The following is a 71,596-nucleotide window of genomic DNA, read 5'->3' on the forward strand; positions in this document are numbered from 1 at the left end:
ATTGGTATCATATGGTACTAGAAGCCTTTTTTGCTGCTTATACTTTTATTGTATTTTTTAATATTTTATTATTATTTCTATTCTAACTAGTATATATGGAGATTTGGTGGCTCTATATTATGTTTTTTTGCTCCATAATTGGATGTGTTACTGCTAATAATAGAGTGTGTACTGATATTTGTAGGAAAGGAGATCAAGGTTTGCATGACAATCACGTGTTGATTCTTAAAATATGATTATGTAATTTATGGTGCTCAACAACAGTCAGTGTGATATTCAGTGAATTAGATTAAGTGACAACTGATATTATTTCTATTTAATAATTGGATTTAAAAAATGAGAAAAAAGACAAAAAGTATATTATACTAGTTATATTTAAAAAAAGGTGAACAAATATTTACTATTTCAATTATTTTTTCTTATTGTATAAAAAAAGAATAATAAAAAATAGTGAAAACAGTAAATAAAATTAGATTATAAATAGAAAAAGAATATAAAAAAAGAAGTTAAATGAAATTAGAAAAGGAAAAAAGGAAAAAATAAGAAGAAAATGAGAAAAAAGAAAAGGAGAAAAGAAAGAAAAAAAGGAAAAAAAGAAAAGTATCATAGAAATAAAAAAGAATTGGAGAAAAAAAGAGAAAATTTCCCCACAAAAACTAGTATGAGTAGGAAATGTAATTAGTTTGATGGGTAGAAAAACAAATGGATAGGCAAGGGTAAATAATTTTGTTTTTATGGGTAACTGTGTCATTCAAACTACCCTATATACCTACCTAATCAAAAGTAATTACCCATTTTAAAAGTAATTACATCAATACCTATTTTATTACAACTAATTACCCACCCAACCCAATTCTCGCGTGCGATGGACATATTTAATTTAAGCAGCAAAAGTGTGAATCCAAAAAAGAAGCCAAAGAATATTTAGCTTTTTTCAATAGTGGGCAGTGTTGTTAGTATTGTACTTTTTTTTTGCTATCATCACCCTTTTTTTTTTTGTGCTCCATAGTTTATTTTATCTTTTAAAAGTTTAAAAAAAAAAGGTACTATCTAACTAAAATTTGAATTTTCATGTGTGTTGAAGTATTTGGTGTTGGAATTTATTGGGTATTGTTCTTTGATTATGATGTTAATGCTAATTTTCAAAGATTTTATTGTGAGAAAATTAAATCCATCCTGGATGAGTTTGTTTGGAAAGTTGATTGAAGGTTGTAGCTAAAGTTTTAGTCAATTTGATGGAGATTTTATAGTAGATTTTACAAATTTGGGTTGAAAATATAGTTGAACTAGAGAAGATGACGAATTTGTATTGTATATCCAAATAGTATACAAATATTTTTTGTTTGTATTAGCTACATTTAATTGATACAATATTTGATTTTCTTTTAATAATAGTAATATAGTATAATTTCTTGAAATACTTTATTATATTAATATGTGGTACACTATTTTTTTATTTTTCTCTTTATGCATGTGTGTTATGTAATAGTAGTATAGTCATATAGTTGTCGGGAATTAACCAGTAAAGATGTATACCATGTTGATATAGTTATATGTCATATTGGTATCATATGGTAGTTTGTTTTGATTGTTTTAACTGCATTTTAAGTGAATTCTATTATGAAATTATTTATATGAACATGATTTGCAGTGCTGGAATTTTTGTATGACGATGGACATAAATTATGTATATTATGTAATAGTTTTATAATTATAGGCAATTGTTGGAACGACCCCATACAACTATATACCATGTTAGTATATGGAGTAAGCAAGTTGTTTTGCGAATATTTAGCTTGCAACATGAGTATGTAAGTTTCTTATACTTTTATTGCGTCCTTTAATGTTTTGGTACAGTAGTATAGTTGCAGGTAGTTGTAGCAATATTCTAGAGCAATCATATGCTCTGTTGGTATACATATATACTATACTGGTATCATATGTTAGTTAATATTTTTTTGATTGTATTAGCTACATTTAATTGATACACAATTTAATTTTTTTTAGTAATAATATATAAAAATAGTGAAAACAGTAAATAAAATTAGATTAGGAAGAGAAAAAGAATATAAAAAAAGAAATTAAATGAAATTAGAAAAGGAAAAAAAGGAAAAAAGAAAAAAATAAGAAGAAAACGAGAAAAAAGAAAAGGAGAAAAGAAAAAAAAGAAAAAAGAAAAGAAAAGAAGCATAGAAATAAAAAAGAGTTGGAGAATAAAGAAAAAACTCCCCACAAAATCTACAATGGGTAGCAAATATAATTAGTTTATGAGTAGGAAAACAAATTGATAGACAATGATAAATAATTTTATTTTTGTAGGTAACTGTGTCAAAACTCCTATTTTATCCCTGTCGTGTGTACATTTATTACCCAACCCGATAATTCGATTTCAATCTCCGTCTAAATTCACTTCTTTCTTCTTCTTCTTCACCTTAGCTCCATCTATTTCCGGCGACGATCCGATTTCGCCATCAGTTATCTGTCCATTGGGTGGACCGTGTTCCCGTCGCCTTTGGATCAGTCGGCTTAAAATCATGAATCCCGAATAGTAATGCCTCCCGTTTCTTTTTTTCTCCTTTAATTAAATATTATAGCATTTTCTTTACCTGATAAAATTATGTATTATTGTTAATGCAATCATAATTTCTCCTTGGTTCGCGGCAATTTTATTAATCAGCTTGTTTATTCCTAAGATATTGTATATAGCCTCGCTAGATCCAGCAAATTTACTTTCTTTTGATTAAGGCAATTGGTTTCTTACTATGTGATGCTCTTTCATTAGACTGTCCCAAAAAAGAATCCTTTCACTATCTACTATTTAGAAACTATTTAGCTTTAAACCCATTCAAATATATATGGCTTGTTTTAGACCATAAGTTTAACTAGTTTTTTGCTCCTTTTATACTCCGTGCCTAATCAAACAACATTACATAAATTGGGAAGGAGGGGGTATCTTGTTGCGAGTTCTAAATTTTCGTTTTAATCTTTCTGTTGGTTTCTCTGGCAATTTTGATAGAATTACTTATTTATTAATTATCCTGTTCACTGAAACTGTCTCTTTGATAAAAAAAGATTGAACTTTTTCCCCCAACAAAAATGGATCAAGGAATGAAATGAAATGGCATTTGTCTTCTGTTCAATTAAAAAAAAGTTAAAGTGATCTGGAAGCAAAATGCATGTAGAAATGGATATGTTACTAATAATTGGTGGAGTTCTGATGTTATGAGATACTGTGAGCTTTTTCAGAAGGGCCCACTTGGCAAAGAAGCATATAAGTCAAAGTACATCATAAGACATTTTTTAATGTTTTTTTTTATTGTTGACCGAGAAATCCGTCCGGGGCCAACCCTAGCCTGACCGTAGCCCTCGAAACTCGGGGATAATTTGCCCGATCCTCTACCCTTCTCCACTTAAATACCAGGCTTAGTTCGTATGGCACTGGGCTTGGACCTGACAATTCTTAAGTTTTTCAAACAGGGATCTGTCAAGGTTTCACTTGATCCTATGTAGGAGTACTAGTTTGCACCTCAACGTCAAAATCGAATACCCGAAAAGTAGACTGGAAGGATATCTCTTTGTTTTTAATGTTGCTTACTGCCAATGTAATTAGCTTTTTTCTATTGATAAGTAGTAGTGCCGGTTTATTAGTATTTTCAGCTTGAATGGTAATGCTGATTTCACTTTATCTTGTCTTCTGCAGTGATTACTTGTTTAAACTTTTATTAATAGGAGATTCTGGTGTTGGAAAATCATGTCTTCTCCTGAGATTTGCTGTAAGTGTTTTCATCTCCCTCAGTAATTATCTTGCTTTGAGTGATTAAGGTACGCTATAGAATATGAACTAAAACTAGGAAATTGCATTTTCCAATTTATACTAGTGCTATTTCCATGAGACTTTCAATTAGGGGGGATGGTCGTTGCTGAGTTTAGTCGAGCCGATAATATTTCGTGACTATTCTTTTTGTGAAGTTGCGGTTCGATTGTTATTTACTTTTAAGTTGACATGAACGGAGCTGTTCTCTTCTACATGTGTCACGACCCGGATTTCTCACCCTCGGGAGTCGTGATGGCGCCCACTAGTGAAAGCTAGGCAAGCCAACCGTTTGAACAATTTACTTTTTTCCCCATTTTTTTAATCCTTAATTAATTAGGAACCAACAGTTTATAACAGCGGAATTTAAACAAGCGGAAGAAACAAATAAAACCATTTAAATATTTCCAATACAATTTCTTAAACAAATACTACCTAGAACTGGTGTCACAACTACACAGACGGTCTAAGAATACTACAAACAAGGTCCGAAAAATAAATACAATACTGTTTCTGAATTACATAAATGAAACAGGATGAAAGGATAGAGGGAGACGCCAGGGCCTGCGGATGCCTGCAGGACTACTTTGGATCTCCAAATGGACTGAAGGCAGCCACCGAAAGCTACGGTTCGAAAGCTGCTACACCGGGATCTTCACACAGTGCAGAGTGTAGTATCAGCACAACCGACCCCATGTGCTGGTAAGTGCCTAGCCTAACCTCGGCGAAGTAGTGACGAGGTTAGGACAAGACTACTAAATAAACTTGTGCAGTTAAATCATATACATCGTAAAATAAAAGCAGGAGTGTACAGTTAAGAATGGAAGGGGGAAATATGCTACGGGGAAACAACAAATGATAATAGAAGGACAGCAGGTAAATACAAAGTACACCATAACTCAATTATCAACAAGAATCAGAAATCAAACAAGTGCACGGCATCACCCTTCGTGCTTTTACTCTCGTCCTCACCATAAGAATCAATATAATCTGCACGGCATCACTCTTCGTGCTTTTACTCTCGTCCTCACCATAAAATCAATATAATCGGCACAAAATTGTACATCGTGCGGCACAACATCACCCTTCGTGCTTTTACACTCTTCCTCACAAAATCATACACGGCATTACCCTTCGTGCTTTAACACTCTCTCACCAAAACAATGCACGGCATCACTCTTCGTGTTTTAATACTCTTCCTCAGCCAATCAACAATCACAAGAAATAAGGGCAAGGAAATAAACGAAATCATAATAAAAATCCCGGCAAGGGAACAATAGTACAACGATCATATCCCGGCAAGGGAATAATATCAAGAACATCAATATCCCGGCAAGGGAGATAACATTAAAAGCAACAACATCCCGGCAGGGGAGACAATATAATAATCCTCTTCTCTTTTTTCACATTTACTACACAACTTACTACACAACTTGAGCCAATGCTCTACAATTTTAGTCAACACTCTTCAATATTCAATTACCAATACTACTTCCACAAGCTTTGCTCAACAATAGAAATCATCACAAAAGGCATGAACAATACAAACGGAGGCATAATAATCATAATATAAGACTCACGGGCATGCTTGACACCAACGTATAGATACTCGTCACCATGCCTATACGTCGTACTCAACAAATAACACATAGCAAATAGGACACAACTCCTAATCCCTCAAGCTAATGTTAGACCAAACACTTAATTCGATGTCACAAACACAATTCAAGTCTCAACTATCGCTTTACCTCTTGATTCCGCCACCAATTCGCTCGTATCTAGCCACAAGTTACTTAACTATATCAATAAATGCTAAATGAATCAATTCCAATGCATGAAAATAGGTTTTCTAAAGTTTTTTCCAAAGAGCCAAAAATCGCCCCCGGCCTACATGGTCAAAACCCGATTACCCATTCCCCCACGAACCCAAATATACAATTTGTTTTGAAATTGGACCTCAAATCGAGGTCCAAATTCCCAAAATTTGAAAAACCTAGGTTCTATCCAAAACACCCAATTTCCCCATGAAAACCTTTGATTTGAGTTGAAATCATGAGAAAATGTTAAAGATTAATAAAAACAAGTTAGAAATGACTTACAATCGATTTGGAAGAGTACTTGTCTTTGATAAATCGCCCAAGAGTGTTTTGGTTTTGAAAGGGTTTGAAAAATGAAAAAATTTCGGCTAAGTTATGAATTTGCAGGTTGCAGATGTCGCAATTGCGATCAGGATTTGCAATTGCGAACCCTTCAGAAGACTGCTATCATCGCATTTGTGATTAATGTTCACAATTGGGAACTCGCTTTTGCGATGGGATTGTCGCTTTGCGACACAGAAGGATTCCAGGCCACTTCGCAAATGCGATGGGCCCTTCGCATTTGCGATATCGCTTTTGCGGTGACTACGTCGCATTTGCGACCCCAAGGCAGACCAGGTCTTTTTCGCATTTGCGATAAACGTTCGCATTTGCGGGCTCGCATTTGTGAGCCAGGTTTCGCATTTGCCAAGCTTGTAGACCTGCAACATACCAGCTAAAAACCTGCAACTCCCTAAGTCCAAATTTCACTCCGAGACCTATTCAAAACGCACCCGAGTTCTCGGGGCTCCAAACCAAACATGTACACTAACCTAAAAACATCATACGGACTTGCTCGTACAATCAAATCATGAAAATACCATGTAAAACTATGAATTAAACCTCAAAACTCATCATTTTCATCAAGAATACTTAAAGTTCATAACTCTTCAACCGGAGGTCCAAATCACGTCAAATAAACTCCATTTTTCACCAAATTTCACAGTTATCATTTAAATACTTTAACAAAATTTGTACCGGGCTCCGGAACCAAAATACGGGTCCGATACCAATGATTTCCAACATTTATTCTTTTCTTTATTTCATAAATAATTCAGCAAAATAATTTCTTTCAAAAATTGATTTCTAAGGCTTGGGACCTCGGAATTCATTTCCGAGCGTACGCCCAAGTCTCATATTTTACTGCGGACCTTCCGGGATCGTCGGAACACAGATCCGGGTCCGTTTGCTCAAAATGTTGACCAAAGTCAACCATAATCAAATTTTAACTCTAGAAATTTCGATTTCTCATATTTTCACATAAAAGCTTTCGGGATATACGTCCGGACCACGCACACAAATCGAGGTGAGATAAAAAGGAGGTTTTAAGGCCTCGAAATACAAAATTTATTTCTAAAACAAGTGACGACCTTTCGGGTCATCACAACATGTTTACTTATAGCATGTTTGATTTGGGAGGTAAAGAGGAAGGATGGGAGGAGATGAAATTAAAGAGATGGGTAATGTTTTTGTTTGTTGGTGCGGAGTTAAAAGAGGTAGGTAAGCAAATGGTCATTCTCTGCATGCCAGCCTTTTGAACCCTTTGAAATTTGATGAGGATGAAGAATTATAATATTTTTACCTTCGTCCTAAATTTACCAAAAGCTGTAAGTAAACAATGAATATTCCACCGAGCCCCTATGGCTTTGGTCTAATGGTAAGAGAGTAGATGTGATGTGTGGGTTAGGTGCACGTATCGGTTCGAACCCTGTTGTTTACAGAAGTCCTGTATATAATTAGAGAAGGGTAGAGGGTTGGGCCATTATCTACCATGTTTCAAAACTTGCTACAGTAGCCTCGAGGATTTCTCTGTTATAAGAAAAAAAATGAATATTCCATCTAAAATTCTGTCCTTTATCCTTCCTTCCCATTTCCATTGTGGAACCGAACTTGATGTGCCGAAATAACCGTTGGATCAGAAACTGGCTATTTAATTACGGTTCTCTTTAACGTCTGTCTAATAATAAATAGTAAGAATAATATGTTTTGGCAGTTTGGGTTGACATATTGCCCATTTGTAATATTCAGCATTGGTTTGCGGCATTACAATTTAGTTGCTCTGTGATTCTTTTGCTTTGTGTACATTTCTAGATCTTGCTATCTCTCTGTTGACTAACTGATTTATTTTTGTATTTAGTTGCTTTTGAAGTTTGTTGTGCTTTCTGAAAGGACTGTTTTATATTTCTAGGTCCTGGTTTTTCTTGGCTAATTTATCTGAGTTTGAGTTATCATCTTTTGATGCAGGATGATTCTTATTTGGACAGTTACATCAGCACAATTGGTGTTGACTTCGTAAGGCCAATTTCATCTCATACACTCAGAAACATATGTGTCTCTATTTATTCTTTCTGACAGAGGGAAGTTTGTATAACATGGTCACTTTCTTTTTTGATATCTGTACTTCTTTTCTTGCAGAAAATACGCACTGTGGAGCAAGATGGGAAGACAATGAAACTTCAAATTGTATGGGTTCGCTTGTCATCTTTTCTGTTTCCTTGGGATTAGATAATGTTTTATTCCTTTCCTTACATTCTGTCAGATCATGGGACACAATATGGATTGATAGTTCAATTTTGGAAGTACTCTCTGCCTGATGAATTTTTTTAAAGAAAATGCCTGTTGTGCTCAGTCTCTTGGTTCCTTTTTCTTGTTATTTACTTATTAAAAATAGGTTTACTCATAAATAAATAAAAAGCAATGCAATCAAACATAGTCTGCATTATTTTTGAAATTCTATTATTCAGTAATTAGTAGTGCTAAGATTGAGCTATAGTTGACCATTAAGTGATGAACCTGACTTGCAGTTCTGTTAAGATTCCATTATTGTAGAGATAAGTCCTGAAATTTGAACTGTTGATGTATATGGTGCTGGTGATCCCAGTATGTGGGCATACTCTTTACTGTTTTGTTATTGTTTAAGTGGATGTAAAGTCCTCTTTTCTGCCTCGTATTTGCCAGTGGGACACTGCTGGACAAGAACGCTTCAGGACGATTACCAGTAGTTACTACCGTGGGGCACATGGCATCATTGTAGGTTTCTCTTCTCTCCTTTTTAGAACTATTAACAGGTGGATTTTGTCATTCTGGCTCGGTAAAATAGTTCCTCCAACCACTATTTTGGTGATTCTGGCAGATAGTTTATGATGTAACTGACCAAGAAAGCTTTAACAATGTTAAGCAATGGTTGAGTGAGATTGATCGTTATGCAAGTGACAATGTAAACAAGCTTCTGGTTGGAAATAAGTGTGACCTGGCTGACAACCGTGCTGTGTCTTATGATACAGCAAAGGTGATGATTTTTCTTTCCGTTCATTTACCTTTTGAGTTCTTTGTTAAGTGCGTCATTTTCTACGTGACTAAAATAGCTTTTGGTTCACATACAAAGGCATTTGCTGATGAAATTGGTATTCCATTCATGGAGACTAGTGCAAAGAATGCCACTAATGTTGAGCAGGCGTTCATGGCAATGACAGCTGACATAAAGAATAGGTATTTTCTGCATCTTATTTTGGTTTATTTTTTGCCTTTTAGCAGTTGGAGTTGCAGTGAAGTAAGTTTATCTGTTTCTGATTAGGCCGAACTGAGTTGATATCTCCCTAACATAATCTTGTTATTGCCATTCCGGCAGTCTAGCTTGTTTCCGGATATATTTTCTCAAATTCTGCTGCTTCATGTGTATTTAGGTCTGTCTTTGTTTCATTAATGACTATCATTGTCTAATACAGGATGGCAAGCCAGCCAGCATCGAATAATGCAAAGCCTCCAACAGTCCAGATACGAGGTCAACCTGTTTCCCAGAAGAGTGGTTGCTGTTCTAGTTAGAATCACTTTTCCGGCCTTCTTTCTGGTTGCATTGTGCCAGTTATATTCTTTTTAATCTGCCAGTATTCTGGTGGTCTGTACAAATCATAAGGGTTGCTCCTTAGGACTTTTCTTTCCTCTTTGATATTTTTTTTAACTGGGGTTCAAAGTTGCAATGTTGGTTTCTGTTGTTTCAAGCAGTTGTTTCATAAGTTGGTTTTTAAGATGGGGATGGTGAGAGTTGTAATGCAGTTGTACTGTGTTTCACCTTGACTCTTATTCTCTTTAAATAAGTTGCTGCTTTTTTCTTCTCTGTATTCATGTCACATGTTTCCGGGAGCTTTGCTGTTGTTTTTTTCTTCTCTGCATTCATGTGCCATGTATCCAGGAACCGTTTGAAAGTACTAGAGGGGGTGAATTGTTGCCTAGTTAAAATTTAGTCGACTAATATAGGTATTAGTTGACTAATCACGAGACAGAAAGAGTAAAAGCAGTAAAGAGTAATAGTAAGAGACACACGATTTAATACTGGTTCAGTACCGTTGTGGTACTTACGTCCAGTTCCCTTGGGTCACAAGGGTTCCCTTAAGATCTTTGAATAAAGTTACAAGATTGTTGGTTTTTGTGTTTACTACCAAAGTATAGAATCAACAATTGAGTTCTAATCAATTGACACAACTTTCTTTTGTACTCTAGATCTCTCTATCTTTTGAGACACTGATAATTCAGAATTATAGTGTTTGAACTAAGAAGTAGACATATTTGGAATACACTTTTTGTAGTTGCGTGATCTTCTTCTTGAGAGAGCAGCCTTTTTATACAAGAGAAAAGAGCCGTTGAATCCTTTTTGAAACTGGAGGCATAAGATCTTTAATTAAGGGATTTGACCCAAGAGGTGCCTCTCTGAATCTTGTTTTTTGACTGGCCCAGATTCGAATGTGACCTTCCTTGTCACAACTGAATTCAAGGAATGATTAATTCGCAAGTGTGTTCTTCAAAACTGGAGTGACCATGATTGATAATCTGAGTTCTTTTGATTGAGTCAATTTGCTTCTTGATTGCTTATTAATGCTGTAATTGAATCTTCCTTCTTTCCTTGATTGAGGACGAGTCAATCTGCTTCTTAATTTGGTCATTAATGCAGTAACTGATTCTTCCTTCTTCCTTTATTTTGAAACCAGTAGCAATTTTGCTAATCATCTTCATTCTTTCCTTTTTGTTTGTCCTGAAAATATAACATAAGATAATATTGTCATCCTAGAAACTTAAACTTAAAATCTATCAATCTCCCCATTTTTGATAATGACAATCAAGGAGTAAACAAGTTTAAAGAACTTAAGATACTTCCATTTTCAGCTTTTTCAGGAGTTGCTTTCCCTGAGCTAGTGCTTCCCTTGAATTGAATTGTTCCTATGTTTGGAAAGTTGTGCTCATGTCTCCCCCCGAGTGTTTACTCACTTTTTTCTCCCCCTTTGACTTCAATCAAAAAGGAAAGAGCAATATAATAAATATACTAAAGTGGTTAGAGCAGTAGAGACCTCAGCAGAGGCTTAAGTTAGTACAGACAAAAAAATAATTATCTAAAGGCCACCATAAAAAAGAAGAAGAAGAAGTTGTTTGTCACAAAACAACCAGAGATAATTAATGACGTCCCAGAAAGTATTTGAGGGTGTTGATCAGTTTGGTACAGAAAGAGTCATTGGAGTTGTCAACATCCTTGGTGAGCTTGTTCATTTTTTCAGTCATGGAATTGAAGGCCCTAGTTCCATGTCTCCTTGTAGCCCCTATGTCTATCCGTAGCTTTGCGACATCTGAACCTGTCTCCTTAGTGACTTCTCTAATTTTATCTACATGTTCTTTCATTCCCACCAACAGCAGCTTGTCTTCATCAAGGTGTTGTTGAATGTGTGGAAGACTTTGGGAGGTAGTCGACTAAGGAACTGGTTGATCCTTGAACATCTACGGGAGCTGGATCACTTTCAACCTTGGTCCTTTTAACCCATCTATTTTCACCCAATGGGTAACCCATCATAGAGAAAGCAGTTTTATCATAGGTACTGGAGATGTGCTTGGGTGTAAAGGGTGCTAAATCAACCTTCATAACTTCCAGAATATGAGAGATAAGAATGCCATAGGGCAAACATGCAGCAGAAGAGGAAATATCCCTGATACTCTCAAACATATATTGACGAATCCATACAAACCAATTAAGACGCTTGTTGTTGACCTGACAGTAGAGGACAAAGATATCTCTAGTAGATAACGAAATTTGGAACCCGGACCTGGGAAATAGAGTAGTGGCAATCATGTGGGCCAAAACCCGGTGTTCAAATTTCAGATTTTTGGGGCCAATGTCAGGAGGATTATCAGACACGAAAATTTTTGCTTCTTTAAGAGACACGTCAAAGTTTTTGGGCCAAGAATTTTGAACAAACACATCATACCCACTAAATTTGGCAGAAAAAATCTTTTCAAATTTGTAGGAGTCCAACACAATTCTAGTACCTAAGACCATAGATTCTAAGTCATCCTTATCATTCACAAACAGACTTGCATAAAACATTCTCACAGGTTCTTCATACACAGAATTTCCAAGAGTGTCAAACACAGGGGAAAGGTGTTTGAAATAAAAAATTGCAGTCACATCACAATGAAGACTTTGCATAAGAGAAAGACTTACACAACATCCATAAGCCATGGATTTTGACTTATAGGACTCAAACCTTGCCTTTTCGCTGAGGCCATAGAAGATCAACTTGTCTTCTGGACCAAAATTCAAGCGTTCTACCTTGCCCTTTTTGCATGCAGCCTTTTTGGAGGTTTGCTCCATGGGTCGTTTTCCAGCCCTTTTCTGGCTAATGGGTTGATTTTCAGATGAGGCACTACTATCATTGTTAGTCTTGAGAAGGTTTGAATCAATAGATGATTCTACATCTACCGTTTCTTTTGTATTGAGAGGTTTTTGAAACCTACGGCTTTGTCTAGTTGCAGAGGAAGGATTTCTTTAGGCCATGGAGAAATCGGAGATTTGGTAGAGAATGAGGAAGGTATTTGGAAGATGGAGGTTTTTTATCAAGGATTTGAGATAAGTGAAGGGGCGTCTTGGTTATCGGAAGGTTCAAATACAGATGGAGGTGATGGTTCTGAATGACTGCAAGTAATTATTACACTTCTATAGTAAAATTACGGATAATTAAGGAAATAAAATATATTGAAAACTTATAAAATAATTTAACTACTTAAACAAGCAACTGGTTGACAAATTTGGCAGAATGCCAATCTTTTTTCGAAGGATACAAAATCTTTCTTCTAAAAGCGATTTAGTAAAAATATCAACAAGTTGAGAATCAGTGCAAATGAATTCTAATGCAATGTCACCTTTTGCAACATGATCATGAATAAAATGATGTTGAATTTCTATATGCTTTGCTCTAGAATGATGCACAGAATATTTAGATAGACAGATAGCATTGGTGTTGTCGCAAAAAATAGGAGTAGCAGTAAGACATAAATCATAGTCAAGGAATTGATGCATGATCCATAAAACTTGTGTACAACAACTTCCAACAGCTAAGTATTCTGCTTCAGTTGTTGAAAGAGCAACACAATTTTGTTTCTTGATGTGCCAGATACTAAGACATTTCCCAGTAATTGACATGTCACACTGGTAGTTTTCCTATCAGTTTTGTCTCCCGCAAAATCAGCATCTGAAAAGCCTCTTAAAGAAAAATTGTTAGAATGATCGTACCATAGGCCGAATTCAGTAGTACCAATTAAATATCTAATAATGCATTTACCAGCAGTCAAATGTGATTCCTTAGGAGCTGACTGAAATCTAGCACATTTACATACACTAAACATAATATCTGGTCGACTAGTAGTTAAATAAAGTAGAGATCCAATCATTCCTCTATACATGGTTTCATAAACCATTTTTCCATTGTTGTCATCATCTAGCATAGTAGTTGGACTCATAGGAGTACCAATAGCCTTAGCATTTTCCATTCCAAACTTTTTGATAAGCTCCTTGGTGTACTTAGTTTAGCTGATAAAGATTCCTTTAGGAGACTGCTTGATTTAAGTCCAAGGAAGAAAGTTAGTTCTCCCATCATGCTCATCTCAAATTCACCTTTCATGAAAAGAGCAAATTCTTCACAAAGAGTAGTGTTAGTGCTACCAAAGATAATATCATCAACGTAAATTTGAGTAATGAGATTATCAGTTTGATTACTTAATAAAAAGAGTTGTATCTATGTTACCTCGTTTGAAACCTTGATTCAAAAGGAAAGAACTTAACCTTTCATACCATACTCGCGGAGCTTGTTTAAGACCGTGCAAGGCTTTAGTTAGCTTGTATACATGGTTTGGAAGAGTGGCATTTGCAAACCCAGGAGATTGCTTTACGTATACTTCTTTAGATATATAACCATTTAAGAACGCACTTTTGACATCCATCTGATACAGTTTGAATCCTTTATGAGCGGCAAAGGCAAGTAAAATTCTGATGGATTCAAGTCTTGCCACAGGTGCAAAGGTTTCATTATAGTCGATCCCTTCTTGTTGAGAGTAACATTGAGCCACCAGTCGTGCTTTATTTCGAACGACTTGGCCTGATTCATCCAATTTGTTTCTGAAAACCCATTTAGTCCCAACAACAGAGGAGTTTTGGGGTTTTGGAACTAATTCTCAGACTTTGTTTTTCTCAAACTGCTCTAATTCTTCTTTCATAGCATTGATCCAATAAGAATATTTTAGAGCTTCATCAATCTTTTTGGGCTCAATTTGAGAAATAAGAGCTACACGAGACTTGTTCTTTTGTGATCTCCTTTTAGTTATTCCTTCCTGTGGATCTCCAATAATGAATTTGTGAGGATATCCTGGTTCGTTCCTCCATTCATTTGGAATATTCACTGAAGGGATCTTTTCTATGTTAGTCGACTGATCTAGTTGAGATAAGTCATAATCTTCTGAGGGAGCTTCAGCTGGTTGAGTCTGTTGATTAGCTGACTCACTTTGATGAACTTTTCCTACAATAACAAATTTTGGAGCACACGAAATTTCCTCATCTTCAGGAACATGTTCATTCCTTGGGCGAGGGTTAGTATCAATAGAAACAACACAAATATATTCTTCAATGCATAAGGTTCTCTTATTGTAAACTCTATAAGTTCTACTTGAGGGAGAGTAACCAAGAAATATACCTTCATTATTCTTTGGATCAAACTTACCTAGTTTATCCTTAATATTGTTATGAACAAAACATTTGCATCCGACGGGGTGGAAGTAGCTGATGTTTGGTTTCTTAACATTCCATAGTTCATAGGGAGTCTTTTTGAGAATAGGACGAATGAGACATCTGTTAATAATATGACACGCTCTACTTACAGCTTCTGCCCAGAAATGGTGAGGTAAAGAGTTTTTCACAATCATCGTTCTTGCCATATCCTGCAAGGTTCTGTTTTTCCGCTCTACTACACCATTCTACTGAGAAGATCAAGGTGAAGAGAAATTATGGGAGATTCCTTGATCATTGCACAAATTTTCAAACGCTCTGCTTTCAAACTCTCCGCCATGATCACTCCTGATTGTAGAGATGTAATAACCCTTCTCACGTTGAACCTTCTTACAAAAGACTTCAAAATTCTTTAAGGCATCATCTTTATGACTAAGAAATATAACCCATGTAAATCTAGAAAAATCATCTACAATAACAAAAGAATATTTCTTACCTCCAATACTAGCAGTTCTAGTGGGGCCAAATAAATCCATATGCAGCAGTTGAAGGGGTTTAGAGGTAGAAACAATGTTATTTTAACTTTGAAAGAGGATCGAGTTTGCTTTACTAATTGACATGCATCACATATATGATCTTTTGAAAAACCTAGTTTTGGAAGACCAATGACAATGTCATGTTTTGAAAGTTTTTGAACGGTGTGCATGCTTACATGCCCAAGTTTGCTATGCCAAACCCAGGGATCTTCAATTATAGAATAAAGACAAATTTGATCCCCAAATTCTAGATTTTTGATAGTATAGATATTTCTATCCCTATTACCAGATAGAATGATATTACTTGATTCGTTTTCTATGATCCAGCCATGTTTCTTAAAACGAACCTCATAATCATTGCCACATAGTTGACTGATGCTGAGAAGATTGTACCCGAGTTCATCCACTAGGTAAACTTCATCCACATTACATGTAGAGCTTAAAGGAACCTTTCGAACACCAATAACATTTCCTTTGGATTTGTCACCAAAAGTAATTGTTCCTCCATCTAGCTTGGCAAAACAAGATTACTTATTTTTAGGTACCCAAGCCTGCTTGGGTCCTGAATGGTTAGATTTTTGAGAGTCAGTTTGATTTGAAGATTTTGGTCTCCAAATCCACCTCCTGTTGTTTTTGAACCTGCAATGATTTGAGGCATGACCTCTTTTGCCATAGTAGGTGCAAGGTGAGCTGTTGAAGTTTCTAGAATTATTCTCAGCTCTAATCCTATTCTTGTAATTGTTAGTGCTATGACCATTTTTACCATAAAAGGAGTACGCTATTTTAATTCTAATAGGAATGTTCTGAACTGAACTAGAACTAGATGATTTTTGTATACCATTCAATTGAAGCTTGAGTTCGTTTACTTCTTCTTGAAGTATATCACGTTCAATTTCGCATATTTCTAGTTTCAGGGCCCAATCCTTCTTTTCTCTTTCTCTTTCTCTCTTGACTTTTCTGAGTTCATTTACTACTCTTTCAATATCTGCAAGAGCAATATCAACAAATTCTTAAAGTTCATAATAAGATGGACATAAAGGAGTACGTACCTTACTAGTTCCTTCATCCAACGGTGAAAAGGGTCTTCTTGAATCATCTTCTTCATCATTGATGTCTGCCATTAGTCCAAGTTTATCTGATTCTTCATTGTCACCAAGAACCATAAAACATATGTTGGCAACTTCCTCATGATCAGATTCCTCCTCATCGCTCCATGCTTCAAAAGCTTTCTTCTTTTGCACGTTCCTGCTAAGCTTCCTTTTTAATTCAGGACAATCAGCTTGAACGTGTCCGAGCTTTCCACATTCGTAACATCTTCCATCATTTTTGTTTGCTTCTGGCACGCCCTTCCTTTTCTGAAATTAAACTTACCTTTTCTGTAATTTTTGTTTCTTCTCATCATGTTGGTCACAACTTGCGAGAGCATTGCAATGTTTTCATCTTGTTCTCCTCCTTCTACTTCATCTTCATTTTCAGGTTCAACTATAGTTGCCTTGAAAACAACAATTTTCTTTTTCTCTTGAATTTGTCTATCAAGATGAGTTTTCTCAAAAGCAATCAAGTCACCTATGATTTCATCATAGGAGATTTTGTCCAGGTCTTGACATTCTAGAGCGATAACTTTTGGTTTCCAGATTGTACAGTAGAGTTTTTGCTTTTGCATTACAGTGATGACAATAGCTTATTCATCAGTGTAATCGTCCAAATCCAGAGGATCAGTTGATGTGATGATTTCACCATTTGCATTCTTCGTTGGAGGAATTGGAAGATTTTTTTTTTCTATCACACGCCATACTTTGATGTCATATGACATGGTATATGTTTCCATGTGAATATTCCAATGAGAAAAATGTCGACCATTGAAGTAAGGAGGTCGAACCTGAGAGGTTCCTTCTTAAAAGAGAGCACCGACAATAGTGTTGGATCCCATTGATCTTTTTCTCACTAGCGGTAAAGCACAGATTATAAGCCTTGCTCTGATACCAATTGAAAGTACAAGAGGGGGGAGGGGTTGTGAATTGTTGCCTAGTTAAAATTTAGTCGACTAATATAGACATTAGTTGACTAACCATAAGACAGAAAGAGTAAAAGTAGTAAAGAGCAATAGTAAGACACACACAATTTATACTGGTTCAGTACCGTTGTGGTACATACATCCAGTTCTCTTGGGTCACAAGGGTTCCTTAAGATCTTTGAATAAAGTTACAAGATTGATGATTTTTGTATTTACCACCAAAGTATAGAATCAACAATTGAGTTCTAATCAATTGACACAACTTTCTTTTGTACTCTAGATCTCTCTATATTTTGAGACACTGATAACTCAAAATTACAGTGTTTGAGCTAAGAAGTAGACAGATTTGGAATATACTTTTTGTAGTTACGTGATCTTCTTCTTGAGAGAGCAGCCTTTTTATACAAGAGAAAAGAGCCATTGAATCCTTTTTGAAACTAGAGGCATAAGATCTTTAATTAAGGGATTTGACCCAAGAGGTGCCTCTCTAAATCTTGCTCTTTGACTGGCCCAGATTCGAATGTGACCTTCCTTGTCACAGCAGAATTCAAGGAATGATTAAATCACAAGTGTGTTCTTCGAAACTGAAGTGACCATGATTGGTAATCTGAGTTCCTTTGATTGAGTCAATTTGCTTCTTGATTGCTCATTAATGCTGTAACTGAATCTTCCTTCTTTCCTTGATTGAGGACGAGTCAATCTGCTTCTTAATTTGGTCATTAATGCAGTAACTGATTCTTCCTTTATTTTGAAACTAGTAGCAATTTTGCTAATCATCTTCATTCTTTCCTTTTTGGTTGTCCTGAAAATATAACATAAGATAATATTGTCATAATTGAAACTTAAACTTAAAATCTATCACCGTTTGGTTTATTCTTCTTATTCTTAGTTGCAAAACACCATTGTAGGTTGTGCGTAGGATTTTTTTTAGTTGCAAAATGGGTTTGTTAGATTTGTTGTGTTTTGACAATTTGATGATTGTGGTTTGTTCTTTTATGATATTTGAAAGTCATGTTTCAAAAGTTAAGACAGTGTTATAAAAAGTGTGCGCTTCTCTCTTAAAGCGCAGAAGCGACGCGAGGAGACGGCATAACGCTTTTCTGCCATAAAAAGCGACTCACATCAAAAAGCGCTCGCTTTACCCTAAAAAGCGAGAAGCGAGGCGATGGAAAAAATGCAAAAGAGCATGCTTAAGCAAGGGTAAGGCATCTGCTAGGGTTTTTTAAAAAAAACTTCGCAAATTCACTTACCAAATACACTTATGCAAACACTCTGCTGCAAGCGACGATGGGTAAGTTTCTTCTTCTCTTCTTCTTCTTTTCTTTTCCTCTTCTTCTTCTTCTTCTTCTTCTTCTTCTTCTTCTTCTTCTTCTTCTTCTTCTTCTTCTCTTCTTCTCCTCTTCCTCTTCTCATTTTCTATAGTTCACTGTTCGATTTCGACTCCTTTTTCTCTTCTTCTTTCTATATTTTTTTCCAATTTTTATTGCTCTATTCTTCTGCCCTAATTTTTGCTCTATTCTTCTACCCTTATTTTGTGCTCTGTTCTTCTGTTCGACTATACTGTTTTTCTCTTCTTCTTTCTATTTTTTTCAGTTTTTATTGCTCTGTTCTTCTCCCTAATTTATACTCTGTTCTTTTGCCCTTATTTTGTGCTCTGTTCGATTACACTGTTTTTCAGTTTTTATTGCTCTATTTTTCTGTTCTTTCACTATTTCTGGTTCGACTCCTAACTGTTCTGTTTTTTTTTGTTGTTGATTGTAGTAAATTCAATCTTATTATTCAATGGCATCAAGCTAAAAAAGAGATCCAGCTTAATATGTTATTTTTATTGAGTTCTTGGCCATTTATCTATGCCTATTTAATTTTTTTTATTTATGTGTTAAATTGCGCTTTACATGAAAAAAGCGCGCGCTTTGCTTCTCGCTTCTCGCTTTGGTGAAGCGAGATCTCCTCGCTTTTTTCCGCTTCTCGTTCTCCAAAACACTGATATAAGATCATTTGGAGTAGATTTGGACGTTGAATCATGTATTGAATTGTTGAAATTCAAGAACAAGTTTATGTTTCAGAACTTAAGATTAGATTTCTGAAGTTGTATCGAAGAGATAGAACTACTTCAGTTCCGAGTTTTCTAGAGTTGAATTTAAGAAATTTCCCGGTGGGTATATTTTTGTAGTTTTTTGTTCAATGTGGTTATAACTTCAAGGGCGGTCCCAACAGTGGTGTATCTATGAAAATGCTCCTTTGTTTAAACTATTAAAATCTATTTATTTTGAGATGCATATTTATTAAAATAAATTTTTAAAGAAGTACTTTGGTAGTGTATCCGTGTGTATTTGTATCATTAAAGAAATTCTCTCAGTAGGATTTTTCCTAAAAAAATTACTTTTTGCCTACAAGTTACGAAAGAAATACACATATAAAGTCATGATTTATAAATGTAAAAACCAAATTTGTTCTTATGTTGATTTTTTGGTTTATTCAGAGAGACAATATGGATAAAGCTAAATATAAAATATTAGATATTTTCTTATACATACACGAGGGATTGCACTCTTTTTTCATGTTGTCTAACTTAAGTTCTAGAATAGTTTTTGGAAAAGAGATACCGAAACAGTTTGAATTTTTTTAAATTTTTTTAAATTTATTTATTTTATTATTTTTTATGGTGGTACTCTTAGGGATGACGCTATCCATACTCCTTAAATTTACATCCATAATAATCCTGTTTCTCAATTTGTTAACAAATAATCTTTGACTTTATTTAATGAAAGTGACTCTCTCATACATGGCAAAAAAGTAAAATTTACTAGTTTGCCAGCAAGGATACTAGTGAATAAACATAGGTTGAGTTGTATTTTCCTTCCATGTTCCGATCCTTTGCACCCAAGTAACACTTAAATTATCCTAATTAAGAACTCTTTGTTCCTAGGGAGTCAATGATTATCCTTCCGTATAGATATTGCGTATGTTATTTTATATTTTCTTTCTTTACTTACAGGAAAAATCGAACTAAAATTACAAATTTTCCTTTTATATATTGTTTTCTTGATCGTGTTCACACATATTTGTAAATAAAATTTAAGCAGAGAATTTATTTTTCAAACTAGATCTCAAAAATTGGATTGCTAGACCAAAATAACTTTGATAAATAAGGAGTTACTTCACCGGTATCCAGTGGATTTGATTCCATATATATCCTATAGAAGATTAATTATGAATATAACTCCCAAAATAAAAGAGGGAAAAATTTATTATTTATGTAAAGTAAGAGTAGTATATGTAAGGAAAAATAACTAAAGGTAAGGTAAAACTTACACGGCAAAATGATTGGTAGAAGCTATAAATATGCAATCTCTTTAGTTCAATCCTATTTGTATTGCCAAGAATTCGAGAAAACCTCGTCTTATAGTAGCGTACGCTTTATAGTAGAATTGAATACAACCACCACTTTGTATTAATTTAATTATATTATATGTTGAAGAAAAACAACATATACATATAGAAAAACCCCCTGGGTGAGTATCTAGCATGACAAAAGATGCAAGGAAGTGCTCTCATTGTGGGCAGAATGGACACAATTCAAGAACATGTAATTATAATTCGAAAGGAATCAAATTATTTGGAGTTAGGATCGACGATACGACTAATAATAATCACCATGGTGATACAAAAATGAAGATGAAGATTGGAGATCATGAATCTGCCATAAGAAGGAGCAAAAGTCTTGGTAATCTTGAAATTCATGATCACAATGCCGTCCTTGACTCTGGCTATCTTTCCGATGGGCCAAGAAATAGAAAAAAAGGTTTGTCAAATCTTGATCACCATTTCTTTATCCTATATTTTTTTATATACCAATTGGTGTCTAAGTCGAATGTTATGTTTGGGAGAGTTCAAACATCTACTATATATGTTAATGTGATATTTTGGCTAGTGTCGCCTTGCCGAACCTTCATAAAATAGATTCTTTGTATTGTTTTTGTATTGTTTTCTTATGGTGTCAATCACGAATCATGCACGTCTTTTTTCTTGAGATCATAACAATACTATATAGGTTTGTAGCGTGTTTTATTTATTTCATAGCGAAATAATCACAATGTATTTAAAGCGATTTTTGAGGTTTTGAATCAATTCTACAATAGTCTTTTACGATTTAGGTTCGTTTCTAGTTTTCAAAAATTTTGTCTCAAAATCCTTGTTTCAAATCTATATATGAGACTCTTTTTCTTTTTGCCAGGATTATTCAATACAAGGTTTGAGTTACTTTACATATATAGTATAAGGAAATTCCTCCTTCCCTACCGAATGGAATTTCAAGGCGTCTTGCTTAGATCGCATTTGTATAAGCCAGAATTATTATAGTTGTAATTTTATTTTCTGATAGGAACATCATGGACAGAGGAAGAACACAGATCTTTCTTAATTGGTTTAGAAAAGCTTGGAAAAGGTGATTGGAGAGGAATTTCCAAAAGTTATGTGCCTACAAGGACTCCATCTCAGGTGGCTAGCCATGCCCAAAAGTATTTTATCAGAATCGCCTCAAATGATAAAAAAAAACGTCGTCCTAGTGTCTTTGATGTCAATCTAAAAGATTCGGTAATATTTTAATTATATTCTCCTTTTTTGCTTTCTTTTCTGTTCTATGTATTATACTGATAGGAATTTGTAAATTTGCAGATTTCACAGATTCCTTCTGAAACTTATTCTTCTTCACCTTCTATTTCAAAAAACATGGTTCCTGAAGTCCAAAAAGAGGCAAGTCTATAATTTCGATGCCACAAAAAATAATTAATGTTACATATGATTAGCGTATTAATTAAAATGGCTATGTTTATTGGACAGGCGAGTGCCCCATTGGAACAACTGTTCGACACTTGCCAAATTAAAGGACAGGTACGTACATTATTAAACTGCAGATCTAATTGATACAGATAAACTGTAGTTCATATGGATTAAATTATCTAGAATGACTAAAATAAAGGTTATTTTTTTAATTATATAATACTATAAGTTAAAGTCAAAGTCGTAACAATAATATATGTGCAGGCTGCTCCTTGTGCAAGGCCCCCACTTTCACCGATGACTAGACCCTTGGGAGTCCCTGACTTACGCCGCATGCCTTGTATGGTAAGAGGGGAGAATTACACACTCCATATACTTTGGACAAGAAAATTCATTTTTGTTGATAAAGGAAATGAATAGAAAAGTTGAGAGTAAGCTCTTAATGTTGATATCACTAGCCACAAATGAACTATTTCTAATCCTATGGCGAAAACACCATCGACGACACTTCACAAAAAACTTCTCTTATAGTATACAATAGAAAAAAAAAATGCAAATAGAATATCAGTTTGGAGCAGAAAGTGTAGACACTGAAGTTTTAACATATCAAGATAAATCCTAAATTTAAGACAACTCTTGAAATACTAGGAGTGGTTAGGGTTACTTGGTGGCTATTCCACCCAAACCCTAAATCCATGCCTATAAATAAGGCTACATCCTTCAAAGAGATGTCAGCAATTTCATAAACTTCCGGAATATGCATAAAGAGGACGTCAGCAATTCCATAGACTTCCGGAATATGCATAAAGAGATCAAATATGAGATTTTCGAAATTCCATGAAGCTCTTGGAATATTCATTAAGAAATCAAAGACATGTCAAATATGTCTTGCTTCAAGTCCTACCTTCGAGAAATACACTGCTAAGGTCCTTGAATCACGTAGAATAAATCGGAGGGAAAAATCAAGGGATAAAGAGTTGTAACCTATAATGTTTATTAATAAATTTCTTTTTCCTTTATAGTTTTTAGTGATTGCAGTTTTATTTTCTCTACGATAAATTTGTCGCAAACAGAAAGTAAACCCCTTCATAACCGAAATAGATTAGATATAATAGAGTACAACTTAAGAAATTATAGTTCTCCATACGACACTTGTCTAATATGTTATGACATTGTCTTGTGTATACAGATGGGAGTACCCAGGGGCCTTACAGCAGCCAAAGTAATAGCACCTACAGTCTCTTGGGTTCCTGTATTCAATTTCCCACCTAATCAAAGCCATCTAAATTACCGATTTGCACCTTTTGTGGCACGGCCACCTACTGCTGGTCTATTGTCACACCCACCTCCTCATTCCCAGGTTCAATCTCAGCCAGGACATTCAACTCCAGTGACAAATAACGATGGTTTAAACATCTGTATTGGAGCTCTTTGAATTTATTTTTCAAGTCATTCTTTACAAAAGTTGGGCAATTTTTGGGTCGTTCTTTTGCCTAGCTATTTTTTTGGTTTGCTTTATTTTTTGAGATAAAGAGAATAGAAGTTTGCGGCTATTGAATCATTGGAAGTCATGTCCTTCGATTCATAGTTGATTTATAGTGATTCTACTTATGTTTTCTTGTGGATTTTCAGTATTATATTGAATGATGCATTTTGACATAATTAAATTATCATACAGAAATTAAATAATTGCACAAGATGTCCTGTACTGGAATTATATTTTGTTTGACTAGATGTGACCGAATCTTTCATATGCTTGATTCCTCAAGTTATAGTTGATACTAGTGATTCAATTCACAGCTTAATTAAATTAACATTCCACTGTACCGAGCAGTGGTAGTGGTGACAAAGTGGTTAAAAGTAAACAGTTATCTATTCATATTATTTATTAAAAAATCGGTTGGATAATAAATTTTTGTAAAATGGATCAAATATGGATAAGAATCATATTTTACCAACTTAGAAAATAGATAACCAATAGATAACTAATGGATTTAACTTTTATATTTATAAAGTCTCAAATTGGGGGTTCCTAGAGTTTAGGAGACTAGGAATTCTCCCAAAAGTGATCATATTCAAGAAGCCATGGATAATATGGATATCCATATTATCCGCCGGTTAACTGATTTTTATCCATATTAAATATGGGTTGAGTCGTATAATTTATTCTTTTTTTCATTACTCATTTTCGACTCGCCCATATCCAACCCGATCCCGCCCGTTTGCCACCCCCTTCTAATTGGTATTTATCTCTAAAATATTTGGAGATACACATGCAAGGTTTGCTTGTTACTAATATAGTTGTTTACCCGTAAACCAGTACAATTGAATTTTTACATAATTTATACACAAGTGAATTAATTTGATTCTAAGATGATAAATAAATTAGATAAAAGTATAATACTTAGTTTTGAGATGGAGATAAAGCAGCAGAAAACGTAATTCCGGGCGCAGAGCTTCCGGAGGCAGTAAGAACAATATATATAAGCAAGAAAGTAAAATGTTTTTGAGCTTTGATAGAATAGGTATTCTTGTCAAGAAATTCGTCGCGTTTACAATGATGGTAGAGCTCACTATTTGTAGTTACACCTAGGGAACAAGGTCCTAGGATCAAGCCCCTCTTAAATGACAATTATGAGGGCCATTGAAGAATGTGTAACGGTAGGCAGTGGATGCCATTTTCTCTGTAACGGACCATGCACTTAATGTTATAGAATATTTTGAATGCTACCGAGTGGCAGACATTTATTTTGCCTTTATAGATATCATTCTTTCCGATGGCAACAAGATCATTGCCTCCGAGCCCGACTGTCTTCTATCTTCGGCTCCACGTGTCCCTTTCTCATGCGATCATAAAATATGAATATATTTTACCCTATACAGACAGCCCCCCACCTTTCGGTGGCATAACTTTGTGTCACCGGGAAGTTGGTAGAAATACCTCTTTTGGCAGAAAATTCTTTAAAAAATTTCTGATGGTTGATTAGACGCACGTCTCTCCGTATTTAATATCCGCACACGTGTCAGCCCATGATTTAGCATCATTTTTGCCAGTTAACAGGGTAATTATGTCCACGATTTTAGCTGCCTATTCCTTTACTTATCGCATCAAACTTCTTCATTTACACTTCATAATTCTTCAAACTTTCTCAAACTCTCTTTACTCTACTCGTACTTTGTCTTCAACCATTCTTTAACCTCTTCTTCATAGAAATCCTTACTTCCTTTCTGATAAAAATGGCTTCTTCTTCCAAAAAATTTAATTCCTCAAGAAACAAAGATAAAGTTGATGATGATGCTTCTCTTACGGTGAGCACCACCATCCCAAAAGGTCTTATCATAACTAAAGACTTCGAGGAGAAGTATCCTTCTGCTAACCCTCGTACATAGGCCATTGACTGTCTTCCATACGTCCTTCCAGTATTCTCGCTATGAAGGAAGACTGTCATTTCCATGATTTAGACATTATCGCTTCTGATCTGGCGGAGTGAGTAACTTTATCCAAGAAGGGTTTTACGTATTTTTATATGTATCCCTTCACTTTGGGGTCGTACTCTTTAAGTGGGGAGCTTGACTTAATTATTATGGAGTTTTACATCTGTTACCTGGTGTGCCTGGCACAAGTAAGTCCTTCTGTGTGGAGGACAACTACTTGTCTTCGGCGTCTATGCCAGGAGATGGGAGATGAGCTAACCCTAGCTCGACTAATGAACCTTTACTCCTCCAAGAGTTTTCGCGGGAGAATGATAAATTTCAGCAAACGTGGCCATCATGCTCTGCTAGCCAGTATGGATGATGATAACAACCGTGGGTGGATGGAATAGTTCATCGTAGTTACCACCAGGGACATCATTTCAGCCACGGCTTCATCCTTTCTAGAATTGTAGAATCGCACTTGTAAGGTCATCGTTTACCTCTTCTTTTAGTTAAAGATCATCCCATACTGTTACTGATTCCTCTTCTTTCACTTGTTCCAGCAACTCGGTGGGTTCCAGCAAGGGTCGAAGGTTTGGACCATTGGGTCCAGAAGATTTTGGATGTCACTATGCCCGAGACCCGTACGTGGAAGGAACTGGCCCTTAAATATGGGTGGAAGGCCAAAAATTATAGTAAGTTAGATTTATCTTGTTTTTACCTTTCGTATAGGGAAGTTGATTAACCTTTCTCTCATTTTAAATTCTGGTCTACCCCAGGGCTGAATTGTCGTTATCGAGGAGGACTTTTAGGCTAGTTTGCTGACGACGAGGCTATTGCAGGAAGCTATTACCCAAACAGGTGTCTCCTGGCCTACTTCTAGTGAAAGTGCTTCTTCTTAGAGTCCCCCGCCGGAGAACAAGAAACCAAAAAAGAGACGTTCCTCCGCGGCCGGGGGAAAAAATAAAAAGGCAAAGAATGTCGCGCCCGAATCGTCTTTGGATGTTATGGTAATGAGCCTTGCGCCCGATCCGGCCATAGACACTATGGTGATCGATGATGATGGAGAAGCTAATAAGGAGGGGGCTTCTCTACATAGAAGACGACGACCTTCCTCAGCTCAACAGAATGCTCAATCTGTTGAGTTAGTTACACCAATCGAGGACAATGCATCGGCACTCTAGGGGGAGTATGATATGGTGGAAAATGCTAACTCCCAATTTTGAGGCTGAGTACGGGTCCCTATCGTCTTTAGTTGATGAGAAACCAAGAACCAACACTGCATTTGCCGCAGCTACTTCACCATTAACTTCATCTTCTTCTTCACCAACTCTGCCTTTACCACCAGCAACTGCTGCATCATTTCCACCGGTCGCAGTTGCCCGAGCGGATGATGTCCCACTTCCCCAGTCCCCGGTTCATGGGAACCTGAGGAAAATTATGCTACCCCCTCAGAAGATCCCCAAAAGAGGAGGAGCGTTACCCTCTCAGTTTTTACTGGATGTCATCTGTTATCCCAACCGGTGGAGCTTGCTAACTATTTGAAGCCTTTGGCTTCAAACAAAGATAGGGATAACATACAAACTCTCTGGGGAGAGTGTTTGTTGAACAACGTCATGCACAACGCAACAACTGTATATTCTTTGTTCCCTCCGTTGTTTCTTCTATCTTTGTTATGGTAGGATTTCGAATTTGCATTTTTGTTTTGTAGGCCAACTTCCTTACTTCTGAGGGCCTTCAGAGGCTGATTTGTGATAATGAGGAACTTACATCTAAACGGGATTGACTTTTGGCCGAGCTAAATCAGACTGCTGCTCGCCTATCAGAACTGGATGCACAAGCTGTTGAGGCCGTTGAATTGAAGGCTCGGTTGCGGCAAAGCGAACAAGAAGTGGTAACCCTTAGTCAGAAGGTTACACTGTTAAGGGCATAATTTGAATAGAATAAGGCCAAATGGGTTGAGGTCCACAATGTCGTTCTTGCTGCATCCGATCGCGAGGTTGCCGCTGCAGAAAGATTGAATAGTTTGGAGGCAGCCTTAAACTCCAAAACTGAAAATGTTATTGCTGCCGAGGTGAAGTATGCCCGGTTGGAGGAGAAGCATATGAAGACCATCGAGCACAATAGAGTTTTCAGCTTTGCTGTCTGCGAGCTTGACGTTAGCCTTCGGTCTACCAGATCCACGCAGGATAACTTAAAGAAGAACTCCAGTGCTGAGCGGCTTCGCTCGTTGTTGAAAAAACATATGCTATGTATAGCATGAGGAGAAAAACTTTGGAAGAGTCCAAAGCGGGTGTCATTGACTTTGATTTCGAAATCGCTAAGGCCCATGAGCTGGAGTCAACTACCAAAAGGGGTCTTCCGACCTAACCTGATGCTACCTACTTTTCTAGTTCCTGTTCCAAGTTCTCAGGAACTGAAGAAGAACCTAAAGGAGATGATGTTGAAGGCTAAAATGATGAGGTCCAAGGTATTGAGCCGGTATCAAACTCTCATTTTCTTCTTCCGAATTTCGGAGATGCAGTAGCGTAGTTTTTGTTTTCTTTTCTTTCTCATACATTTGTACTTGTACTATTTGACACGTTTATTGTAAATAGAAATACTTTTTCGTTCAAGTATCGTGCAAGTTTTTCTCTTTGCATACTTTTCATTTAAGTATTTGCACAAGTTTAGCTTTTTGTGTACTTTTCATTTAAGTATTCTCGTCAGTTTTGCGTGTCGGGATATGCAAGGCTTCGAATGTATTTTTCCCCGGTAGTATTTGGATTCCAGTCATAGGTTCTTCTAAAATCAACCCTTTAACGTGTGGGTTTCATAAAAAAGGACCCTCTTATGTTCACGGTGCCCTTGAAGAGGACGTCTCATGTTCATTATGGCACTAGCCTTTGAAGTACTTGTTTAACTTTCAAATGATAAAATCAGTTCATCATTCAGACAAGAAACAAGATAGAAATAAAAAGACTTTACTTTATTCCTTCCATTTTCAAAAGTACATAGGCGTTAAAAGAAATTATCATTTCTTGTGGCTAACTTGTACAACTTGTTTCTACGGGGCTAGCAGTGCAGTCCCCGGTCTCGATGACAGAACTATGTTTTTGGTTTTCGTATTCCGGTCGATGTGGCAATAATTGTTGTTGTATCTTCATATCATTTCCCCTCAGTGTTCGAATGCGAAGAATGCGAATTTGAACACTAGAAATTTTACACCTTCGAGGATTCCACTAGTGAATTGTAGGTAATCTTAAGTTCGATCGCAAACTTCACTTCCCCTTAGGAATTTATGCCATCGAGCCAAAGATTATCTAACAATCCCCAAGTGACTTTCACTTGTGTACAGTCAGGTAATCTCTGTTCGATAGCAAACTTTACTTCCCGGTAGGAACTTTGCTATCGAGCAAAAGACTATCTAACCGTTTCATAGTGGTTCTTTGCTTGTGTGCCTTATAATTTAAAGGTCTTATTGTTTCTGCTAAAACTTCCTTCGTAGTATGCTTTCCTTTGCTCCCTCGTTAAAAAACTTTCCAGACAAACCCGATTAGGACAAAAACTAGACGAAGGGAAAAAAAGTGCAGCACATACTTTCAGTATAGGCGATGTTTATCAACAATAGTATCTCTTGAGGTGTGCCACGTTCCAGTTGCTTGGAAACTTTTTTCCATGTTGATTTTCTAACTCGTATGACCCCTTCACGGTGACAGCTGAAACCCAGTTGGGGCCTTACCATGTTGGACCTAGCTTCCCCGCTTTGAGCTCCCGGGTGTTCTGAGTTACTTTACTTAAAACCAAGTCTCCTACTTTGAAATAATGGAGGTTGGCTCTTCGATTGTAATATATCTCAATTCTCTCCTTTTAGGTTGTCATCCTTATATGAGCCAAGTCCCTACGTTCATCGAGTAGCTCAAAATTGACTAACATTGCTTCATTGTTTGCTTCATTGTTTGCTTCTTTATTTGCCTGAAAATACCTCAGGGTAGGTTCTCCTACTTCCATCGGGATCATGGCTTCTGCCTCATACACAAAAGAGAAACAAGTCTCCTCCGTGCTCGATTTGGCCATTGTTTGGTACGCCCATAGTACACCTGGCAGCTCTTCTAGCCATTTACCTTTAGTTGCTTCCAATCTCTTTTTTAGATTTTGTATAATCACCTTGTTTGTTGATTCTGCTTGGCTGTTTGCGCTCAGATGATAGGGTGATGATGTGATCATTTTAATTTTCAAGTCTTCAAGAAACCTCGTGATCTTTGCGCTGATAAATTTTGTCCCGTTATCGCATGCTATCTCTGTTGATATCCCAAATGTGCAAATTATATTCTCCCACAAGAAATCTACTACTTCACGCTCGCTGATCTTCTGATAAGGACTTGCTTCAACCCACTTAGAAACATAGTCAATTAAGACAAAAAAAAAATTACCTTACCGGGGGCCGGTGGCAGTGGTCCGACGATATCCATTCTCCACTTCATGAATGGCCATGGTGACAAAACTGAGTATAATGGCTCTGCCACTTGCTGTACCAGCGGTGCATAACATTGATATTTATCATATTTTTTAACATAAGCTTTGGCTTTTTGTTCCATCTAGGGCCAATAGTAACCTGTCATAATTAATTTTAATACTAAGGAATCTGTGCCTGAGTGATTTTCGCAGATCCCTTCGTGGACTTCTCGCATAACATAATTAGCTTCGGAGGCTCCCAAACATCGGACCAACGAGCCTTGGAAAGATCTTCTGTACAATTGACCCCCCTTGAAGCTGTATCGAGCTGCTTTAGTGCGCAGTGCCCGAGATGCCTTAGGATTTCAGGCAATTTCCGTGCTCGAGATAGTCAATAATATCGTTTCTCCAGTCCCAGACCAAATTAGTCGTGTTTATCTCGTAATAGCTATCTGCTCCAATACCGAATGCATAAGTTGTACTACCATACCGGAGTTCGATCCCTTCATCTTTGTGGACAATCCAAGGTTCACTAGTGCATCTACTTCTGCATTCTCTTCCCTCAGGATATGTGTATTTGACCACTCTCAGAACCGAGCAAGCAGGGCCAGGACCTTCATTATGTATTGTTGCATGCATTTCTCTTTAGCTTCTAAGACCCCATAAACATGATTTACCACCAACTAGGAGTCGCATTTGATTTTTATGACCTTGGAGTCCAGCCCCCGGGCCAATTCAAGCCCTGTAATCAAAGCTTTATATCCTGCTTCATTGTTAGTTAAATGAGCAGTTCTTATGGCTTGCCTTAGGGTTTCTCCCAAAGGCGTGGTTCACACTATGCCAAGCCCATACCCTTTCACATTTGAAGCTCCGTCCATGAACAAGGTCCAAAATCCTGATGTCGATTCTAACACCATTACTACTTCTTTGGTAGCCAGAATCAAAAGTTCCGGGCTGAAATCGGCCACAAAGTCGGCCAAAGATTGTAACGTAATTGCAGTCCTGGGTTTATATTCTATGTCAAATTCGCTCATTGTAGCGGCCTACTTAGCTAGGCTACATGAGAGTTTAGGTTTATGAAGAATATTTCGTAGGGGAAAAGTGGTCACCACGGCTATCGGACGACATTGGAAATAAGGCTTTAGCTTTCGAGCGGCGACTACGAGAGTTAAGGCCAATTTTTCTAAATATGGGTAGCGAGTTTCTGCTCTCGTCAAAATTTTACTTACATAATAAATAGGAGATAGCGTACCTTCACCCTCGCGGACTAAAATAGCACTTACCGCTACCTCCGGAAGTGCTAAGTAGATCAGTAGTTGTTCGCCTTCCTCTGGTTTTGACAGTAACAGAGGACTTGACAAATACCTTTTCAGATCCTTCAAAGCTTGTTGGTATTCCAGTGTCCACTCGAAGTTATTATTCTTTTTGAGAAATGAGAAGAAATGATGGCATTTTTTCAAAGATCGGGAAATGAATCTGCTCAAAGTAGCCAATCTCCCTGTTAGCCTTTAAACCTCTTTTACGCTTGATAGCTAGTCCGGGATGTCTTCGATGACTTTGATTTTATCGGAGTTAACCTCGATCCCCCTTCACGACATGAGGAATCCCAGGAACATACTGGAGCTGACCCCGAATGCTCACTTCTTGGGGTTAATTTTAGTGTTATGTTTCCTCAAGATGTCAAAGGTCTCTTGCAGGTGTTTCAGATGGTCACCTGCGTTCAAAGACATAACCGTCATATCATCTATGTAAACTTCCATAGTTTTTCCTATTTACTTCTCAAACATTTTGTTTACACGACATTGATAAGTGGCTCCAACGTTCTTTAGCCCGAAAGGCATCACATTGTAACAATATATGCCAAAGTTAGTTATGAAAAATATTTTTTCCTGATCCTCCGGGTTCATCTTGATTCAGTTGTACCCAGAATAAGCATCGAGAAAACTCATCACCTCATGTCCGGCCGTCGCATCAATCATTTGATCAATGCTTGGCAATGGGAACGAGTCTTTTGGGCATGCCTTATTTAAATCCTTATAGTCTACGCACATGCGAAACTTATTATTCTTCTTTAGAACTAACTACTATGTTAGCTAGCTAGTCGGGATACTTTAACTCTCGGATTGAACCGATATCAATCAGGCGAGTTACCGTTTTTTTGACAAATTTGTTTTGACCTCGGCAATAGGATGTTTTTTCTGTCTTATCGGAGGGATGCTGGGGTCCAGGCTTAGCTTGTGCATGGACACTTTTTGGTGTGATACCTGCCATATCCACGTGCAACCACGTAGAATAATCGACATTAAATTTAAAAAATTTAATAAATCCAGACCTGAGTTCGGGGTGCAGTCCTATCCCTAAGTGGAACTTCCTCTCCAAGAACTTTTTGAATAATGCGACTTGTTCAAGTTCTTCCGTTGTGGACTTTGTTGCGTCCATATCTTCTGGTACTTGGAAATACCTTGACACTTGATAGGATTCTGACGACTCTTCCCACTGGTTGACTTTGCTCAGCTCGGGAGCAGACGCCGGTTCCTGTCATTGCTATGCCGCATGCTCCTTCCCTTTGCTATTGGAGACTGAGATTGTATTCATCTCCCTTGCTGTTGTTTGGTCACCTCTTTATTTTTAATTCCCTTGGGAGTTGGGAATTTTAGCAACTGGTGATATATTGATGGCACAACCTTCATCTCGTGCAACCATGGTCTCCCCTGGATAATTTTGTAACCCATATCGCCCTCCACTACTTTAGTCGTCTTCATCACCCCCTCGGCATTCATGAGCAGTAGTATCTCTCCTCGGTTTATCACGCTTGCCAGATTGAACTCGATGAGAAGTTTTGTGACCAGAATAATACTTCATGTGAGCTTAGCTTTCTCCAACACGCTCCACTGGATAATATTTCTCGAACTTTCTGGGTCCACCAGAACACGTCTAATTTTAAAATTTAAGATATTTAGAGAGATTACCAGGGCGTCGTTATGTGGTACCGGTAGTCCATTCGTGTCTTCCTCTGTGAAAGTAATGTCATCCTCAGTGATTTACCGAAGTCTCTTGCTGTGTGCTACCGACACCTTTATCTTTTTTGCCGCTGAAAGTGTCACACCATTAATCTCGTTCCCCCCAAAAATCATATTGATCATCAAACGAGAAGGATCATCTCTTGCTTTTGAAGGCTTCGTGTTATCACTACTGCATCCGTAATTGTTTTTAGCTTGATCACTCAAAAATTCCATGAGATGGTCATTTTTCAGCAATGTCGCCACCTCTTCACGCGGATGCCGGCAGTCCCTAGTCCGGTGACCGTTTGTCCCGTGGTATTCGCACCATAAATTAGAATCTCTTTGGCTGGGATCAGATCTCATTGGCTTCAGGAACCGTCTTTCTTTAATGTTCCTCATAGCCGACACCAGCTCCACTATGCTGACATTGAAGTTGTATTAGGAAATCCTGGGGTAGGAAGAATCTTGAGAACCTGGTGTTTCCTTGTCCTACAATGACCTGTTATTTCGGCTGCGAACAGTTCTCTTGTCGGTAGTGAGTCTATCCGCCGACCAGAAACCTCTATCGCATCTTTTGTCCTATTCATAGGGAAAAAACCAACCTCTTGAAGGCCGTCGATCTATGTCAAAATCATCCTTCGATTTCTCTTTATTCTTCTCCTGGTACCAACCCTTGGCCAATGCTAGAAAATCGAGCAGATCATCCTTAATCCTTATCTTTAACTCGTACTAGTTGTGAACATCTGCCTAAGTTATTACCTAGAACTCGAACAAACTTTCTTTCAACTTCTGGGAAGCGTCGAAAGTTCTCTGATTTAGACCTTTGGTGAATGCTTTGGCTGCCCATTCATCCGGTACGATCGTTAGCAACATCATTTCCTTCCGGATAAACTCTCGCAGCAACTCGGATTCTCCTTGTGCATTCCTGAATATGTTGGTCTTTCTGGCTTGTACCTTTCGGGCCCCAGCATGGTCCTTTATGAAAGAGTCCGCGAGCATCTCAAAGGAGTCTATGGAGTGCTCGGGCAAAAGCGAATACCATGTAAGAGCTCCATTCATAAGAGTCTCCCCCGAACTTTTTCAGTAAGACTGACTCAATCCCGTAGGGAGCTAAATCGTTTCCCTTCACCGCTGTTTTATAGGTGGTGATGCACTCCTGAGGATCTGAGGTCCATCGTACTTCGGCACGTCTGGAATTTTAAATCGCTTCGGGATCAATTTTGGTGCCGCGCTTGGTTTGAATGGCAGTTGTGTATAATTCCTTGAGTCCGGCCCTTTCAGCACTGGTGGTGAGCTTGGAATTTGATCCATTCAGGCGTTTATTTCCCTTATAAACCGCATAAGTTTGATTTTAAATGGATTATTCTCATTGTTGTTACCATGTCCGCTATCGTTCCCCTCAGCCCTATCAAAGCCAACTTCGCCCCTCAGGGTGTTGTAATCGACCATCTGTGTTGTTTGATTTGTAGGAGCATAGGGAGGAATTGCACCTTGTCCATTCCATTATTGGAAGCACCCGACAATGCCTGTTCTGATTCTGTCATGACCTTATCCTGCCGCGAGAGATGTCCATAATGGCCCTTTGTTGTTACCTCAGAATCCTTATTGTTTCAACGACGTGCTCATCTTCAGCATCGTCAGGGGTTGCCTTTCGATCATGTCGTGGATATTGCTCGTCGTGAACCGACATGCCTCGTTTACCTTGTTGCGGGTATCACTGATGGAATCTTTGTGCCTAGGCTGATTTCCTTGCCATCAACGTTGTGTGTGATTTTGACGCCATTATCTGCCATTTTAATGACTTTTGCTAAGAACAAAGAATCAAACAAATTAGTAATAGACGAAGGGATGAATTCAATTACGCGACTGTCTATGCCCCAATGCGGGCGCCAAACTATTTACCTATAAATCGGTACAATTGAATTTATACGTTGTTTATAGACAAGTAAATTAATTTGATCCTAAAATGATAAATAAATTAGATAAAATATAATACTTAGCCTTGAGATGGAGATAAAATAGTAGAAAATATAATTCCGGGCTCAGAGCTTTCGGAGGCAGTAAGAACAATATAAATAAGCAAGAAAGTAAAATATTATTGAGCTTTTGATAGAATATGGTGTATGCTTTCGTCGCGTTTACAATGATGGTATAGCTCACTATTTATAGTTACACCTAGGGAACAAGGTCCTAGGATCAAGCTCCTCTTAAATGATAATTATGAAGGTCATTAAAGAAGATGTAACGGTAGGCTGGGAATGCCATTTTCTTTGTAATAAACCATTCACTTAATGCTATAGAATATTCTCCATTGAATGCTATCGAGTAACAAATACATTTATTTTGCCTTGAGAAGCAATTGCATTGGGAAGTTGATGGCCTCTAAATTGTTTATTTTAACATATTATAAGTTTACTAATAAAAGAGATTAAATTTTATATTTATTTTTTGGAAGATGGAAGTTATTTAGATAAATAATAAAATTCTATAACTAACATGCAATAGATGAAAATAAGTAATTTGATGACGCCTTTGATAATTAAAAAATGATGTCTCTTGTAATATCTTTGGAGTTAATTATTTCTTATAAAAGAGCGGATAAAGCTATTTTTTTAACATCAAAATAGACTTGATCAGTTATTCCAAATGTATGAAATTATTTTCATATCCACTTAATGCATGGTATAAAATTGAAATTATTAGATTATGAGAATTTATGAGAGCACATTCTTAACTGGCAATATATATTTGTTTTAAATTATTATATAAGCCTTAATGAATTAAATTAACAAATATCTCCAATGGTCAGAGCTAGCAGTAACCGAGAAGTTACGCTTTCAGCCACCGTTTTTGTTAGGCCGACTTTGGTATGAATTAACAGAGTTATTGAGTTCAAACTAGGCTTTAGTACGATAAAACTTGACCAAATAAATACAAATCTTCGATATTGAATTTGGTCCGTTTAGGTTTTAAGATTTACTCCCTCTGATCTATTTACCTTTTTATTTTAGTATAAGTATTCATTTATATAATTAAAAAAAATTAATTTATTTTTTTAAAATTATCCTTATATATACGTATTCCTAAAATTTTTTTACTTATCACATTAAATTATATTATAATATATAATTAAAAATAATTTAATCACACTAACTATAGATATGCCACTTAAGGTGGACGGAGGGAATACTAAATAATGTAAAAATAATTTCTAACCTAGTAAATTCAAAATGAATTGCGGTATAAGTCGACGATTAATATATACGTCCTATTTGCAGGATCTTACAGTTTATGTGAACTTATTTCCTTTTTGATCCGTTCCAAAAAAAAATTATTTCCTTTTTGGAACAGAAAGAAATGAACCCTTTCTAAATTTGATAACAATTATAACTTTAAGCTTAATGAGAAACTTTTATAACCACACAAATACTCTGAGACCCATTTGGACTTGTTTAGGATCACAAATTCCAAATTTTTTTTTATTTTTTTCTTAAACTCCGTACCCAATCAAACAGATTCACGTAAATTAGAACGGAGGGACTAACATTTTTAGCTAAAGACACGTGATTATATATCGTCTCCTATACGCCATCATGACCTAAAAATGAACACTATTTGCTAGACATAAGGGATTATGTTTTTGCGTAGTTAAATTTGTTAAGACACTTGGACCAGATAATTAAGCATTAAAGTTTCTTGAATAACGAGAGACTAATTACAACATCAGCTCCATTTATTTCGGCCGTTCAGAATAACAAGAGACTATTACAATAGTGCGGACTCGCTGAAGACAGAGCCCTTTAGCAACATAAACAAGTAATATAACAAACTTCTCAAACAGAAGAAAGATACAGCATGGAATAAACTAATGAAATTTATGTAAACTAATACAGCAGCACCATGATCCCCAACTTCAGTAGATTACACCATATAAACACTAAGACCCGGTACTACTCCATACATGCTAATTAAGCCCAGTCTCAACCCTGCTGGGTCCCAGTGACATGTTGCTGCCCAAACTCCTGAGCCCTGTCTTTCATCTCCCCAGCCTTAGTAGCCAACCTGTGCCTTGCATGCTCCAACTGGTCCGCACCGGGCGGGCGCTTTCCGGTCACGTACCTATAAATCCACGACAACACGCTTATTGCCGCCACCCCAAATCCGCCCGAAGCCAAGAACCCTGAGACCAACATGAAAATAGTAATAACAGCAGGAACAATCACTGGGCTAAAAATCACAAGCAAAGGGGTGGCAACAGTAAGCGCAATCACCGTTCCGGCTAAAGTTAGGCCGGAAAGAACAAGAAGTGAGCCACCAGCAGTGACAGCAGTAGCAGCCTTCACCATCTGGTGAGATCTAGGCTGTTGCACTGAATTGAGCTGCTGGTGCTGAGTATGTTGCTGCCCATAGTAATCTGCCATACTTGATGAATTTGTAGAAAATTTTGCAGAATCTTTTTCTTCCCAAATGGAGGTGAATTGAATGTGGGGATTGTGAGGTTTACCGATTTTGGATTATATAGAAGGGAAAGGTAAGGAGAGAAGGGGGCACGTGTTTTAGGAAGGGATGTAAAGTGTTATAAGGGCGAAACATGCGGCGATTGCATGCAATGAGAATGCGTGTTTATGAGACACGTACAATTGTCGTTCTATTTGTAGTCTTGTGTACTTGTAACCGTTTGGGGAACTTATGAAATGGACAAAAGCATCCAAAAGACAATGCACTTTGTAAGAATGGTAAATTCGTTATATTTTTCGCACTTCTTTTCTGCTTTTCGGGTTCTTTGTTCTACTAGTGTCCGTACCCGCGCGTTGCGCGAAAAATATAAAATATAATATTTTAAAAGAAAAATTATTTGGAAATACAGTACACGAAAAGAAAACACATTAATACATTCAAGTCATATGGAAATAGACTTCTCCCTTATAAATACAGCTAGTGAGAAAAGGACCTAGAAGCTTTCTTGTGCAGACCATAGGCAATGGCAGCAGCTATAAGCTAAGCAATAATACGCATAACATTCAGCTCATAAATTGTAGAAGCGAAAATTATAAATAGGGAGCTAAATAAGCACATTCAGATCTTTAGAACCTTATGAAAAGTGTGAATACAAATTCTAAAACCGAGTAAAAGCACTCAACCATTACAAAGTTGTACCTTTAGTCTTTCAACCTCATTATCAATAAGAAAATGGAGCAGATGTATGACTATGACATAACCAATAATACTACATGGTTTCACTCTAAGTTCTTTTTTTGTCCCTCTCTTTTTCAAATATTGTAAGCACCGCAGAAAAAAAATATATTTTAGTCATTGCTGAACTTTGTCCATAAACAATCAATCGGGAAAAAAGTCATAATTTAAGTTTTGAATTCAGTTGTATTTGACCAGTTTTGCAATCCACTATTAGTCAACATTCTCATAAACCGGCTTTTTATTGGCCACAAGTAATAACAGTGCCCAAATCCCAACTAAACCAAACGTAGTGCATTAAAAATAATTAGGAAACTTTTGAGGAAACATGTCATCTTTTCAAGAGAAAGAAATAATAATGTATAAGACTCTAATTCATGGTCATCGACAAAGATTTTTTTTATCAGTAACACATGCATTCTTCAGCTTCTTGGTTTCTTTTAAAAACTTAAGTTACCAAGCTATATGATATTAGAGTATTATGGAAGAAATGAAAGCCAACTTTTACTAATTTGCTCCACATATGCTGAGAGAAGGTGGTGTAACAGAACATGTTATGCCCTTTGCAGATAAGTATATTTCAAGAACTATGACATCCTCATTCTTCAAAACTAGTCTGACCAATGTTGTATGCAGGTCATGTGTCAATAAAGATGTATGCCATAATAATGTATGAAGTTTGAATACCTTGTAAATTAAAGTATGGGCTAGCAACACAATTCTTTCTCCTATACATCAAATAATCATAAATTTTTAATCAAACTATAATAGATTGTCATCTTTTACTAAATGTAAGAAAGACTATTGAAAGAAATTACCAATCAATAAAGTTAAAAATGCTGACGAATTACTTTTTGACTCTATTGTAAATTATCTTATTATAAAAGAGAACTTGACAAATAAAAGTTTCAACAGGTTGGGCAATAGCCCTTAAACATGTTTTCGCGAAGAACAATCGGTACTAAATTACCCGATCCTTCATTACTCACATTGCTTTGCATCTCCTCACTTTGTACTTTCTTCTACATCCCAAAAAATTACAATTAATGGTTAACTTTCTTTGTCCTCAAACTATAAGCTGAAATCGAGTAGAATAATAAAAATTGTGCATTCTTTTGTGAGGTTCAAATCGCAGCATTCTGCTTTATCTTTGCAAGTAAACAAAGTTTGACCCACTCTAAGTTTCGATGTATTTTAACATAGTCAGTTTAAGACATTGGAGTAAAATAAATTTAAGATATTCAGTTTTCATGAATATTGACTGCATTGGAACCAGTGGCGGAGACAGGATCTCCACGAAGGGGGTTCAAAAAAATATTTTTGTAGCTAGTAGGAATTGAACCCATGATCTTATGTAGATTTTGAACCCCCCTTGACAACTAAACTACACTTTTGGATTGTGTTAAGGGTGTTCAAAACTTAATATATAGAGATAAAAAACAGATTTTGCCTTATATATACAGTGTAATTTTTCGGCGAAGGGTGTTCGGGTGAACACCCTTGCGCCCCCTAAATCCGCCCCTGATTAGAACATGAAGATAAAGTGATAAGATATGAGAATCAACTGATTTTTGACATTCAAACTTAACTTGAAATGTGTAAAGGCTCTATTAAATAGAGAACGGAAAAAAATTTATTTGTAGTTGTATTTGAAACTACAGAGAAAATGCAGAAAAAGAATTTAGAAGGAACCTTATGAAAAGTGTGAATAGAATCTTTCGGATCGACATAACAAAATTTAAAAAATGCAGAAAATAAGAAAACCCGAACACATTGCAATTACTTACTCATTTCCAATAGAATGATGAAAAATCCAGCTTATACTCTGTTGCAATCCACATAACTGAACAGGAAAGAGAAAGAGAAAAAGAAAAAAGAATTATAACGAAAATAGTAACGACTTTAGAGCTCAGAATATTTATGCTTAACAAATGAAAAAATTGAAGGTATTACCCGATTCTCTGAAGATTTTCAAAACATGAGATCTTTGTCAATACTCTATGAGAATATGTCATCTTGTATGACAACTGACCGTATAGTACTGGAGAAAATTATATGAATAGCATCAAATATGGAGATTGAAGAAATGAAATTCAATTATGTGAAAATGTATATTTATACAGACAAAAAAAATTGAAAGTTAGTGATTCCTACTTGGAAAAATCTTCAAGAAGTGTAATATGTTCTACATCTGCTATGAGTACCAACAGTTTGGTTGCTTCATGTCTAACAGTTGGATGGTTATTCATATCTTTAACAGACCTGAATAGTGCATCTGTAGAATTTTTAGTATGTAATTTCCCAATACATAATCCATTTCATGCTTTAGTAAAGCAATATTTGAACTTACAGATTCTTTAATTGGGAAAATTCTTCGTGTTCACCATTGTTCTAATGTGAAAAAAGAGCAGCGTAACACTCATACATGCCCAGTCCTTCACTCAAAAGAACGTAACTCAAGTCTTGGATAGATGAAGAAGCAGAAGGAGCAGCTAGTCTATGGATAGAAAGGGTGACAATACCATTGTTGAGGAACCGTTATCAATTACTATATTCTTCAACTCTTTGATTTGTCTTAGAGTCAGTTCACTTGTCTGTCAGAATTATTGAGCTGGAATTGTAGCCAAACTGCTTTATATCACGGAAATATTAATTTATAAACCAATTACATGAAAAGTAAGAAGAAGAATAATAATGAAAAGGAAGACACTTACATTCCATATGTCATTAAGTTTTTCCTGCTGTGAGATCACATTAATAATTCGAGCACTAAATGGAGAAGGCATCATTAACAGAATGGTGACTTTGATCATAATTCTGCTGTTAAAGTAAGAAAGAGCATAATCAAATAATAAAGTAGCATAAACTATAACACGTAGCAGTAAGCTATTGAGAATCAAATCTATTGTATCACATTATCCAATTGATGAATTACCACATTCAAACCACTTGCGTAAGTGACATTGAGTACTTTTCACCAATGCGATGTAACAACTACTGTTAATCCATATAATGGAAGTTAGTGTACAATCTGTAAGTGCAACATTAATGAAACATTATTTTATATATCTAGAATTGTGTAACAGAAAAAGATTTGAAAAATATCGAAAACTAAAGCGTACCTATTCCATGTTTGAGGAATCATCTCAACAGCTACTTCTCAGTTGGTTCATAAATCTCAGCAAGAAAAGTAGTACTTAAACCTCAAAAAAGATATTAATGATCTTTCGAGTGGCAGACTAAATTTCGAAAAACTTCTTTAAATACTATATTTATAGCTTCAGTAGTTATTTTTCCATCGTCATCATAAACCAAATTTTTTTATCCCTTTCTAGTTTTCACCCGAGAAAGAGCAACATATAGTTGTCCGTGTGTAAACACATATTTCTTCAAAAATAATCCCACCTGAGACAATGACTGTCCTTGACTTTTGTTGATTGTCACAGCAAAAGATACAACGATTGGAAATTATCTTCACTGGAACTTAAATGGAATTCTAGCATCAGATGGAGTCAATATCATTCTTGAAATAAATGCTTTCTGTCCAGCCATCTGTCCTAATAAAACCTTCGTTTCAATGACTTGATTTCCAAGTTTGGTTATGATCAACCTTGTTCCATTACATAATCCGAGCGTGATTTGAAACTCCTGAACATTTAATAGTATTTAAGAATTCTGGTGTGTGTATATGTTCCAATGCTATATAAGTATGGTTAGAGCTGCAGATTGTATCGGAACTCAAATATAATTTCTCAGAACTTTCATTAAGCGAAATCATATATTCGTTGATTGATTCCACCATATCAAGAGTTGGAGCAAGAATAGCTCTTTGCTGGAGGTATCCTATATCACTGCAACGACTGTTAAAATCGGGATATGTACTTTCTACAATTGCAGATATTGGATCATCAGACTGTTTTATCAAAAGATCATATGGTATTTGGACTTTTTCATAGCCATCAACAAAAGTACCAACCATACCGTCGCCAATTCCCAAAATCTAATATGAAAAAACTATCATTCATCTAGATTCGTCCCTATTTCATTACCTTGCAATCTCATATTCTTTGTTAACTTTAAGAGCTGACAGTGAGGCCACAAATAAGAAGAATTGAGAGATGCATTAACAATATCTTGCCTAGTGCCTTTTGGAATGACAAGTAATATTTGTCTGAAGTCACCACCAAGAACAATTGTTTTACCTCTAAATGGGTGGTCTAAATTGGATGCATCTTTAAACTTAAGAATATCTCTTAAAGTTTTATCAAGAGCTTCAAAACAATATCTATGCATCATGGGTGCCTCATCCCAAATAATCAACTTTGCCTTGACAATTAAATTTGCTAAAGGAGTACCTTGCTTAATATTACATGTTGAATCTTCGGTTAGATTTAGAGGAATCACAAATCTTGAATGAGCTGTTCGACCACCTGGTAACAACAAAGATGCAATCCCTCTAGATGCAACAGTTAACACAATATCTCCTCTAGATATTATGGCAGAAGACAAAATTCTCCAAACAAAAGTCTTGTCTGTTCCTCCAAAACCATATAAAAAGAAAAATCCACCCTTGTCTTCATTCACAGCTCTTATTATTTTTTCATAAACTGACTTTTGCTCATCTGTCAAATTCTTTACTAATTGTTGATGTTCCTCCGCCAAAGCGCGTTTATTATAACGCAATTCATCCCGTATTAATCTATTAATGTTGTCAACTTCTTCCGTATTATAAACAGGCCTTGGCATTGTTGGAAAATCCTGAAAACTTCTTCCACAACCTTTCAAAAAAACTTCAAGCTTTTGCAAATAATGATTTTTCAATTCATGATATGTTAGCTCAACTTCTGTAATAACATAAAAATATAAAATAATTAAATACAATAAAATGTTAAAGTTTAGTTTAGCAATATGAAATTAATAATAAGATTAACGAAACCGTAAAATGTTTAATAGTATTTTACATGAATTAAAAGCACATGTAACGTACAAAGAATATGAAGGAATAAGATAGTCCAAACCTTGTGCTTTATTTTATTTTTAAAAAAAAATACTAAAGTGCAGAATGCATAAGAGCGATTATAGGCTTTCCCGAAACTTAAGGGCATTAAATACAATGTATTAATTGTGTATTAGTATTTATGTCTGGAAAATGTATCAATCAGTAACAATATTATTCCTATGATCTAAACACGACACTATAGTAAAAAGACATAAACATAACAAAATATTGTTTACGGAACCTTAAGTCTTGGAATGAATTTTGTATGAACTGGAAAACACACACACACACACACACACACATATATATATATATATATATATTTTGTATGAACTGGAAAACATATATATAAAGCAATGAACAATCAGATTAATATGAATGAAGTAATTAAAAAGAAAATTAATCAATAAAGTTAAGAAAATCAGCCATCCTTTAGAAGTATCATATCATATTGAAATTGCAAACATTTTATACGTACCTGGGTGATCCAATATTGTTCTTTCTTCATGAAGGATATTTTCTGATAGTAAATGCCATGTTGCTTGCCAAATTCTTTCTAGCCGTGACATTGAATTTGATAAAAGTAGCATAGCAAATAATTGCCTAAGATATGATGCCATTACCCAATTACTTGCTTCCATTATAGCATCCACGTATTCCTTATCATCATCTAATAAACCCAAAGCATAACATGCATCTCTAAAAGTCTCATGATCACAACTGTTGATTCTTTTGAGTTCGTCATAGCTCTTTGGACCTTTAATGACATTCAACAATAATCTAAGGTAATATTGCTCGCCGGATCCAGGTGGAACAAAGAAGATTCTCCCAATAGAAAATGCAGATATTCTTCTTTTTTCCCATCTTTTCGGGTTTTGTTTCCACACAAACTTTAGAGGAAATTCTGCATAAGTCAATTTTCTTGCTTCAGGAAATGTCTCATTAGCTTCAAACCAGCTTAAAAACATAGATTCCTCAACGGTTGGTCTGTTGACAACTGCATCAATTGGATCATCATCCGAAAATATGACTATTTGATTATTTGACAGGTGAAAAGATAGCCTTTCTACCAATGGTTCTCTGTGGTGTATTGGGAATTTAAATATTCTCCAAGCAGCTTTACAAGGTGATATGTATCGACAATCACAATACATATTTATTTCATCAACGACCCCTGAGTCTTCCTTATTTACACTTTGAGAAAAAGCTGCGGTAATACGATCATTTCCTTTATTAACATACTTAAATAAGTACTTAATAGATCGTGATTGATTACACCACTCCACGTTAATATATGCACCATACTTCAATAATAAAAATCTATTGCGTGGTACAACATACCTATTATCCAACTCAATACCTACTCTCTTTGCAGTTCTACCATCATCTCTTCTTCTATAAATTGGATACCCATCTTCATCAATTGTGGTTGATGACACAAATTTTTTTGGAAAGTGCTTTGTACACCTACCATTCTGCATGTAAGGAGAAGATTTTCTAGCAGCACCACAGGGGCCATGCATCATGAAATTTGTAACAACATTATAATAATGAGTGTGAGCACGTGATTTTTTGCCTCATACGAATTACTCCAAAATAATTCCCAAAATTAGGTTTTTTCTTTAATTATGTGTTATTTTTAGGAAATGTTGTGCGATTTTCCTGTTTGTTTGCATAGATCTGTGTGCATGTTTAATTTTATTAATACATTAAAAATTAAAAAATATATAGCATTTGCATTTAGGATTGAATTTTTATATTTTTGGAATTAATTAATAATTAGGTGTTTTACAAAAATGAAAATTCAAAAAAAAATAATAATAATGACATATTTTTGTAATTTTAGTTAAATTGTGTGATTTTCTTTTAATTTGGCATTTAATTATTTGTGATAATTATTAGTCAGAGTTATTAGTATTATTAAGTTAATTTGGTGTTTTAATATTTTGAGTTTTAATTTTTGAGAGGAAAAGAAGAAAAAAAAAGAGTTAATAAAGAGAGGAAATAAAATTTGGGCCAAATCTAAATTAAATACCAAAGCCCAACCCAGCCCAAAAACATGCCCCATACCCGGTCCAAACTTCCAGCCTCTGAAACCATCGAAACGACGTAGTATAGGGATAGAACTACGTCGTTTCGATTTCAATAGATCTCAACCATCCATTCATCTACATCCAACGACCAAAACTTTGCCCCATTTCCATTGCCCGACCCTGAACCGTTTCCCCCCTGAACCCGATCCAGCCTCTAACCTTAACAAACGACACCGTTCAAACCAATCAAACAATCCAAGCCGTTGATCTCGTTTGATCGAACAACCTGGATTTAACCTCACCCTCAGTATATATTTGTCCAAACGAACCCCGCCCCCAAACCAAGCCCCCCTCTCATTCTCTCCCAAACCTTGTCTCTTTCAGAGACGAGGAACCCTAATAGCCGCTACCCCATCCCTTCACCATAAACCCGGCGGCGCCGGCTCCGTTCGCCACCAAACTCACCCCCCAGAACCCCCTTGATCCCCTCTTTCATAATCCGTAGTTAGATTCCCTCGAACATCCCTAGAATGGTTCGAATCTAGATTTAAAGGGACAAACCCTAGCAGCCGCCACCATTCACCACAGCCTTCCGGTGGCGGCGCCGGCTCCAATCCTTCCCAAATTAACACCCCTGAGCCTTCTAACCACCCTCAACCTGAATCCCCACTCCGTTGTCCTCGAATCATCACCGGCTTCTTCGAATCTTCGATCGAAGCTTAGGACCCAAAACCCTAGTTCATCTAATGAACCTCAAACTCACACCAGCTATCCACCTGACCTCCCTTATGCCTAAAACGCCCTTGGTTTGGCTCGAACCTTGCCAGAACTGTTCGAATCCCAAATCAAACAAACAGAACCCTAGAAAGGCCAAACCTGGAGTCTGTCCGAAAAAAAGGAAATTGGGGTCTCAATCAACTTTAGTACACTCGATTAAAGTCCGTTTTTACCCCAAAAGGCTCAAGTTGGAGTTACGAGCAAAGCGAGTGAGATATAGGTCTGAGTTCGGAGGTATTTCTTCTGTTTCTCTGTTTGTTTTTCATGTTTTGTTGTTTTTCTGTATAAGATGAGTTGAAATTTGTCTTTTTATCGATTATTCTTTCCTTCTCCATCAGACCTTTTTATTTGGTCGAATTTGTTTCTGTTCTTTGTTGTGAATAATTATAGGCTGTGTAATCGATTCGAATAAGTTCGTCGATTAGTTGTTTTATTATAAACCCCTGTTCCTGTCAATGCCGATTGAAGTTGCCTGATTATCTATTTTCAGATTGATTGTTATCAATTGTTGTAGGTAATCGGTTAATTAGTTTTTGTCGATTAATTCGTTCTTGTTTGTTAAATCAATAAGTTCGTCAAATGCTTGTTGTGTATGCTTGATCTGTGGACACTTAGCTTCAGGGCATTATCAATAGGCTGACAATGAACCTGCATTCATGTTACCTGCATTCATGTGCATATTGATTCAATGTTTCAATTTCAGTTTAAATGATTCTGTTGAGTTCTGTGTGTTGATTTAAATTCAGTTCAGTTTGTTTCAATTGGGATTCGACCTTAGTCATTTAACTGTCAATAAGTTTGGTTTAAATTTTTGTTAGCTTGAATAGATTTTAGAATTAAAAGTTTTAATACAGTTGAATAATTGTATTAGGGGCAGTAATATTAAGGGGTTTCAGGGGTTTAAGGGATTTTAAATGATTCTGTTGAGTTCTGTGTGTTGATTTAAATTCAGTTCAGTTTGTTTCAATTGGGATTCGACCTTAGTCATTTAGCTGTCAATAAGTTTGGTTTAAATTTTTGTTAGCTTGAATAGATTTTAGAATTAAAAGTTTTAATACAGTTGAATAATTGTATTAGGGGCAGTAATATTAAGGGGTTTCAGGGGTGATTTGGGAATGAAACAGTTAGGATAATATTTTAATGTTAGTATTTTGTTAGTGAGGTATTAGTGTCTTTAAATTAATATGGTAATGGGGAACAAAAGGGGATGGAGCGCTGAAAATAAGGAAAAGTTTTCCTTAGTGGGTTTTAAAGTGGAAAAATTCAGATTTTTAGTGAAAAAGGGGGTAAGGCAGTAAGTATAAGAGGGCAGAGGGAGGTCTGTAGAAAGAAAGGGGAGGAGAAAAATTGAATTCTGAAAGCTGAAAAGTTGAAAAAGAATAGCTATTTTTTATTGCCTAGTTTAGAATCTGAAATAGCTAGAACCTTCTTCCTTTTACTTCGACTCTATACTTGGGGAAGTTTATAGTTGCTGGTTATTTGTTGCTGCACTGATGTTGCCACTTCTGTTTGCTACTACTGCTGCTGCTGACTTTCTTCTTCTTCTTCTTCTTCTTCTTGTATTGTCAATACCAGGTGCATGCTTCGAACTCCCTTGATGTAGTTCCTTGAAGTTCACAGAAATGGAAATATTCACAGATTTGTGTTCATTTGTAGGCTGCCTGTTGTTTACAATTAGATGAATTGTTAGTTAATTATACCTAGTCGGTATTGGTTATGTGTTTTGTATTATATGAACAGTGCAGACATACGGATTGTAATTAAGAGCTAACTAAACTGCTATGCTCATGTTGACATGCTTTTAATTTACAAATTTAAACTGCTATGCTCATGTTGACATGCTATTAGTTTATAAATTTGAGCTGCTAGGTTATCAGTTCGCCTCACCTAAACATGATTTGAGTTAGAGTTTGTGATTATAACTGCTGCACCGGTATTTTAGGAGTGAGCTTACTTAAAGAATGATTTTGTAATTGTTGGCATTAGAACATATTCAACCATTGTTTAACATATCTGTTTGTTGGTGATCTTAAGGCAGAACTCAATTGTTATAAGGTTTTGTTGGCCTTCTTGATTAGTTGAAAGTTTGATTCCTATTATGGCTCCACCTTGGTGATTGATTGAAATATGTTTGTGATTTATTGCTTACTGCTAATTGACAAAGGGTACTATCTGTTGCTTCTATTTCTATACCATGTACTTTCCAGAAGTCCAGGCAACAAAATCCATTAAAAAGGAAATATAACAACCCACTTCTTTATGCTTGAATACTAGTTGATTATTGTTACAAAAAGCTCATGTCTAATAAGCGACGAAAACAGAGGCGAACGAACTTGAGATTTTGAATGATGTCATATAATATTTGTTTGGTTGCGCTGATTTTGGTTCCGAATTATTCTGTTAATGAGCCGTTTCGATAATTGTTTAAGCCATAAGGCCATTGTGAAACAAGGAATGTATAGCCTTGCAACTCATTGGTTTGAGATGTGCCATATTAGCCAGGCCAACAATTATGGCCCTCACTTAATTAACTTTAATCCTTTAGAAATCAAGGTGTGCCATTTAGTGAATTTTCCATGGCCTCGCAAGTTAAAAAAACAAGTAGTGGCTTTTTAGGGCGATTTTTAATAAAGTTATTTTCGTAAAATCGGGTGCGCATTTATGTGACCCAAATCTAAATCTCGACGAAGTCGAAATGTGACATTAATCACGGGTACATTGATTGTGACGTGATTCGAGATGCATTTCCACGACGTTGCAAATTCCTTTTAAAAAATACTGAATGAGATGAGCCTTGACAAACAAAAATACACAAGCTGCGGGGCCCTCTATACGCGTTGGTAAAGTTACTTAGACTTCAGGATGGGCCGTTTATCAAAATTTCACGGCCCTACCCAAAATAATGACACGTTAGTCGCTTTAGGCGCATATTTAATAATGTTATCTTCTTAAACTCGGGTGCACATTTACGTGACCCAAATCCAAATCTCAACAGAGTTGAAATGTGTCAATAACCACGGGTGCATTGATGTGACGTGGTTCGAGATGTATTTTCACGATGTTGCAAATTCTCGGTAAATAATAATAATAATAAAAGCGGTACACAGTTAAAATTTGCACATGGATTCAACATGTATCAAAACTCAGATAAATAAACCGAATATGACAGTTGAGCGACCGTGCTAGAACCACGGTCGGGAATGCCTAACACCTTCTCCCGGGTTAACAGAATTCCTTATCCGGATTTCTGGTGCGCAGACCGTTAAACAGAGTCATTCTTTTCCTCGATTCGGGATTAAAATCGGTGACTTGGGACACCATAAATCTCCCAAGTGGCGACTCTGAAATAAATAAATAAATCCCGTTTCGATTGTTCTTTAATTAAAAAACTCTCTTTACGCCCCTTTGCGGTGGCGCGGGTAAAAAGGAGGTGTGACAATGAGGATCTTCTTTTTTATCTAGTAATTCTGCTGAGATTATTCCATCAATATCTGCGACATTTGGGTATTTATTCCGAAGAAAAAGCAAGATTTGTGCATGAGGCAAGCCTCGCTTTTGGAATTCAACTGTATAAATCACTGAAATACAGAATTAATTAGATAATGAAGTTTTTATATTATTTATTTTTAATATTAGTATATAATAAAATTAATGTAACAATGTAATAATTTTTTAGAACATAAAAAGTATACCTGCTTTTACTTCTCCAAAAACTTTATTGTCACGTAGATCCTTTATCATGCGATCCAGCTTGATTTTGAAAACCCTTGTTAAAATGTCGGGACGATCTTCTAGAGATAATCCCCTACTCTCCACAAATCTAATAATCTCTGGCCATTTTGGGTTGCAGGTAAATATGATGAACAGATCAGGGTACCCGACCTATTTGCAAATTACCATGGCATCTTGATAATTTTGCAACATGTAACGTGCACCCCCGTAAAGCTGGAAGAGAGTATAACTCTTTGTCGTTGAGAAGAAGGTTCTATGTCTCCATGTAAAATAACATCTTGTAACCCTTTACAAAAGTGTGCTCTCAATTGTTTTTGATGAAGCCTAATGAACCTCAATCGAGAAGATTCCATCATTGTATAGCCATCTACTAAGAATTGCTGAAATAATCTTCTAGTTGACACAATTGTTGGAACTTCATCCTCCCTTTCTTGAATTTTATACGATAAGTGCTCACGCGTGCTAACGCATTTTCTTCCACCGGTCGAATCATCAATATCATTTAAAGGAATATCTTTTCGGTATCCGTCTTCACCATATGGAAATAATAATGGATATTGCAAACCTAAGTATGATGCATTTAATTCATTTATCCTTTGTAGTTATCCAGATTGGCTTTCAACTATGATATCTCTATCAGACCTTGTTTGTTCAAAATCTCCAACGATCAAAGCAGCTACCTCTGAAACTGTTGGTAAATTATATCTTCTTCCATCAGAGTCTCTTTTCCCTATCAATCTAAGTCTAACATTTGAGGTTCGGTCTTCTTGAAATTGATCTCTTACCATTCTAAATGACTTTGCAAGAACATTGTTGTCATCAAGCATTTGCTTCAAGTCATTCACAATTTCAGTATGAAGTTCATTGTTCATTTCACTGCGACTGTAAGAATAAAATATTGAATTCACCTAACAATGTATGTCTTATAAAAAATAAAATTTTAAATTATTTTTAGTAAGAAATTGTCTATGCTAACCTGATAGCATTAATTTTATTTTCCATCTCATTTTCTGTATCATAGATATAGAATTGTGCAAATTTTGGAAAAGATCCCTCTGGAGGCAATAAACTTCCAATCTGATGATAATTTTGCCCAGACAATCTGAATGTTCTGGGTCCCTTTGTTTTGTTGACAGAGACATCAAACTTTCCTCCCATTGATGTAAATGAAAATATTGAATTATATGTTCGAATATTCTCTCTGAAATTTTTGCTTTTTGCACCTTAATAAAATTAAATTTGATTAAAGCAGATATATATAGATATGCAAAAATTATTGTGTTATAATTTTAATTAAATGAATTTATCTATTAACCTGATCCAAACAATAAATCCTTCAAAATGAAAGGAGGCTCCTTTGGATTTGGTAGCTTGATTTTTCCACGACTACAACACAAAGTGAAAACTAGTTTTTTATTTTTATACTTCTTGTCAACTCTTTCCTCGAACCAAAAATATGTCCCACAATATTCACATTCATAATTGGCATCTCTTATATCCCAGTAATCTGGTTTTATCTGAGTAAAATAAAGAGGTTAGCTCAAAGTACTTATTATATAGAAAGTAAAATTATATTGTATATGTACATTCGATAAACGTCATACTTACTTTCATTGGTCATCCAACTCTGTACTTCATCACCTATAAATAATAATAAGTAAATCTTAAAATTAGAAATTCAATAGATTAGGAATTGTTAATTCATTTTAACACTATCGAACATTGATGAGTTTGTATGTGAATACCTTCAAACACATCGTCATCTTCATTTTCATCTGGAATTTGTACGTTGGATTGCATATGACCTTGATGCATAAATTAAAAATTAATAAACTTGTATATATGACTATGAGTTGCATTGTTCTTTAAATGACATACCTTGTATATCACCATCAATATTGACATCTTCAAATTGTAGAAAGAAATATTAATAGTTAGCTTTTTTCAATTTCATATTCATCAAAAAGTATAAGTTTATTGCAATACTGAGTTTGAAATAATAAGAGTTCGTTTAACATAATGAAAATTAAGTATAACCAAAAGAAAAAACTCATGCAGAACTATAATTCAAAAACTATAACAAACATGTTGTAGTTAATAAAATAAACAGAATCAAATAAATGGCAACAAATTAAATTAAATTTTTTAAATTATTTTGTTGGCCAGAATGTTCTGCGTATAAGGTATAAGTATATAAATTAGTAACTTCATTGTTTATGTCGACATTTATTTTAGCCGCACTAAATATTGACTTCCTCAAATTTCAAAAATAAGTTATAATAAATTAAACTTAAATATTTACCTTGAAATAATGGTATCTCATTTAAATCTGGTAGAAAATGTTCTTTCTGCAAATTTGAACTCGACAAACCATACTGCAAATGATTTTCTTGCATTGAATTTGGATATTGTGCTTGAGAATGAGACGATGAAACTTGTCCACAACTCTTTATGGGAGTACTACGAAATCGAGGGAAATTTAGACGATTTGTTATGTCCGTTAATGATCTTTTGTTTTCCCTTTTTGAGAAGCATTCCCTATGATAGTAGTATCAACAAATTCTGTAAATCATAAAATAAAAACAAAAAATTAATTGTTAAAATGGAAAAAGATAGGACAACTATCAAACCAATATTTATATCCTAAAATTCTATATAAAAGAAGTTAATAGGTAGCATTTTTTATATTTCATGTTGGTCAAGAAAAAGTATAAGTTTATTGCAATATTGACCTTGAAAAAATAACTCTATAGCTACGTTTACCATTTTATATCTGGATTTTGGTGTTTTAACAGTATCACAATTACTTTTAACATCATTCCATTAAATTAAATTGAAGGTAGTACTTTAGCAAACTTATGGAATTAAAGATGCTGAAGAGTATATATAGAATACAAACCGACTCCCATCGATAAGGGATAACTTTGACTAGAAACTCGCATTACAAACATTAACTAATAATACTTCGCCTATTATTAATCATACTTCCAATGAACCCCCTATCAAACAACAGTTTATATTACATGACTAACAGCACTTCATTTCAAAATATTAAAGGTTAAGCCTAATCAAGCAAAGAAATATTCAAAAAAATAAACATCCCAAAGCGAAGATAAATCGGTTAATGAACTTTTCAAAGTAGAGCGAAAAAAAGAAAATTCATACAAAATAATAATATAATTATAACATACATGTTGTACTTAAGAAAATAAACAGAACCAAAAAAATGGCAGCAAATAAGGCTTTTATTTTTTAAATTATTCAACTGACCTGTCCATTACGCATTAGAGATAAAAGTATATAAATTACTAACTTTTTTATTTTTGTGGAGATTCAGCATAGCGGCACAAAAGTTTGACTTGTTCAAATTTTCAAAATAAGCTATAATAATAAAGTTAACACAAACATTTACATTGCAGTAATGGTACCTCATTTAAATCGGTCTTCAAATTTGAAGTCGACAAATCATATCGCAAATCTTGTTCTTGCATTGAAATTGGAAAGGTTAGTATATAAGAATTGATGGGCTGATTGGAATTGTGATTTTTCTCTAATTGCAACTGAGTAAAACAGGTATAAAAGCGACTAATAAAGACGACATATCATCAAAAGTACTTAAAAACTGCATAAGATGTGTAGGATGGTTACATAGCAAAAATGATAAAACATACGACATAATATATTTAAATTTATGCAATGATATATCAAAAAATGCATATTTGTAAGAAAGACAATACACAGCAGAATACAGAATGCATAAATTACTACTATGGTGTAAGGATCATAAATTACATCGATATATATGACACATATTTTCTGAAATATACTTAAATTTGACCATCTAATGCATCTATGAAACTGAACAAAGAATAGAACAAAACGATTTAGTAAAAGACCAAAGTGACGTCCAACTGTTTAAAGAATTGTAAAATTACTCATGATGTATATAATGTTTAAAGTTCATACCCTTCGAGGAAAATTTAGGCCGTTTTTGCTTCCGTATGCATATTTGATTTTTTCTTGCGAGTTTTTTCTCTTCTTCCATATCAAAGTGCCATAAAAACTGAATTTGGTGCGAGAAATTGTAGAGTCCTTTGGAAAAGTAAAGTGGAATTTTGTAGGGTTACTGACAACCCCCCAGTCTGCTGATTCCGAAGCAAAAAAAACTCTATTTCTTGTGATTGTGTAACTCAATATCCAAAATTTCTGAAGCAACCACAACAGGCTTGACTGCAACACTATTTTAGAAGAAAAACTACTGTAGATAAACGCAGGAGCATGAGAGCGCTGGCTACGTATCAAAAATATTGACAGGTGTTGAGGTACGCAGTAGTCCGAAAGTTGGGGTGTGTCACGACCCCAACCCCGGTCATGATGGCGCCTAATACACTGCTAGGCAAGCCCGACCATTCAACAACATTATCCCAAATTCTTATTCAGATTATAGATAAATATCACAGAGAATTTACTAAGTCATTTCATTCAAGTGTATAATTAATAATAAAATCTGCGGAAGTTCAATTAAAATACCACACCATATCCCAACAGAATCCGGTGTCACCAATATGAGCCTCTAATACAGAATATCCACCTATTACAAGTCTGTCTAGGAAAAATACGGAATAAAAGATAGAGATAGATGGGAGAGATCAAGGCTGCGAATACCATGCAACTACCTCGATACTCCCGGATACTGCTGCTCAGCTAAATAAATCCTCACTCAGCCTGTAGTGTACCTGGATCTGCACACAAGGTGCAGGGAGTAATGTGAGTACTCCGACCCAGTGAGTAATAAACATAAATAAAAGCTGAGAATAAGAAATCATGGAAAAATACAAAGTAAACTATAACTGGAAGTCTAGAACAACAAATAGTGAAGCAACAAGTCAATTAAGTCAGAGTACCAAATACTGAGGCAGGTATAACAGATCAAAACAAATGCATGAGTGTAATGCAATGCATATGATGGTACACTCTAGTACCCACTGCGGCGTGCAGCCCGAGCCATCCATTTATTTATCGTCGACGGTGCTCACTGGGGGTGTGTGCAGACTCCGGAGGGGCTCCTACAGCCCAAGCGCAATATCAAGCCATCTCGTGGAATCAAATCTAGGCCCTCGGCCTCATATCAATCTCAGTATAATCACCCAGTCTCTCGGCCTCAATATCAATGTAATCAACCAGGCTCTCGGCCTCAATATCAATGTAATCAACCAGGCTCTCGGCCTCAATATCAATATAACACTGCTGCGGCGCGCAACCCGATCCATGCTCAGTCCAGAAATCATCATAAGCCCCTTGGGCATTTGTAAAATAGTATTTCTCAGCCCAAAATATCATTTAAAAATACCATTTAAGTTTTCAAATCTTAGAAAGATGGCTGTGTTTGCAAAAAAGTATTTAAAAACCTTGGACTGAGATCAAATGATATGCATGTATGCGAAAATAGTGATATCAATCCCAGAAGGATTCAAATAATTGGCAAGAAGCCCAAATGTAACAGTTAAATCCAAGTAAGGATGATTCTCAATTTAGTTCAAGTAGAAAACACGGTAAAAACATCTCTCGGGACGGACCAAGTCACAATTCCCAATGGTGCTATACCCCATGCCTGTTATCCGGCGTGCAAGTCACCTCAATATAGCGTTACGATGTGAATTCCGGGGTTTCAAACCCTCAGGACATCATTTACATCAATTACTCACCTCGAACCGGCTACTTCTTTAGCTCGCGACGCCTTTGCCCCTCGAATTGGCCTCCACGTGCGTCGAATCTATCCAAAATCAGAACGAATATGTCATAATATGATAAGGGAACTGTCACACCTCCTTTTGCGCGCCCGCCCGAAGGGTAAAATGCGCGAGGGAGTTTTTTCCAATTTAAGTGACAATATTCGAAATGAGATTATTTATTTAATTCAGAGTCGCCACTTGGGAAAGGTTTGACTTTTGGTGTCGCAAGTCACCGGTTTATCTTGAATCCCAAATCGAGGAAAATATTTGACTTTCCAAATGAAGTCTGCGAACCAGAAATTCTAAGTAAGGAATTCTGTTGACCCGAGGGAAGGTGTTAGGCACCCTCGAATCCCGTGGTTCTAGCACGGTCGCTTAAATTGTTATAATGGCTGATATCTGATTTAATACATGTTATTACTTATGTGCTTTCATTAAGTTTAAACCGCTTTTATTATTTATCATTTTTATAGAATTGCAACGTCGTGAAAATGCGTCTCGAACCACGTCACAGTCAATGCACCCATGGTTGTTAATACATTCCGACTCCGTCGAGATTTGAATTTGGGTCACATAAATGCGCACCCGAGTTTAAGAATGTAATTTAATTAAGTCGCGCCTAAAGAGTCTAACGCGTTTATTGTCTTTGGGGAAGGCAGTGAAATTCACTAAACAGTCCATCCCAAATTCTAAAGTATTTTATTGTGACCAGTTATTGAGGGCCCCGCAATTTGCATTGTTTTATTTGGTGAGGCTCGTCTCATTTTATGAAAGGATAAACCTACAATGACTACATTTTTCTATTATGTCTCTATAAAATGAAAGAGAAAAGGTCTTAATTTATTTACATGCTTGAGTTGTTATAGTTGGGTTTCGAATATGATTCATAAATTCTGAAAATGATGCAAGCAGGGCAGTCCGTTGCCAATGCGGGCCCAGGCCCAACGTGTATGACATAAAACTAGACCTGGGCCGTCTTATTCACATGTTACTACCTAGTTACATTATACTAGGCATGTTCTCAGTTTGTCAAATTAAAAAAAAACTTAGCAATCTAATTTTAATCCTAAACCATTTACATGCTGAAATTAACCAATATTATTTAACTAAACAATATTCCTACAAGTTCCTAAATGGCCTATTCGTTTGATTTTTAACTAGACGGAGTTGCTACACCATTCATTTTATTTTTAGGCAATATATATAGATAGTTCATCCGTTAAGCTATCGTCAGATGTTCCACTATATATATTAAATAGCTACATGATTCTGATTTTTGTAAGCTAAATAATTTATATATACAAATAAAATTCAGAATATAATTAAAATAAATTTAGAACTTCAACTCTTCATTTTTTCGTATTCATGCTTCCTGTTTCAGTTTACAATAATCAGCGTGTCAGTTGTGTACCTGATATTGGAAGCAAAAGAAAAGGGAGATCAGCAGAAATTCAGTAGCATACAACAACAACAACCCCAGCAACCAGTAACAACCAGCAACGAGAAACTTAGTGACAGATTTTAAAATCAAGACAAAAATCCAGAAACAACAAACAATCAACGGACAGAAGCAAAGGAAATCTTTTTAGATTTTGAAAGACTAGTTAGTGTTTAACCCTTAATTTCTGAATCCGTATATCAGAATATTTGGATTGTATATCAGGTGTATACTCTTCTTCTTTTGAATTTCCAAAATGGTTTTCTTTTTATTTTCTAAAGTCTTAGTATTTTTCGGAATTTCCTCTCTCTTAAAATTTTCTTCTGTCTTCCCCCCTTAAAATCTGATCCCGTTTCTCTATATATTTCCCTGCCCAAACCCTTTAATCCATTAATAAAACCACACTTTCTCCTACCAAATCCATTATCTTCCCACTCATCCCCCACTACATTAAACAAATATATCAACCCCACCCCATTACATCTTGTCCCCCATGCCTAACATAAACAAATACAATATTCCCCTCCACTACATTATGTCTTGTCCCCCATTATATTAAACAATTATATCATCCACACCCCATTACATTTTTTCCCCATGCTTAACATAAAGAATTGCAAAATGTACAATTCCTAAACTACCCCTCCGACCTTATTGCAATTACCATTTTACCCCTGAACGTACTGCAATTTACCAAACTACCCCCATCAGCTATAACCAATCAATTAATCAAACTCAACCAAAATATAGCCAATATGACCAATTTCTACACAAATTCAAACAACAAATCACATGAACACGATTTCTGAACCAATTCAACAACAAATCACATGAACACAAATTGAACAACATCAAATTAATGTGCATAAATTAACCATATTGGGAACCAATCCTGGTTAACTTAGACCAAAAATTGATGAGCAAGGAAACAACAATATTAACAACACAATACATGATTCAAACTAAATCAACAAATCAAAAACCAAAACATAAACTCACATTAAATTACTGGATGAACTTCAAACAAAGAATAAACATGCACTAGATCTATATTAAATAACAAACATGACGGATTCAAACAACAACAAAACGATTTAACACTTTCTGAAAAAATACATAACAACCCATGAAACAAACTGAAGAAATAATTAATTAAACTTCAATTTGAATCTAACAACATTAAACTAACGATTTCACATGAACAAACTGAAAAATTAACAAAATAATGAACATGAACAAAACAAAAATCAAATATTTACCGATTTTAGATTTGAGAATATCAAAAACAAAATATGGGCAAAAGTGAAACTCAAAATCTACTAACTGGGTCGAAACGACGAACAACGACTGACCAACGACGAACTCGAACTATGTATGGACTGTTTTGACGACCCCCAACCAAAAACTCGAACAAACGACGACGAAGATGAATTTAAGAAGCAACCGAAGCAACACCGAAGCAGTAGCAGCAGTCGACGCAGCAGAAGCGATGCTCGAGCTGGACGGGGCAGTAGAAAAGCAGACGATGCAGCAGCAACATAACTGAAGCAGTGATGGCGATGGAGGTCGATGAAGCAAAAGACAGAAGCAACTGGTCGTTTGGACGTGAGGTTGAGGAAGAAGAAAGCAGAAGCAACTATTATATTTTCTGTTTGGACAAGCAGAAACAACAGAAATGAGATGGAACGCAGTGACGGGCAGCAACCATGGACGAAGATGGTGGTGGGTTCAGCTGGAGGCTGCTTGGGTCGTTACTGGTTGTCGACTGTAGTCGACGGGAATGGGAGGTTGACGACGAGGAGATGAAGCAGCGGTCATGGATACTTGAACGAAGAAGAAAACGCAGAGGTCGTTTGGGACGAAGATGAAGAAGCAGCAGCCATGAATGACTGTTGCGTGTGTCCATTTCCACTGTGTGTGTGTGTATATATTGACGTGGTGAGGGGGTGGTTGTGAGGATGTGGGGGAAGGGCAGCTGCCATGGGAGGTGATGGTGGAGCTTGAAGATGGTGAAGGAGAAGAGAGAAAGAGAAGGGGGGGGCGGATGAGTTTAGGGTTTAGGGTTTTTTTTTGTTTTGTTTTTTTTGAAAAAAATGAAAGAAAAAGGGGGTTTGGGTCTTTTGGGTTATGGACTGGGTCGACCCAGTTCGAAATGGACTGGGTCGTTTGGGAAGATTGGGTCTCTTTGGGCCTATGCCTTAAATTTGAGCCCAATTCCGATTTTCTTTATTTTTTGCTCTCTTTTCTTCTTTTATTTTTCTAAAACTAAATTATAAAAATACTTAAATTATTATTAAGAACTAAATTAAGTTATAAAGTACAAATTAACTCCCAATAACAATTAACGCACAATTAAGTAATAATTAAGCATAAAATTGTATATTTGGATATTAAATGCTAAAAATGCAAAAAATGCCTATTTTTGTAATTTTTAATTTTTGTAAAACAAACTCAATTACTAACAATTGTAGAATTAAATCCTACATGAAAAATGCGACATATTTTTGTATTTTTTATTAATTTAACAAATAAACATGCATAGACAAACACAAATAATTATCCAAAAATGTCACAAAAATTCTCAAAATTGCACACCAAGGAAAATTATTTTATTTTGAATTTTTTGGGAGTAATTCTCATATAGGTCAAAAATCACGTGCTTACAGCTGCCCCTCTTTGCCTGATGACACGAAGGGTTTTCGTGCAAAGATAAAGTGAGCGATTTTTTGCCCATCCGAGTACTCCGTATGAAGCATTTTTGAAAAAGATTTGACCGAACCTTTGTTCAGAGGTTTCCTACATATCCTGGGCTGAACAGGAATCAGGTCATTGTAGTTCGGGAAACTTTGGTAGCTGGGACTACCCTGGGATTGCGATGCTTGCTGTTACTACTGTTGTTGTTTCCACTGTTGCTTTACTGATCGCCTTATTATAACCAAAGGAAAATTGAAATTGAACTAACTACTTATGCGTGTCAATTGCTAGTTACAAGATCCCTATCTATAATTCCTTTGCAACTTGATCTTGGGTCTTAGCTGATTCTGCTTGTAGACTTCGATCCGAATCTTGATGCTCGCAAGTTGTAGGCACCTGTTTATTTCTGCGGTATTGAGTGAGACGGGATTGGCGGAACTCGGGACTTTGATAAAATTTTGGAGCGACCCACCGTTTGTTTGTTCCAGTATTTGGGGACATCTTCTCCTTTTGTCCTTTTCTTCTTTTCTTTATTCAAGATTGAGACTCATCCCGTAGGTCATCTCGATCAATGCGCCTCGAGGTCAAACCTGCTGAGACAAACAAAACAAACGAACGAAATTTTTCTGCCCCAGTTTCCCTAGGAAAATTTCGTGAGTTAATTGCCATAATAATCTACAACACTGATGCGGGGATTGGAAAAAACCCTAGTCTACGAAGCGCAACTCAGGGATTGGAGCCCTAATGTCGCAAAAGGTAAAAATGCACAACTTAGGGATTGGAGCCCTAATGTCGGCTTAACAGAAAAACGCTCAGTTCAGGGATTGGAGCCCTAAGGCTGGCTAAACAGAAGAACGCTCAGTTCAGGGAGTGGAGCTCTAATGCTGGCTAAATGAAAACTTGCTCAACTTAGGGATTGGAGCCCTAAATTGGGAGGATTGCCAGGTTATGCTGGAAAGGGTCCACGAGTTATGCCGGGAAGATTCATCGGGTTATGCCGGAAAAAGGAAAGAGGTCCCTGGGTTATGCCAGGGAGATCCATGGGTTATGCCGGGAAAGGGAAAGAGTCCTCGGGTTATGCCGGGGAAGTCATCGGGTCCATGGGTTATGCCGGGAAAGGGAAAGAGTCCACGGGTTATGCCGGGGAAGTCATCGGGTTATGCCGAGGAGGTCCACGGGTTATGCCGGGGAAGTCATCGGGTTATGCCGGAAAGGAAAAGAGTCCTCGGGTTATGCCGGGAAAGTCATCGGGTTATGCCGGAAAAGGGAAAGAGGTCCTCGGGTTATGCCGGGGAAGTCATTGGGTTATGCCGGAAAAGGGAAAGAGGTCCCTGGGTTATGCCAGGTAGGTCCACGGGTTATGCCGGGAAAGTCATCGGGTTATGCCGGAAAAAGTCTACGGGTTATGCCGGGAAGATTCATCGGGTTATGCCGGAAAAGGGAAAGAGGTCCCTGGGTTATGCCAGGGAAAGAGGTCCCTGGGTTATGCCAGGGAGGTCCACGGGTTATGCCGGGGAAGTCATCGGGTTATGCCGGAAAAGGAAAAGAGTCCTCGGGTTATGCCGGAAAAGAGAAAGAGGTCATCGGGTTATGCCGGGGAAGTCATCGGGTTATGCCGGAAAAGTGAAAGAGGTCCCTGGGTTATGCTAGGGAGGTCCGCGGGTTATGCCGGGAAAGGGAAAGAGTCCTCGGGTTATGCCATGGAAGTCATCGGGTTATGCCGGAAAAAGGGAGAGAGTCCTCGGGTTATGCCGGGGAAATCATCGGGTTAAAAAAATGCAGGAAAGAATCGGGAGGAGACTTCCCTTTTGGGTTGATTATTGCAGCATAACTATTTCTAACCCTTGCGCATTTCCTTTTGGTTGCACCTGCCTCTCGCAGGGTTGTACCTGCTTCCTGCTTAGTTCGTTTTGTATCGCAACTGCTTAAACTTCAAACAAAGGAAAATTGTTAGTTTGAAATTGTGGTCGGTTTTGTGGCCTTCATTGTTTTTCTTGGTCCCAAGACTCATTTCTGTTGAGAAAATTCGCCATTGATTGGCTTCCAAGGCGACCTCCTTTCAAACTGATAAGACTCAATATTTCAGGATTTCACGATGATTTGCGCGTGTAAGGCTCTGTTTCTTCCGTCTCAAACTCTGCTTGGGGATTTTGAGGTAATCAAACGTCACGATCAGTCGGGATTGGGCTGACGCATCACTGAGGCCGGGTATGTTCTCCACCTCTTGCCAGACAGAGCCCTATGAAACCGGTCCTGCCACCTTTTCTTTCTAGCATGTTTTGGGGCTTAGGGTTAAACCGAAAAGGAATTCAAAGAAAGGTAAATAAAGAGCGAGGAAATGAATTTAAAAAGAGAAGCGTCCTTTTCGGGGAAAGGAAAGACTTATCTGAGGTGCATGCTGGCTTTAAATTGATATAACCTGCTTTTTGGACTGGATGCCCAACTCTCACGAACCTACATTTTTTCACGAACCAAACAGATCTATGTTTCCAAACCAGGGAACCTTGCCAGAACCTTCTGTGGTGAAATCCTCTTTTCGGCCGACGACGCCCTTTGCGAGTTTTCGCTAGCCGACCTCTCTCATTTCTCTTCTTACCGTCGCCTTATAGTGCTCGTCATGAGTTTTCACTAACAAGACTCTCTCATTTGATTTCTCTGCTCGCCATCGCCTTATGGTGCCTGTAGGTTTTCACCAATAAGACTCTCTCATTTTATTTCTCTCATCCTGACTGCGTCGGATCCAAGCAACTGCGTCCTTTGATTTTGAAGAAACTTTTGCCGATTGATCGGAAGGACTTGCAACAGGTTTAGGGTCAAAAGAACTTGGATCGAATTACAACTTTGGAACTATCCAGGCGGGATTATCGCCGAAATATTATAATGTCTGCCCCAGTTTAACTTTTGGGGAAAAACTGGATTTTTGTTTTGGTGTGACTGAACCCCATAGAGAGGCTGCCTACGTATCCTTTCGGAATCAAGTCAAACGTAGTTCAGGATGTTTCATTTTTTTAGACTAGCACTTCCGGGTTCCAAAGAGGGTAATGAAAGAAAGGTAAACGGCTCAAAGGGTTAGCAAAGGATTTGAGTGTTTGGGTAGCGGGAATGAAAGCCTTCGTCCTCTCAAATGTGCAAAAACATCGTCAGAGCAAGTTCAGACATAGTATCTTTTTACTGCATCCGCATTCACGACTGTGTCGGGATCTTTTCCTTCAATATCACCTAGATATAATGCTCCTCTGGGCAATATCTTCCTGATGATGTATGGACCTTTCCAATTAGGAGCAAATTTTCCTTTCGCTTCCTGGTGATGTGGAAGAATGCACCTTAACACCAGTTGACCTACTTCAAAATTCCTGGGTCGCACTTTCTTGTTGTAAGCACGGGCCATTCTTTGTTGGTACAACTGCCCGTGACAGACCACAGCCATTCGCTTTTCATCGATCAACGTTAACTGTTCCAAACGGGTTTTGACCCACTCACTGTCTTCAATTTCAGCTTCAATAATGATCCGGAGAGAAGGGATTTCTACCTCTGTCGGTATCACAGCCTCGGTCCCGTAAACCAACAAGTATGGGGTTGCCCCTACTGATGTGCGTATTGTAGTGCGATATCCCAGCAGGGCGAAAGGTAACTGCTCATGCCATTGTCTGGAACTCTGGGTTGTCTTTCTCAAAATCTTCTTGATGTTTTTGTTCGCCGCTTCAACAGCGCCGTTGGCCTTGGGCCGATAAGGAGTGGAATTCCTATGCGTTATTTTGAACTGTTCGCACACATCCTCCATCAAATGACTATTCAGGTTTGCTGCATTATCTGTGATTATAGTTGCAGGAATACCGAAACGACAGATAAGATTTGAATGTATGAAATCCACCACGGCTTTCTTAGTGACTGATTTGAGAGTGACAGCCTCGACCCATTTTGTGAAGTAGTCGATAGCGACCAATATGAATCTGTGCCCATTTGAAGCTTTGGGCTCAATCGGACCAATGACATCCATACCCCAGGCAACAAATGGCCAAGGTGCAGACATGGGATGCAGTTCTGTGGGAGGTGCGTGAATTAGATCTCCATGCACCTGAACACTGATGACACTTTCGAACGAAGCTGAAACAGTCCTTTTCCATGGTCATCCAGTAATACCCGGCCCGAAGGATTTTCTTTGCCAAAACATACCCGTTCATATGAGGTCCACACACTCCTGCATGTACTTCATGCATGATTCTGCCTGCTTCTTCGGCGTCAACACATCTTAATAAGTTGAGATCAGGGGTTCTTTTATACAATATCTCACCGCTCAAAAAAAATCCACTTACCTGCCGCCTAATAGTTCTCTTCTGATCTCCAGTAGCATGCTCGGGGTATTCTTGTGTTTTCAAGAACCTCTTAACATCCTGGTACCATGGCTGGATACTTGGTCCTGCCTCGATGGCATTGCAGTAACCATGTCTTTCCCTGATTTGGATTTCCAAGGGATCGATGTAGGCGTTGCCTGGATAAGGTAACATTGAAGCTAAAGTGGCAAGTGCATCGGCTAATTCATTGTGACATCGCGGGATATACCTGAACTCTACTGATCTGAACCGCTTGCTGAGATCCTCTACGTGCTGCCGGTAAGGAATAAGCTTGACATCTCGAGTTTCCCATTCACCCTGGGCTTGCCGGATAATCAAATCAGAATCCCCCATAATCAACAAATCCCCAACATCTTGATCGATCGCCATATTCATGCCCATGATGCAGGCTTCATATTCAGCTGTATTGTTCGTGCAAAAGAAACGAAGCCTAGCTGTAGCCGGATAATGTTGACCAGCAGGTGAGATCAAGATTGCCCCTATTCCTACACCTTTGGCGTTTACGGCCCCATCAAAGAACATCTTCCAAACGTGAGTGTTTTCCGAGACCACTTCTATGGTATTTATTTCTTCATCTGGAAAATAAGTACTCAATGGCTGGTATTCCTCATCAACCGGATTTTCGGCCAAATGATCTGCTAATGCCTGGGCTTTCATTGCCGTGCGGGTGACATAGACTATGTCAAATTCAGTAAGCAAGATTTGCCACTTGGCCAGTCTTCCAGTAGGCATTGGTTTCTGAAATATATACTTCAAAGGATCCAGCTTGCTTATGAGGTAAGTAGTGTGAGTTTGGAGATAATGTCTCAATTTTTGAGCAACCCACGTCAAAGCACAACACGTTCTTTCCAGCAGAGTGTACTTGGCCTCGTAGCCGGTGAATTTCTTGCTCAAGTAGTAGATCACCTACTCCTTCTTTCCGGTTATGTCATGTTGCCCGAGGACACAACCGAAAGAATTTTCCAAGACTGTCAGATACAAGAACAAGGGTCTCTCTGGCTCTGGCGGGACCAAAACTGGGGGATTTAAAAGATATTCTTTGATCTTGTCAAAAGCTTCTTGATACTCAGCCGTCCATTTGATCGCTGCATCCTTCCTTAATAGCTTAAATATGGGCTCACACGTGCTAGTCAGCTGGGCAATGAATCGACTGATATAGTTTAACCTGCCCAACAGACTCATCACGTCTTTCTTCGTTCTTGGGGGAGGTAGATCTCTGATAGATTTTATCTTTGTTGGATCTAACTCTATACCTCTCCTGCTTACTATGAAACCCAAAAGCTTGCCTGATGGGACTCCGAAGGCGCATTTGGCCGGGTTCAGCTTCAAGTCGTACTTTCTCAGTCTCTCGAAGAATTTCCTCAAGTCTTGGATATGATTGTCCCGAGTCCTGGACTTGACTATCACGTCGTCCACATACACCTCTATTTCTTGATGTATCATGTCATGAAAAATGGCAGTCATGGCTCTCATGTAAGTTGCCCCAGCATTCTTCAGACCGAATGGCATAACTCGGTAACAGTAAGTGTCCCATGGTGTAGTGAAGGCAGTCTTCTCGGCATCTTCTTCATCCATCAACACCTGATGATATCCAGCGTAACAATCTACGAAAGACTGGATCTCATGTTTAGAGCAATTATCAACAAGGATGTGGATGTTGGGCAATGGGAAATTGTCTTTGGGACTCGCTCTGTTCAAATCTCGATAATCCACACATACCCGAGTCTTCCCATCTTTTTTCGGCACTGGAACTACATTCGCCAACCACGTGGTGTACTGGACTACCCGAATTACTCCCGTTTTCAGCTGCTTGGTGATTTCTTCTTTAATCTTGTCACTGACATCAGTTTTGAACTTTCTTTGCTTTTGTTGAACTGGAGGACAATCAGGGTGAATTGACAATTTATGCACCACTAGATCAACACTTAATCATGGCATATCATCGTATGACCAAGCAAACACATCTTTAAATTCAAAAAGGAGTTGAACTATCGCGTCTCGCGTTCTCTCGTCCGTGTGAATGCTTATTTTGGTCTCTCGGATTTCCTCAGGAGTTCCCAAATTAACCAGTTCGGTGTCATTCAGATTCGGCTTAGGTTTGTTCTCAAAGTGTTCCAATTCTCGATTTATTTCCTTAAAAGCCTCTTCTTCATCGTATTCCATTTCTTGGTTCATTATTTCACAGCTAGACTGCATGTTTGGATCTGGGCATGAAGTCCGCAAGCATGTCATGTTATTTAAAACCACATTATTACAACTGAAAGAAATAAAACAAAAAAATAAAAAAAATCAGAGAGAATAAATAAGATAAAAGATGAAATATTAATTTCATTTCATTGAATTTTGAAGATAATAGGGTTTACATCAGAATTTAAGGACAGGAAACTAAAAGGAAATCATTCGAGTTACACCCCAAAATAACTCGTGATGCAGAAAAGGTGGCAAGACTGGTCTACCAGGATTCCCGCTTGATCGGAAACGGAGTAGCCTTCCAGTTTTGCAATTTGGCACCAGGCCCCATGTAAAGCACCTCAGCAGTGCTCGAGCCTTCTCTCGGCTGAACCATATAGGTTTCATACAACATTTGCCTCATAACCCCATAGATTTCTTCAATTTCCTCGGTCGTGAAGGTCTCATCTTCTCTTTCTTCAATGTACTTGGGTCTGACAAATGTTCTGTAAAGATGCGGAATTGGCTGAGATAAAACCCAGCCATTGCTCTTCCGTTGGTTTGCCCACATTACGTCAGCTTCTTCGGCGTAAAAACCAACACCGAAGAACTTTTCAGCGGCAGATAAGGTGATAGGTTCGGTGATACCTTGCAATGATGCCCCGAGTCCCTTCTCCGGTTTATAACCATGCCTGATCATTTCCTTGGCAACCATAACTGACGCTTTTAAGAGAAAAGGTTGAGGGTAAGGGCTTCCTTCTTCGCATTGGTTTGCGACCACAACCTCGAAAACTTGATAGACTATGTGTTCACTACCCTCCTTAGCTTCGAGGCATGGAACCGACGGGTCTCGATGAATTGAATGCTCATCCTCTCCGTGGACTATAATCTCTTGATTTTCATATACAAATTTTACCATCTGGTGGAGAATAGAAGGTATGGCTTCCGTCGCATGAATCCAAGGCCTTCCTAGAAGGAAATTGTAAGAAGTATCCATATCTAGGACCTGAAAGGTTACCTCAAAATCCACAGGTCCAATAGTCAAAATCAAATCGATCTCGCCTAGGGTGTCCCTTTTGATGCCGTCAAAGGCACGAACACATACGCTGTTGGGCCTGATTCTCTCTGTCTCGATCTCCATTCTTTGCAGAGTCGAAAGGGGACAGATATCTACTCAGGACCCGCCAACCAGCATGACCGTCTTCACATAGTACCCTTCACATTTAACTGTTAGGTGGAGGGCCTTGTTGTGAGCGGCCCCCTCCGGGGGCAGATCATTTTTGCTGAAGGAAATCTGATTGATCAAGAAGAATCTTTCTGCCATCCTCTCTAGCTGTTCCATGGTAGTTTCAATTGGGACGTAAGCTTCGTTGAGGGTATTGATCAACACTTTCTGATGCTCAGTTGAATTCATTAATAGAGACAACAACGAGACCTGAGCGGGAGACTTTCAGAGTTGGTCAATTATCTCGTAGTCCGGAGTTTTCATTTTCCTGAAAAACTCTTCCGCTTCCTCGACACTAACTGGTTTCTTGAGTGGGAAACGCCTCTTTGTAGAATAATTCAACTCCTCCAAGTTGAGGTATTTCTCAGTTGGGTTAGTTTCATTTACTGCTCCCAGGATTTCTTTTCCTTTGTAGGTTACTACCGCCTTGTTATAATTCCACGGGACGGTAGTAGGATATGTCATGGGCCTCTGCGGCGCGCGTCCAATAATCACGGGCTCATTCAGCCTTGGTGAAATTATTGGCCCCCGTTCCGCATAGGTCCCTTTGGGCACAACATTTTAGATCCTTTGTTCAGCTCAAACCTTCTTAGAGGGCTCAATGTCACTTGTCCTTTCTTCGAACCTCAGGGGACATAAAGGACGGCATCTTTCGAGGGTACTACCTCAGTTTTGGTTTCCACTGCTTTTTCTGTGTTTTGAGGGGGGTTTTACTCTTCTTGTCCCCCTTTTCTTGCTTTGCATACGTCTCGGGCTTTTTCTCAATGTCGGCGATTGCAATGATGGCTTTCAAGACAGGATCAAACTCTTTATCTTCGCAGATCATCCCAATAATCGGTCCATTGTTGTGAGGCGGTAACGAGTTGTTGGTCACATTAGGAATGTCTTCGTCCTTTAACACTATCCGCTTTTGTTCTATGAGGTTTTCAACAACCCTTTTCATAGTCCAACAGCTCTCAGTGTCATGCCTTTCCACTCCATAATGATAGGCACATCGGGCACCAGGTTGGTAAGAGGGTGACTTTGGGTTTTGCCTATTTGGGGGTAGGGGTTGTAACAAACCCATTTGGACCAATTTAGGGAAAAGGTTGGAATATGACTCACCAATAGGTGTGAAGTCCGTTTTCCTGGGCGGCTCTCGAGTGCGGGCATTGTAGGGGAGAATATTTTGTGGAGGTCGGGGATTATACTAAGCTTGGTGAGGAGGTTGATTTCTTGGAAATTGAGCTCGCTTTTGGTGAAATTGTTGTTGTGGCCTAATATATGGTTGTGCATTCATTACTGTGTAGGGCTGAAGGTTCATAGTATAGGCCGCATCTTGATAGGGGTAGTAGTGTTGCGGGGCTCTTTCAGAGAAATTAAATCTGGACGGACGGGGTTTTCTTACACTCGAAGTTGCCATTGTTGCTTCTTCCTTCTTCTTTCGGTTTGCTCCTCCTCCAGACCCGTCTTGGATTGCTTGGAAGGTGGCCCTTATAGCAGACTGACTCAAGATTCGCCCTGTTTTTAACCCATTCTCCACCATTTCACAGATTTTGATGGCTTCAGCAAACGGCTTTCCCAATGCAGACATCATGTTTTGATAATAATCAGCCTCTTGGGCTTGAAGGAAAACACTGACCATTTCTGTTTCATCCATCGGAGGTTTGACTCTGGCCGCTTGTTCGCGCCATTTGACAACATATTCTCGGAAGCTCTCCGAAGGCTTCTTTTTTAGATTCGACAATGAATTCCTGTCGGGGGCAATGTCGATGTTATATTGAAACTACCTGACAAAATCTCGAGCCAAGTCGTCCCAAATGTGCCAACGAGATACTTCCTGATCCGTATACCATTCAGAAGCAATGCCGATCAAAGTTTCTCCAAAGTAAGCCATAAGAAGCTCTTCTTTTCCGCCCGCTCACCGCAACTGGTTGCAGTACCTTTTGAGGTGGGCTATGGGGTCCCCATGCCCGTCATATTTCTCAAACTTTGGGGTTTTGAAACCCAAGGGCAGATGTACGTGCGGGAACATGCACAGGTCAGCGTAAGATACACTCTTTTGCCCGCTCAGACCCTGTATATTTTTGAGAGCTTGTTCCATGCTTCTCATTTTTCTGGTCATTTCCTGTTGTTCAGGTGTTTTCTCGGCTTTCTCCTGCCCTGCGATAAACTCGTACCGAGACGGCTGAGGGTAAACGTTGGTAGTGAACTGGCTAGGTTCCAATGGAAGAGGTGGTGCTTGAAATGTGAAGGATGATGAATCGAAGTTAGGCCTGGGTAAAACAGGTTGTGCCGTGGCTGAACAAGGTGGAGCAGTGAATATGTTTGAAGCCGCACCAGAAGCTAACACCTGGGGGCGAGACTCAGAAGGTGTTCCGGTAAAGTAGGCTGAGATGGTAGGAAATCCCAGTGGGGTATTTGGATAACTTACGGGGATGTTGGAGGTCCCACTTGCCCTAGGAAAAAGCTCAGGGAACCCAGGGATCGCACTTGGTGGCTCTTTTCCATTGGCCCAGGCATCCCACATTTCCATCATGCGGAGACGTAGAATTCTATTTTCCTCGACCGTTGCTGACTCAGAAGTTGGGATGGCTGAGATTGAACTTTCCTCCGAAATAGGAATCGTTGGCAGAGGAACTTCTGAAGACATTTCCACACTTCCTTTCGACCTTGTGAAGTATGTATGAACACTTCCTCTTGATTTAGCGACGGGTGGCTGAACGTTTCCTTTTGATCTCGTGAAGTACGAATGTGAGGCCAGATTACCACAAAACCAAACCACTTGTCTAGGAACCTAAACTTATCAGCAAACAAACAGTTAGTTTGAAACAAATAAGAGACAGGTAATCTCACATTGGGGTGTGATGCACCTATACAGTTAGGTGAGTTTCTACATGCTTGCAACAAAGACATGCGTCATTCCGGCTTCTCTTTAGGCTTTTCTTTTATTTATCACCATTTTTCTTTCTTTGTTTTTTTTTTATTATTATTATTTGCAGTTAAAAATGTGACCGAATCCGATGAGGATTGCCTACGTATCGCGATGCCGCATGAATCAGATCATTACGTAGTTCAAAACAGATGAGTGTAAAAGAAGCACACATTTATTACTGAAACAATCTATTACAACCAAGTAAGTACAAGGGACTCAATTACAAGGGAAAATAACAAACCTTGAAAATAAGTATAGACTCAAACGGACTAATGCACTATGATGCGAAAAGATGGACAGAAGATGCTAAGATACAGACTCGACCTATGAATGCATTAAGGTTTCGAAAATTGGTGCCCGCGGGGCATCGTTCGGCCTCGCTGCGGTCTTAGGTGTGAGATCCCTTTCAAGTTGTTCTAGCTCATGCATGGTCTGCTTGACATAAACCATCACTGCCGAGAGAACAGTAATGCTGGTCATGTTTTCACACCGTAGACACCTTCTGATGATGGCATGGGCAATGGTCCTAATCTTATCCCTGGTTTGCTTCTTTTCTATAAACAGGCGTTTTATCTGATCACTGCATGTTTTTAACGCTTGAGAATCCTGCATATGCTGATTTTTCAGTTGCCGTACTTCTACCTCCATTTGGGCCAATAAGTCGTAACAGTGTCTGCTTTCAATTTGGAAATCCTCGGCCTGCTTAACTGCTTTAACCTTAAGTGAAGCCATTTTTCTCTTCATGTTGGCAACAGTTTTCTCGTGGTTGTGTTTCAATTGATTCAAGTATCGGCGATGCTTATCTGCTCTTGTTCCCCACTGTACCTTGAGCTCTGCCATGACGTTTTCAGACTCTTCTAAACCATCTCGCCATTCCCTGACTTCACTTCTCAGCCCTTTTATCAACTGCTTGTCTGATCGACTCCTTGGTTGTTCATCAAGAGCCATTCTCAATTTCTGGATTTGGGCCCTAAGTTCCTCATTTTCTTGGGCCAATCTATTCTTTTTGCCTCGATCTGCAGTGACCTGCATACTGTTATTGAATTTCAGACTTTCAACCTGTTGTTTCAACTCACCGATCTCTGCCCGATAACCTTTCTCCTTTGCTAACCAGTTCCATTGTTCCTGGGATGACTCAGCGAAATCTTTGAGATGAGGTCTTTTTGCTGGTCTCTCGCAGGACATGTCACCTCTAAACCAAGCGTGATACCCCGGGGAAACTTCTCCTTTAGCCGTATCCAACACATAAGTGTTTGCCGTCAGATGTTGACACTCACTCCAGATCTGGCGAACTTCTTCTTCGGGGAACCGACCGTCCGGACTGATTTCAACCACTTGGGTACTCAAGTCTTCATCTTTTGGCACTACTTGATACCTCCCAAGTTGCCTCAAAACCCGATACGGTGCATAAGGTTGGATGCTTTTAAGTCCTATCAACAGAAAATAGGGCCTGGT

General features: G+C 37.4%; 6 protein-coding genes across 6 annotated transcripts; 2 read left to right on the plus strand and 4 right to left on the minus strand.

Annotated features, from left to right (window-relative positions):
• Positions 1–2,301: 2,301 nt before the first annotated feature.
• On the plus strand, positions 2,302–9,781 carry LOC104227674 (ras-related protein RABD2a-like). The gene is made up of 8 exons (XM_009779973.2): positions 2,302–2,548; positions 3,701–3,773; positions 7,912–7,959; positions 8,083–8,130; positions 8,626–8,697; positions 8,801–8,956; positions 9,053–9,156; positions 9,393–9,781. The coding sequence occupies exons 1-8, from the start codon at positions 2,535–2,537 to the stop codon at positions 9,487–9,489; spliced, it is 612 nt and encodes a 203-aa protein (XP_009778275.1). The 5' UTR covers positions 2,302–2,534; the 3' UTR covers positions 9,490–9,781.
• An 8,028-nt stretch (positions 9,782–17,809) lies between these two features.
• Positions 17,810–18,664, minus strand: LOC138868967 (beta-mannosyltransferase 2-like). Its single transcript, XM_070146547.1, has 3 exons — positions 18,502–18,664; positions 18,282–18,351; positions 17,810–18,053 (listed from the first exon to the last, which is right to left on the minus strand). The coding sequence occupies exons 1-3, from the start codon at positions 18,662–18,664 to the stop codon at positions 17,810–17,812; spliced, it is 477 nt and encodes a 158-aa protein (XP_070002648.1).
• Positions 18,665–20,695: 2,031 nt separating this feature from the next.
• Positions 20,696–23,552, plus strand: LOC104227673 (probable transcription factor At5g61620). Its single transcript, XM_009779972.2, has 6 exons — positions 20,696–21,056; positions 21,636–21,847; positions 21,929–22,006; positions 22,094–22,144; positions 22,298–22,378; positions 23,223–23,552. The coding sequence occupies exons 1-6, from the start codon at positions 20,780–20,782 to the stop codon at positions 23,466–23,468; spliced, it is 945 nt and encodes a 314-aa protein (XP_009778274.1). The 5' UTR covers positions 20,696–20,779; the 3' UTR covers positions 23,469–23,552.
• Positions 23,553–32,739: 9,187 nt separating this feature from the next.
• LOC138868968 (uncharacterized) lies at positions 32,740–33,942 on the minus strand. The gene is made up of 4 exons (XM_070146549.1): positions 33,660–33,942; positions 33,486–33,566; positions 32,927–33,299; positions 32,740–32,815 (listed from the first exon to the last, which is right to left on the minus strand). The coding sequence occupies exons 1-4, from the start codon at positions 33,940–33,942 to the stop codon at positions 32,740–32,742; spliced, it is 813 nt and encodes a 270-aa protein (XP_070002650.1).
• A 2,617-nt stretch (positions 33,943–36,559) lies between these two features.
• On the minus strand, positions 36,560–37,417 carry LOC104227672 (oleosin L-like). The gene has a single exon (XM_009779971.2). The coding sequence runs from the start codon at positions 37,302–37,304 to the stop codon at positions 36,864–36,866; it is 441 nt and encodes a 146-aa protein (XP_009778273.1). The 5' UTR covers positions 37,305–37,417; the 3' UTR covers positions 36,560–36,863.
• A 4,676-nt stretch (positions 37,418–42,093) lies between these two features.
• Positions 42,094–44,598, minus strand: LOC104227677 (uncharacterized). The gene is made up of 2 exons (XM_009779976.2): positions 43,554–44,598; positions 42,094–42,920 (listed from the first exon to the last, which is right to left on the minus strand). Exons 1-2 carry the CDS (start codon positions 44,596–44,598, stop codon positions 42,094–42,096), a joined length of 1,872 nt encoding a protein of 623 aa, XP_009778278.2.
• Between the last annotated feature and the right edge of the window lie 26,998 nt (positions 44,599–71,596).

This window comes from Nicotiana sylvestris, chromosome 5 (assembly GCF_000393655.2).
Source record: "Nicotiana sylvestris chromosome 5, ASM39365v2, whole genome shotgun sequence".
Lineage (NCBI taxonomy): Eukaryota > Viridiplantae > Streptophyta > Magnoliopsida > Solanales > Solanaceae > Nicotiana > Nicotiana sylvestris.

Bases quoted from the DNA above. Each gene is read 5' to 3' on its own strand.
- LOC104227673 (XM_009779972.2), top strand. From the start codon at position 20,780: ATGACAAAAGATGCAAGGAAGTGCTCTCATTGTGGGCAGAATGGACAC. The intron at 22,007-22,093 runs GCAAGTCTATAA...TTTATTGGACAG, and splicing joins TTCCTGAAGTCCAAAAAGAG to GCGAGTGCCCCATTGGAACA. The intron at 22,379-23,222 runs GTAAGAGGGGAG...TTGTGTATACAG, and splicing joins TACGCCGCATGCCTTGTATG to ATGGGAGTACCCAGGGGCCT.
- LOC138868967 (XM_070146547.1), bottom strand. From the start codon at position 18,664: ATGAGAAGAGGAAGAGGAGAAGAAGAGAAGAAGAAGAAGAAGAAGAAG. The intron at 18,352-18,501 runs GTAAGTGAATTT...TTTTTATGGCAG, and splicing joins TGTTTGCATAAGTGTATTTG to AAAAGCGTTATGCCGTCTCC. The intron at 18,054-18,281 runs GTCTTAACTTTT...TTATATTTTCAG, and splicing joins CGCACACTTTTTATAACACT to GACAACCAAAAAGGAAAGAA.
- LOC104227674 (XM_009779973.2), top strand. The intron at 8,131-8,625 runs GTATGGGTTCGC...CGTATTTGCCAG, and splicing joins AGACAATGAAACTTCAAATT to TGGGACACTGCTGGACAAGA. The intron at 8,957-9,052 runs GTGATGATTTTT...TCACATACAAAG, and splicing joins TGTCTTATGATACAGCAAAG to GCATTTGCTGATGAAATTGG.
- LOC138868968 (XM_070146549.1), bottom strand. From the start codon at position 33,942: ATGAATGGAGCTCTTACATGGTATTCGCTTTTGCCCGAGCACTCCATA. The intron at 33,567-33,659 runs GTTTGTTCGAGT...TCGATTTTCTAG, and splicing joins TTCCCAGAAGTTGAAAGAAA to CATTGGCCAAGGGTTGGTAC. The intron at 33,300-33,485 runs GTTGGTTTTTTC...ATGTCAGCATAG, and splicing joins AGATCGACGGCCTTCAAGAG to TGGAGCTGGTGTCGGCTATG.
- LOC104227672 (XM_009779971.2), bottom strand. From the start codon at position 37,304: ATGGCAGATTACTATGGGCAGCAACATACTCAGCACCAGCAGCTCAAT.
- LOC104227677 (XM_009779976.2), bottom strand. From the start codon at position 44,598: ATGCATGGCCCCTGTGGTGCTGCTAGAAAATCTTCTCCTTACATGCAG. The intron at 42,921-43,553 runs GTACGTATAAAA...ATGTTATTACAG, and splicing joins AACAATATTGGATCACCCAG to AAGTTGAGCTAACATATCAT.